Here is a 71,227-nt window from a genome sequence, read left to right on the forward strand (position 1 = left end):
TAGTTGTTTCCCACGCTGAAGCCCAGGGGGAAGGTGGTGAGAAGAGTGAGTTCAGTTAGAAGCCCCCAGTGCTTAGCTCACTGTGGATCTTAGGGGAATGAGCAGCCTTTGTCACAGCGGATGGAGCGAATTCAGTGCGCCAGTGCTTGCCAAACACAGTATGTGCCAGGCCCAGGGCTAGGCTTAGGAATCCAATTATAAGATGGACGGATGTAAAGACTCAATGTGGAGAAGACCACAATCCTCACAACTGGACTGATAGATAGCATCGTAATAAATGGAGAAGTGGTTGAAGCTGTCAAGGATTTTGTCTGCCTTGGATCCACAACCGATGCTCATGGCGGCAGCAGCTAAGAGCTCAAAAGATGCACTGCATTAGGTGCATTTGCTGCACACGACCTCGTTAGTGTAGTGAAGGGCACGGGGTTACTTTGAGGACTAAGGTGCACCTGACCCAAGCCATGTTGGTTTAAATTGCCTACTATGCCTGTGACACGTGGACAACTGAATGAGCAAGACTGAAGAATTGCTGCACTTGAATTATGATGTTGGCAAAGAATATTAAATATACCATGATTGCCAGAAGAACGAACAAATCTGTGTCAGAACGTTTAGCAGCCAGAATGCTCCTTAGACGTGAGGATGGAAAAAAAAAAAGCGAAGATGGTGAAACTTGGTGTACATACTCGGGACATGCCATCGGTGAGACCAGTCAGGGAGAAGCAGCACGTGATTGGCAGAGGGTCCGTGAACAAGAGGAAGACCCTCAGCCAGGTGAGTTGATAAGCGTAGTTGAAACAACGGCTCACACACAGACAGGAACGGTGGAGATGGCGTGGGGTCAGGCGGACTTTCATCTGTTGCGGGGAGGTTGCTAAAAGCTAGTAGTACTCACTGGCACCCAACAAGGTGCTGCAGAGTCGCCTGGTGTTTAAGAAGCAACTGGAATGGTCCTTTTAATTGATGGCTCCCTTAGATATATGTGGTTTGGCTTTGAAAGGTGTATCCTGCCTAAACTGCTCCCAAGGAGGGCATAGAGAGTAAAAATGTGCAGTCATAGGAGGAAGGAATCGAAGTCTTTGGGTTTCTAGGCAACCCTAGGGGACCCACTGGTCAAACACCATTTTCAAGTAGAAAAACACAGAGAAACCTCTTAAGAGGTCACGACATTATGGGCAGAAGGGGTTTGGGGAAAGGTGTTTTTTCCTTTAATGTTTTATGGAGACTTATTTGTATTAGTCATGTTTAAATCTTATTCCATGATCATCCACCCGATCGTCTTTCAGTAGGGAGTTGGATGGCTTCATGGTTGTGATCATCACAAATTCTCCAGTTCTCCAAAAGGATCTTATCCTTTTTTGGGCAAGGATGCTTTTAAGGTAATCATATTATATTGTATTAACTTGCGGAGCTTCAGAAGAAACCTTCTAGATAGAAGAGAGATTTTTCAGATGTTGGCATAGGTATAAAGTACACCAGTCCACACACGAGGTCCAATAATGAAAAAATATATTCAGAAACAAAAGCAACGGCACAAGCATGCATCTACTAGAGTCTCTCTCAAACACTAAACCCTCTACCCCAAAGCCACATTCCCCAAAGCGAAACCGGAGTAGCTGTTCTTTACAATGGTCCAACACATTGTTTATTATACTGGTCTAGAGGCATTAGAAGATATTATAAGCTTATCCTGAATCAATTAAATTGTTGGAAGTGACTCGGTTCTTTAAACAGTTGAATTCACGTATCCCTGTTCCAAGGGTTACAATTATCAGTCAAAATGCTTCTCCTTTCATTCTATTTGGCACAGTGGCGTCACTAGCAGGGAGAGGTGGTGCATGCTGCAGCCAGCACCATCAGTGTGATATCCTCTGACTCCAGGGGCAGATGGACCAGCACCACAGGGGCAGGGGACGCCAAGGCAGAGGCATCTCTAGGGTTGGCATCACCTACCACCCAGCTTGGTTAAATCCTCGCCACCAACCTTCCCATCTCACCCTTCAGGGTATGGCTGGCTGGCCCTGCTCACTGTGTGCGCCCGGGTGTGAACCATAAGTGGCTGCACCAGATGACACTAACTGGTGACACCACCGCTTTGGCATGCAACAGTTCGGCTGTACAAAAGGCATGGCCAGTGTGGTTTCCTGGCACCTGAGGTATGGCGACTTTTCAAAATGCAAGCGAGGCGCCCATTGAGGCCCTGATTGCTCAGGGACTCCTTGATGCTGAGAGGAGGCAAAAGCCACCAATACAGTTTATACTGTAATGACTAGGTTTCTTCTTTGCGTCTATATTCTCAAAGTAAAATGTAAAAAGGTGTAGACGAGACAGTTACAGTATTTCCCCCTCTCCGGTGTGGACTCTCTGGTGTTTGGAAAGATTAGACTTACTACAGAAGGTTTTCCCACAATTACTACACCAATAGGGCTTTTCCCCAGTATGGATTCTATGGTGTTTATTAAAATTTGAGCTGTGGTTGAAGGCCCTGCCACATTCCCTGCACTTATATGGCTTCTCGCCAGTGTGGAGTCTCTGGTGTGAACTGAGCCCTGCGTGCTGACTAAAGCGCTTCCCACATTCCTTACACTGGTAAGGCTTTTCCCCAGTGTGCGTTCGATAATGGCGAACGAGGCTGGCTTTACCACTGAAAGATTTCCCACAATCTTTACACTGGTACGGTGCCTCTCCGGTGTGGCTTCTCTGATGTTTCAGGAGGTCGGCGCTCTGACTGAAGGCTTTCCCACACTTGCTGCAGTCGTAGGGGCGGTCCACCATGTGGGTTCTGTAATGAAGGGTGAGGTTCGAGCTGTGGCTGAAAGCCCTCCCACATTTGGTGCACACGTAAGGCTTCTCCCCAGTGTGTGTTCTCCGGTGTTTAGTAAGATTTGAGCTGTTGCTAAAGCTCTTCCCACACTCGGCGCATATATAGCGTTTCTCTCTCGTGTTAAGATTCACAGGAGCTAATTCAGTGACTCCTTTGGGACCTAGGTCTTGGTGAGGTTTTGTCCCTCTCTCCCTTTCAAGGATTGCCCATTGCCTTTCTAAGCTGGCCTCATGCGTGTCATCCACAATCGTGGGGATGACGTCCCTTGGGAGCGCTTCAGGCTGAGAGTCTTCTTCAGGCTTCTGCTGCCTACTTGTTGACTCCTCATTCTGGGTGTTCGATTTATAATCTGAAACAACAAACAGGATAGAGATGTTTTCGGATTTTTCTGCTATGAGGAAAACCTGTTAAGGAGAAATAGGATCAACAGATGCAAACAATCAATTCCGAAGTGATTAAATACAGCTCTGTGAGAGGTCACACGATCCCACAGCATATATCACATACTATATATAAATTATACACATGATATGTCATGTATGTATAATATATATACAAAAACTCACATAAACTCTCACTGACCATACTGTACTTTCTTTTTTTATTTTATTTTAAAATCATTTTATTAGGGGCTCATACAACTCTTCTCACAATCCACACATACATCATTTGCACATTCATTGCCCTCATCATTCTCAAAACATTTGATTTCCACTTAAGCCCCTGGCATCAGCTCCTCATTTTTAACTCCCTTTCCCTACTCTCCCCTCCCTCATGAGCCCCTGATAATTTATAAATTATTATATTGTCATATCTTACACTCTCCGACGTCTCCCTTCACACACTTTTCTGTTGTCAGTCCCCCAGGGAGGAGGTTATATATAGATCCTTGTAATCGGTTCCCCCTTTCCACCCCACCTTCCCTCTACCCTCCCAGTATCACTACTCTCACCACTGGTCCTGAAGGGTTCATCCACCCTGGATTCCCAGTGTTTCCAGTTCCTATCTGTACCAATGTACATTCTTTGGTTTAGCCAGATTTGTGAGGTAGAATTGGGATCATGTAGTGGTGGTGGTGGTGATGGAAGCATTTAGGAACTAGAGGAAAGTTGTATGTTTCATTGTTGCTACACTGCACCCTGACTGGCTCTCTACTCCCCGAGATCCTTCCAAAGAGGATGTCCAATTGCCTACAGATGGGCTTTGGGTCTCCACTCCACACTCCCCCTCATTCACTATGGTAAGATTTTTTTGTTCTGATGATGCCTGTACTTGATCCCATAAACACCTCATGATCGCACAGACTTGTGTGCTTCTTCCACGTGGGTTTTGTTGCTTCTGAGCTAGATGGCCACTTGTTTACCTTCAAGTCTTTAAGACCCCAGATGCTATCTCTTTTGATAGCCGGGCACCATCAGCTTTCTTTGCCACATTTGCTTATGCACCTGTTTGTCCTCAGTGATCGTATCGGGAGGTGACCATACTGTATTTTCACAGAAGCTCTTCTGCCATACTCAAATTGTATTCCTTTGAAATGTTCTTTGCACTTTGGGAACAAAAGAGAAGCCTGCAGGGGCAAGATTGGGTCTATAGGAGGGATGGAGTAAAGCTTCCCAAGGAAATTCTGACAGGAAGCCCTCGCTATCCTTGAAGAATGACCAGGTGCATGGTCACGATGGGGAAAAATAAATCCCTTGGCATAACTCTCTTGACATTTTCCTCACCATTACAGTTTCCATTTTCTTAAAACCTCCTAAGCCCCCATGATCATTCCATGTCCTTCCAGAAAAGTATCCAGATTATTCCTTTGGCCCCCAAACAGTCACTGGAACCTTCTGAGAGGATCTCTGCCTTCGACTGAACGGGTCCGGCAGCAGATCCCCTCAGAAGCCAGTTTTTGTTGGACTTTTTTTTTGAAGGCGCCCTCGTGCGGCTGGGCTGAGTGCATTACTGAGAGTTATTTGATGGCAGCGACATGTTGAAGTACATTTGGTCTGGAATAAACCCATGCATCTATGAACTGGAACCTCTATAGCAATACTTATACATGGAATACTTGTACAATCATTCTAGTGCCAGGCCCTTATTAATTTAAGTGGAAGTGCTTCCCACGAGGGTTTCACTCTCATATTTAACTTACATTGGCTCTGTCTCCATTAATTCTTTTAGTTATAAAGGGGGTTGTAAGGACAGAACTCAGATTTACTGTATATACTTGAGTATAAGTCGACCTGAATATCAGTCGAGGCACCTCATTTTACCTCAAAAACTACAATAAAAATGTGCTGCAAAACTCGGCTAATCCACTTGTGGTCACCAATCTCTCTTTTTGGAGTATTTCAGCAGGCAGTCGCACTTCTGCATAGTCCATCCAGGAGTGAGAGAAATCCAATCATACAGCTCCCTCAGCCCCACTGTCCTTTCTTTGTGAGTCCCAGCCTTCCTTTCCCACAGAGCTTCCTTGATGGTGACGTTAGTCACCTGCCTCGTGGCGGTCAGCGTGCTTGAGCGCCCTTTCTGGCTGTGGTCACTTCATCTCCTTGCGGGTTTCCTCATTCTCACAGGCCTGCTGCTTCTCCTCCGGGAAAGACTGACAGCCTCGCACGCCCACGGGCAGCTCTGACTCCAGTCTACAGGGCCACTGTGTCTCACTGGCAGTGAGGATTTTAGTATGATAAACGGAGAAAAGATTTACCCTTCGATGGACTTCTCCCTTCACTCGGATCCAGAATCAATGCTCATCAGAGCAGCAGTCAAGGTCAAGTGACGGATTCTATTGGGAAAATCTGCTGCACGAGACCTCTTCAAAGTGCTGAGACGCACGGGCGTCACTTCGAGGCGCAGGTCCACCTGACTCCAGCCAGGGCATTCTTCATAGCCGCCTCTGCAAGACGAAAGGGGGGCAGTGGCCCAGGAAGGCTGGAGGGGACGCAACTCATTTGGAGTGTGGTGAAGAACACAGAAGGCACCAGGGACTGCCCAAGCACAAGAACACCTGCCCGGAAGGGGGACGGCCACAGTGCTCCTTTGAAGCGAGGGCGGTGCGTGTCCATCTCACATATTTCGCACACACTGTCAGGGGAGACCAGTCCCTGGAGAAGGACATCATGCTTGGTCAAGCAGCGGCGGCTCTTTTGAAGGAGGATGCCTCTCAACGAGGACTGACACAGTGGCTCCAACACCCCAACAATGGGAGGGTCTGGGCAGTGTGTCTGTGGGTCACGGGTCACAAGCAGGTGGAACGGGAGCAGCGGACGCAGACGATTCTGTAAACTGTGCTTGGTGGGGATCCGAGCCTCGTTTTGTTTCTCTTGCCCTCTGGCTTCTACGTGGCTCTGCCGACGGAAGCTCCAGCAGATGGTCTGCGAGCGAGGTCTGGGCACGCGCTCACGCTTTTCTTCCCGCCTGCAACTGCGGGGCCTGTCGCCACGGCTCCTGCCCTGTGAACTCGCTCAAGGCAGCAGCTCTGGCGTGCTGGGTGCAAGGCCCTGCAGCCCCTCGGGCTTACTGCGGGTTCCGTGCAGCACCCTCTGCCCGCACCTCCTGCAATCGTCCCCTCATTAAACACACTCCGACGGGCACCCTTGGCACACACTTGGCAGCGTGAGGCATCTGTTTTCATGCCAGGACTCTGACGGAGACAGAAGCATCCTGGGGAGATCAAGAACCGAATCCTGCCTAGCCAAGTCAACGTCGGCGATCACCCCAGAAGTGGTCACCAATTAATTTGTTTCTCCAACCGCACAGGCCCCAGGCACGAGCGGCCGCCGGGTCGGTGGTTCCTACCTTGGCTCTTTCTCAGGGCTGGGGTGAAAAACTGCACCTCATCCGCCTCTTGGATGTGGAGAGGCTCCTGAGGCTCATATCTGTGCCTGGCCTCCGCAGGGGGCGGCTGTTTGCTGCTCAGGGAGTCTTTGCAGGTTCCTGAGGAGGGCCTCTGTTTCCATCGCTGCTTCCATTCCTCTGGAGGAGCCGAGACCTAGAGACAATTGGGGATGGCTGAGTGTGTGCCAAAGGAGGAGGGCGCTTTCAGCAGCGCTATGACTGGAAGGGCGGCGCAGGATCGCATGCAGCTTCACTCTGCTGGGAGCAGGGTCTCCATGGGTCGTAACTGACATGATGGCACCCAACAACAATACCAAGAACAAGTAGGAAAAAGAAAACAAACACACCACTCCATTTAATTTTAAAGCCTAAAATGTTACCTTGAAATGTTACTTTCGAAGAAAATGTTACTTGAGTGGTCAGAAGGAAACAGGGCCTAACATAGTAGAAACTTCCATTCAGCGCTTCTTATTGTATGGACACCCCCTGCTCTTCCCTGGCACCCCCTGCACCCAATCTCCTTGGACGAAAGAAAAAATACAGTTTCTACCATCCCACCTCTTGTCTTGGCTCATCCAGTTCCTGCTCCAGGTCTTCCAGGAGCGCCACAGCCTCCTCGGCACTCTCGGGGCAGTGCCCCCGCACCCAGGCCTGGAGCTCCGGGGGCAGGATGCTCAGGAACTGCTCCAGCACCAGCAGCTCCAGGATCTGCTCCTTCGTGCGCAGCTCAGGCCTCAGCCACTCACAGCAGAGCACCCAGAGTTGGCTCAGGGCCTCCCGGGGCCCGGGGGTATCATGGTACCCAAACTGCCGGAAGCGTTGGCGGAAGGTCTCCAGGTCTGGAAGGCACCTTTGTTGCTCCTCCTCTTCCTCAACGTTGATAATCATAGACCCAACTTGCTTCTGCGGAGGCCTGGGGCCTGGAATTGTAGCCATGCCCCGTACCTTGGTCATCACACCAACTCAGGACACAGACTGATGAGAGATGGGACTCTGGGTATTGCGGATATTGGTTTCTTTAGTTTTCTGGCTCTTGAAGGCCACACGTTAAACCTAAAAAAACAGGGTTACCATAAAATTACCAAAGAGGAAAAACTGTCTAATAATCAGTTTTTAAACTCCTGGCGTCTGTTGACTTGGATTTTACACTCCCACCACCACTCTCTTGAGAAGCACAGCGCGGCATCAATGTAAATTACACTGAACTTTGACACGCACATCCTTTCAGAATCTCACCTGAGTTCCCAAGGCCTGACCAAGCTCCCTACTGCTCCATCGGTATCTTCAGCAGGGACTCTTCTTCTGAACCCCTGTCTCATCCAGCCACGTACCCATTTAATTTAATAACTCTCCTCGATGCGCTGTCGACAAACATCTCAAGGGTGATATGTCTAAAATTCAAAGTTCCCATCTATCCCCCTGAAGCCGGTCATCGCAGTTAATGGTAACGCCATCATTCTACTTATTAGGACCAAGACACTTGGGAGTCCTCCTTGACTCCTTATTTCACTCTTTGTCCAGTCCATTAGCAAGGCCTAGCCGCTCTACATTAAAAACATACCCAGCATTCAAGCGCTTCTCAGTACCTCCAGTACTCCCCCCTGGTCCGTCATCTCTTCCTGCATTCCATGCGGCCCCCTGTCTAGTCACGAGGAGCACGAGGGATCCCATGACAACAAGATAAGCCAGAGCGCCTCATTCCTCTGCTTCCAACCTTTCAAGGCTTCGTGTCTCACTTAAGAGTAAAAAGCAAATTCACCGCAAGGGCTGAAAAAAATCGAGGTCTCAGCCCCGTCAACTCTCGGATCTTAGCTGTGCAGCCTGCCTCGTCCACGCTATTTCTTAAGCCAGACACACTTCCACCTCCCACCTGCGGGCTCCTCCTCTGATTGTTCACAGCATCCTCTCTCACCTCCTCCGGGGTCTTTACTCTGACGTCACCCTCTGGGCCTGTTTCCGCTTTGAAGACAGCTAGGGTTGTGGCTTGTTAAAATACAAGTCCGCTCACATAATTCCTCTGCTCCCAAACCTTCGAGCCAAGGCAGCATGTCTCTCTCACACGGAAAAGCCACAGACATGGCAATGGTCACCTGATTCTAGTCCAACATCAGCTCTTGGGGGAAAGAACTGCCGCCTCCCTTGTTCACGTCACTGCTAAATTTCAAATGTCTACAGGCTGCCTAGCAGGAGCTCACACATCTGTGAAAGGAATGTGATCAAAGGACCCACACAAGTTTACACTTTGAAAAGGACATAAAGAAGTCATTGGGCATTGTAGGATCTTCCTTCCCCCCCCCCCCAACCATCACCCCCCCCCCACAGGTGGATAGTCCCATCAGAGGGCTGAGGGATACTGGTGAGAAGGGGGAGTCAGGAGAGGGAGGGGAGCACGGCTGGGGGAGCAGACGTGCAAGGCTGTTGGTAGGAGATGGGAGAGGACCAACCTCCGGGTGGGGGAAGAACCACTGAAAATGCTTCTGGGGGCCCTGGCGTGGGAGTGTCCCTTCGGGGCACATCCTGGGAACCCAGTCCAGTGACCATGGAACACGGGCACGGAGTCCTGGAAGCTCCTGGGCGCACGGCATGCGCTAGAGTCTAGAGGCTGCATCAGTGAGATCGGAGGCGGAAACTCCACTGGGAGCACTGGACTCTACCTCAGACACACTTGTAATCTGAGGACATAACACTGAAGATTCATGGTGGCCGAGGAAGCGGAAGGCAACTGCACCAAACTTGCTGACCTGCCAATAGGCAGACATCTGGGTCTTGCTACATCAATGCCCTCGATGCGGTATTAAGATAGACATTATTTCAGCCAACCTGCGACAGACATTCTCAATATTACTGACAGTTTTCCCTGACAACCAACTCCCATTGTTTGTGTAAATAGTGTCCAGCCACGAAAGGATCGATTCTGTACAAGTGAATAATTAAGGTATTGCGATATGGAGTTACCCTACAGTGGCCCAATATCCCTCCCTTAACTGGGCTTTAAAAAATTAGGACTGGGGGCTAATGAAAGACAACATTAAAGGACGATATCTATGCCCCCGGAGATGATCAATAAGACTCTCTACCATAAATTAAGAAGGAGGGTTTGAAAGGGAGCCAAAGGCAGATAAAAAACAAACAAAAACATAGATTCCGGAATGGGTCTGGGGCTCACACGAAATCCTAGCTCCAATTTATGAACACTTCTTACATCTATACTCGCCTTCGGGACGGGAACAGGGAAGCTATGGGTGATACAGCAAGGTGTGGCAAAGAAATTAGATGGTGTTCGGCTAACCCAGAGAATAGCACCTAGGGTCTTCAAAGCTTGTTTCTAAACAAGAAGCCATCTAAGTGAGATGTCCACTAAGTCCACTTGGAAGAAGCATGATAACATCAGTCAACGAAGGATTGTAAATCCTATAATCTGAAGCCAAAGGAGGGAGTAGCATCAGAGCCTAATTGTGAGATTCTGGACTGCAGAAGGCTGTGGGTGGCAGTGGGAGCCCGAGACATCTGTGACATCTACACAGGAAATACGCCTCCGGTGATTGCCCTGTATCCATAGTAGAGGGCTGGGTGGAAACCAGTTACCAAACAGAGAGCACTGGAGAGATGACGGTAGCTCAAAGTGATAAACCTGACTTGAAAGGTTAAAATCTTGTCAGTTGATTCCCCCACTCTGATGCAAATTGGGACTGATGTGGTTTTCAACATTTTCTGTATTATTTATTTGTTCACATAGGGTCATCTCAGAGGTCATTGGGGGTGCCCCTCTTGAATTTTTGTTGTATGTTTTTCTGTTTTTCAGTGTACGAAACTCAGGATTGAGGAACCTATAGGGACAGCAAATAGAGTAAGAGTTTCTGGGAGGGCGGTGGGGTGGGTATGGTGCAGGGAGTGGGGTAAAAGGGAGCTGGCTTCAAGGAGTTCAAGAAGAATGATTTGACACTGCGGTAGCAATTGTACAATACTGCTTGATGTGATTAAACCATGGAACGATATCTGCATCAGCTACCAATAAAATGGTTTTGGAAAAAAAAGTTCATGGAAAAATGCAATTTTAAGAAATGGCATTTCCTCACAACCTTTTTAAAGCCCCTTCTGCATCATTCTACCTACCACCTTTTGTGATACTAAGTGGATCCCTGGCAGCCTTCCCGTACCTGAAACCAATTGTCTGCCTCCCAGCTCTTTCTCTCCTCGGTTTATGCCCAGCTCTCTCTAGCTCTCATCTCTCTCAACCCATTCACACATACAACGTGTTCACACACAGTTTGATTGGCACAGAATCCACCCGGCATACAATAGTTCAACCATATCACCACGAAGAGATGTACGATCATCCCCACAATCAATTTTACAACATTTTCTTCTTCTTGGTACTCTTTGTTATTAGCTCTTCACACCCCCCCCCCGCCCCCCAACTCGCCTTGCCATTAATCCAGTTACTGTCTCGACAGATTCACCCAACCTGGATTTACACTCTAACCGCATCAACAATAAAATAGAAAACGAACCCCAAACCAAACCGAGCGCCATGGGCGGGAAAACGGCCAACACTGGGGCAACTTTCAGGCGCCCACCGCCGCTCGGCCGGCCCGCCCTTGGCAAACTGAGGGCGAGACGTGCACGCGTCCTCCTCGGGACAAAGCCGACGCGGGCTTTTCTCGGGGGACCTTACCCCGACTCCCCGGAGCTCCAGGGCGGCCTGGGTTGGTTCTGGGGGCGCACAAAGAAACTTCGGGACGGGAACCGACTCGGGGCTGCAGGGCCGGGCGCGCTCCTCTCGGGGTCCCCGGCCGCCGGGCTCGCTGCCGCTCGGAGGCCGCCGCTCCCGCCCCGCCGCTCACCGGGCGTCCAGCGGCTCCGCGCCGGGCCGCGGGCGCACACGGCCAACCGGAAACGCGTCACCAGCATCCTCCCCGCGACCCCTCGAGGCTGGGAGGTCTTCCCGGGGTTCGGGCGTCCGCGGGGCGCGGGCGGCAGCCCCGCCTCCCGCCTGTTCGCAGGGCGCTCAGGACGCGTGAAGCCGCCGGCCGTTGGCCAGGATGGTCGCGCTCGCTGCGGACCGCTCCGGCGGGAGAGGGGGGGCACAGGGGGGTCCCCAGCCCCGAGACACAGCGAGGCAGGGGCTTGGTCCAGCTAGTGTACCGCGTGGACTTCCGACCCCAATTCTTTGTATCCTCCGGCCCATCACCGCGTGAGACCTCGGTCTGCGTCCGGGGACGTGGTGCCTAAGGGGGGGGGAGGGCGGCTCCAGAAGCCCAATGTCGGTACCCCTTTCAGACTCCAGTCCCCGGGTGTGTGTGTGTGCTTTTGGGGGTTCTACGTTCCGTATTAGAGTGGTGTAGTCGGAGGAGACTCTGCACTATGGACTGTCGAAAGAAGTACAGCCAGAGGGCTCCTTAGAGGCAGGGATGGAGAGACTTGCCCCACTTTCTTTGGACTTATCAGATGAGGCCGGGCCTAGGGAAGGGCACCATGCTTGGGAAGGAGGAAGACCCTGGACAAGATGGATCGACACAGTGGCTGCAAACATGGGCCCAGCCTAACAGTGGTGAAGATAGCGCAGGACCAGGCTGGGTTTGCTTCTGTTGTGCATCGGGTCGCTGAGTCGGGGCAATCTTGGTAGGATGACCATGGGCGCGTAACAACGCAGCTTTGGGGCCATTGAAAAGGGCTAGTGAGAAAAAAGGCAGGGGATGGTGCTGAAGAATTGTCCCCCCCCCCCACGGTGGCCATGCACCTGCGCATTCAAGGGCAGCAAGGGCTATTCTGAGAACTTAGTGGGAAAGCTGACCCCTTCTGCTCCATCTCGCCCTCGCCAGACTTCTCCAAGTTCAATGGACATGGCACAGGAACACAACTTGAGAGCCTGGAGGATGCCAGCATTACCATTGTGTGGTGGCGAAAATCGAGGGATGCAACATCTTTGGGGGACGGGTTAGAGATGGAAACACCGCCTTCAGAAAGGGATAGACCTCAGAGGATGTTGAGAAACAGTAGCATCACATTTTGTATTTTTAGTAAAGGTGTCTAAGTTAGTAGGAATATTTTAACTACCCTCATATACACGTGTATGTGTATTACAAGGAAATGGCTCTCAGCTGTGGAAGCTGAAGTCCAAAGCCACGCGTCATGTCTCATCATTCTCGCTGCCCATTGTTTGGGTTGCCCCACCGATGTTGGCCAATAGAGGGTGAGCAAACCCACGGGTAGGTAGTCTTCCTGCCAATTTCAGCTCTGAAAATGCCCTTTTCTTCTTCCCAAAGGAACACACCCATGCAGCATGCTGGGAAGCTGTAATGTCACTTGCTACAGGAAACGAACGGGGAGAATCCTAGGTCTAGCGTCTGACCCTGTGAGTCTGGAGATGCGACTTAACCTGGAAAAGGGAATAAAAGGCCTCAAAACGTTCATGGAAAATTAGAATGAAAAGCTAATGGCATTTTTTTTTCTTGAGAGTTTTGAAGCCCCTCCAGTAATACCTGCTCTTACAACCTTTTACGGGCTGGGAGAAATTCATTAAATGATAGGTATATGTAAGCTAGCTGATAGAAGGGACGTTTAATTCTCAAAAATCTGTACTCTTCTCTACAGAGACTGCTCTGCTTTAATGTCAGTCCTCCCAAGGGATGGGTGCTGCTCCAGCTACGAGGTCCTTTGCTACCATATCTGGAGAAGGTGGCGTGTCTTTTCCTTAACCAGGGAGGGGATTTCCCCTACAGCTGTAGGTTTGTGAAATAACCTGGAAGATAGGCATGACCTCAAAGGGTATCTGGCCCAGCCTTCTCCTGTGCAAATTCCCTTACTTACCAGTGACCACCCCCAGTGGGCACCAAACTAGTCCCCCCCCAAAAACAAAACCTCAGTGGGCACCAAACTAGTCCCCCCCAAAAAACAAAACCTCACTGCCATCACATGGATGCTGACTCACTGTGACCCTTCAAGACATGGTAGAACTGCCTGTGGGTTTACAAGATGGTAACATAACTCCATTGGAGTAGAAAGTCTCACCTTTCTGCCTCGGAACCACTGGTGGCTTTGAACCGCCGATCTTGTGTTTAGCAGCCCAATGTGTAACCCCTACCCCACCACCAGCCACACGTACCTAGATGCTGAATGCATGCAGTGACCCACTCTGGTGGGCTCCACGTGATTTTCCTTCTCCTGGTGGCTTCCAACTCTTGGTCCAACCATGCACTGCATAGTCCTGAGTTGCCCTCCACTAAGGGGCAGAGTTGGATTGGAAAACCAGGGCTGCCCTAGCCATCCGGTTCTTTTAATGTTTCATTGTTCTGCATCCCTTTTGCTCTTTTTAATTGGAATTGGAAGGTTTAGGGCCGTTCAGTTCTCAGCCCAGCAATTCATAATCATTGTTTCATGCTGTCAGCTGCAATGCTTACCATGTCACATCACTTATCCCACAGCCTCCCTGTTCCCATTCTCCCCCCCATCCCCTTTCCTTACCCTTCAGGGTAAATGCTGCCCCTGCCTGTGATCTCAAATCGTTGATTGCCTCTCTAGGGCTGCTCCCCTTATGGATGGACGTACTGTTGGGCTGAACACTGAGCCTCAGGGGGAGTACATTTCCAACCTGAAGGGTGAATAAGGGCCAGTCTCAAGGGAACGTCTCTATTTGACTAGGACACCTGGCTTTCTCCCCACCCTCTTGTTCCACCTTTTTCTCCCACTCTACCCAGGGGCTTCCAATGAGAGTCCTCCCAGAGCAGTCAGTAGTGGTAGCCAGGCACCATTTAGTTCTTCTCAGGGTTGTTTAGATTGAGGCTTGTGGCCTTAAAAAAAAAAAAATTTGGTGAAGGTTTACAATTTTTGTCGTCAACCAAGTCTCTCCCTAAGTTGTTCAGCGACAACGGTGGGTGAACCCTTTCAGTTGTTTCCTTTTTACCCGGTTTCCTTGCTTCGTGTGTTGACGTTCTCGGCCGTTTAGTCATGCATAGGTGTTACTTTTCAAAGGGGCTTTTCACGAGGACTTAAGCGGTCTATGACTTTGAGCCAATTTGTGTAGCTACAGGGTGACTTCTGGGTTTCAGTTCATGGTTGGAAGTGTTTTCAGTAGTTGGATGGTCCTCTAGTTTTAACCCATCGGTAGACTGTGGTCAGAGGATGTCTGATCCACATTTCTCCCTTCCATCCTGTGGTCTTCGTTAGAGCAGGTGGTGGCGGCTGGGTACCCTCTGGTCTCAGTTAGAGGAGCCAGTGGTTCATGGATACAATTTGTTCTATGGACTAGTTTCCTCCTACTCTTCTTTGGACAAGTAGGGACCTATAGTTCTTAGATGGCTGCTTGTGAAGTTTTAAGACCTTATCTTCAATTTATAAACTTTTATTCTTCCAACATTTGGGAGTACATTTAATGGACTTTAATTGTAGGTACAGTCCCTGGGTTTTCCATCTTGTCCCAGTCCTGTTCTCTAGGACCATTTTCTGAAGTAAACAGTGTGCATGAAAGCCCTTCAGGTTCTGTTCTTTGGACAGGGGCTTGGGTGGGTACACTAAAATAGAATGGGGTGAAGTTCACTTGAAGCAGGGTTTTGTTGAGGACACCTGGGCGAGGGGGTTCAGTAGAACCCTGGCCTTCTGAGACAGACCTGGGTTTGATTCCCGACCAAGGCACCTCATTTGTAGCCACCGCCCATCTGTGAGGAAGCTTGTGTATTACAATGAAGAACAGGTTTTAATGGCGCTTCCATGACCAAAGTGGAATAGTAAGAAAGGTCTGCCTATCCAACTGACACCCATCCCCAAATCGGCTAACAAAACACTGGGCAAGTCTGATCCACACCTTACCTGGCAGCACTGTGTTCCGTTGGGCATGAGGCGGGTCAATTTGATGACAGCTAACAAAATCTTTTCTTTAGATCATTTCTTAAAAGGCTGCTACTGTCTCTTCCGACCTACTGCACTCGAGAAGACTCAGACTCACGCCCACCCATGGAGAACGGAGCTCCAGTTTTCAAGGATGTCGCCTTTTAGAAGCAGTGTCAACCTGTATCTTCTCGGTCACCTACAGGTGGATTCACACTGGCAACCTTCCAATTAGTAGTGGAGCACTGCTTAGATCACACAAACAAGAATGACACCCACTGTGGAGTCCATTCTGACTCGTAGTGATCCTGCAGGATAAAGTAGGGCTGTTTCCTATGGTTTCCAAGGCTGTGAATCTTTACAGCACCAGCCAGCCTCATTTTCCTCCTAGAGTACTCCTATCTCTCACCCCCCCCCCCCCCGCGCTGCCTTAGAGTCAGTGCCAACCCACTGGGAGCCCCAGCTTCCAGGGCTGTCCAGCTTTATGGGGGGTAGGGGTGGAGGTGGCATCTTCCTCCGGAGGCGTGGCTGGTGTTTGAGCAATGCTGACTTGAGAGCAGCGCAGCACAGCTTCACAGAAGTGCAGCAGGGGACTACAGAGCACTTAGCCCTTAGGGCTTAGCTTTTACATAAGCAGAATTATTTAAAATGTAAACAACCAAACAAAAACTAACCACTTCCCAGTATATTTCTATTCATTACGCAATAAAGAAACAAGGTTATTAGTTTGAAGGTCTCTATCATATTACAAAGACTCACCAATCCTTAGGTGCCGACCAGAAATGGTTTTCTGGTTAAAAGTCAGATTACAAAAAAGTCTAATTAAAAAGCCTGCATTACCCACACGAACCAAGGGGTTGGGTTTTTGTTTTCCTCAGAAGCCCTCTAGAGCTCCAAGTCTGCTTTACAGGGAAATTTCTCAAACGTGCTCTTTGTACAAGGAATTTATTTGTGAGCAGTCTGGTTTTTTAACTCTGAAATTTGAACTTTTTTCTTTACCCAGCATACATACAGTCATGCAACCAAGGAAGACAAAGCACATGCGTAAATATTGCCACCTAGAGATGATAATTTATTGTTTTACCATGACCCGGAAGAGAAACAACAGAGTATTACAACCCCACTTCCCCCCAATTTCCTCTCCCAGTTACACTACCCTACTATTCCTTTTGCAGACACTGTGGTCTCCTGAAGCAGACTGCAGACTTAGTTGAGTATACATTTTATTCTGTGGCTACTTCTCGTGCTTATCATCCCAATCAAGGGTTCAAATTAATGCTGAATGTTAACAAACAACAAAACTTCCCCTCTAAGATCCCATGAGCTCTTAAAAGAAATCCTTCTAGAAAATTCATGAAGATTTTAAACAAATTTAAGTTAAAAATCATGTATGTACTGAGCAGCTACCAAGCATTTGGCTTCTTCAAACTACTTAAAAAAGAAAAATCTTTTAACAGCAATAACTTAATTCTGCGGGTATATGATAAATTTCTTTTGGTCTAGTTTTTTTCTAAGAAACTGAAAAAAACAAGAAAGGCTGTTTTACCCAGTCTACAATAAACAAGACAATGCCTGAGTTAGCTTTCTCTCTCTCTCAATAGATTTAGGCTTATCATGTTGACCTGGTAATATAATAATCTATATTTAACGAAATGTTAATAAAAATACATATGTTCATCTTAAAATAATTACCGATTTTGCTTACATATCCCACCCTTTACCCCTAAACTCAGTGTTTTGAGAACAAGATTTTCCTGTTTAATCACAATCCTCTTCTGCCCACCCGACCCTCTTCTTGGATACCTGTTATCAAATTAGAACCCCTGCTAGTAGCAGAAGCATTTCTAGTCTAACTTGCTTTGTTTTTGCTAGAGCAAACAATCTAATAGCAGCTGAAAGCTGTTAGCTGGTTTGAGGTGAAGGGGGAGGCAAGTTAGCATTCAGCCTCAAGCCACCACGAATGCATCTTCTCTGTCTTTTTAACAGGATGATGGGGTCACCACCCTCCTTCCTCTTTCCCTCCCTAATACATCTAACCTTGTTGGGCAACCAAGTGGTTTGGGGTTATTTCAGCTGCAGGTCCCCCTTCCTGGATCAAAGGAACATCAATCTGGAAAGGGAATGCAATTCAAGTTCCAAGACCACTTTCCAATCACCAGAGGCCTTACTCGTAGATCTTAAAAGGTTCAGCCTCACAGCTGAAGGAGTGACTGGTGAAAGGAGACAAGGGAAGCGGCGGGGCCAGTGAGCACTGCGGCTGAGTGCCGGAGGAGAGGCCTGCGGGACCAGTGCTGAAGCTGTCCAAGCTGAGCTCAGCGGCACTCCTCACTCTTCCACAAGAACCGAGAAAAGAACACGAACCAGAACCAGGCGGTGGGAGACCCAGGTCTCGAATGAAGACACTCTGCATCAGGGGTGGCGAAAGCATTTCCCAAGTGTGTGTGTGTAACCCGAGAACTTCAAGTTTGACAGAGCTGTAAGATGTGAAACAGCATTTCGTTTTTGGATATAATCAAGAATTTAACCTGAATAGCAGTCGTAAGCAACTGCATTTGCAATGTAGTGTGTCCATTCTAAAAGTGAAACACATGTTAAGAAAGCTTTTAAAATTCAAATTTCCACGAGTGAGATTTAAAAAATAATCTATTTCTATGAAATGATCTATCTGGATTTCCCTTTCTCTGATTCGCGATGTCATGTTAACAATGTGCAGACCTTTATGCGGTTTCCTGGACTGGGAGTGCCAGGCACCCATCAATCTCCCTGAGCCATGGCTCAGAGCAGGACCCACCGAAACATGGCTCCGGTGCGAAGTCTCGCTGCCACTGTATTAAAACGCCCTCCCTCAAGTCAATTCTGATCCACAGCACCCTATCTTACCACCTACTAACATGATGCACTTCACACAGCACAGCGTCTTTATGAAGACGGGAGGTGGAGCTTAGTGTTGGATGGGCAGGTTCGAATGACTTGACAGTGAGATGAAGATAAAGAGATGATGTGTCTTTCGAGCTAGCTGCGAGTCTCACAGACCTCCTCCTCCTAAGCATCACAAAGCTGGGCGGAGTAGGAGCAGGGAGGCAACCAGCTGCACTGCTTCCTGCAAGCCAAGAATGGGGACAGAGCTGTGCTTACCTTCCCAGGAAAAAGGCCAATTTGGGGGTGTGTCTACCCCCAATGAAGATTTGTGTCAGGAGGGGAAGCAGGGCTACAGCTGACAGGCTGGCCGAGCTAAGTGGTCCCACTGGACTTCCCAGTATACTCCCTAGTCTCAGTTTTGGGGAGAAGCCCCTTGTACTCCTGGTTTTGAAGAGAGAGAAACAGAACTCTCAGGAAGCTGCACATGTTCACATGAACTGTTGCTCAGGAAATCTCTACTCTTTTCTGGATTTGGTACGCATCAAACGATGGCGCTTTTTATTCATCCCGCCTCCCCCCCCCCCCCCAAGCCCCTTCAGTTCTGTGAACTGCCTTTTTGTCGATACCCACACCGATTTCTTCACTAGGCATATCCCACTACGCTGATCTTTTAGAGTGAGGTGTTCGGTCAAAGAGATGAAAACGAAATCTGTCACCTGTCTACAGGGAATTGACAAAATGACAATGGACGCTGGAGGCAAACACAGTGACGTTCTGGCCGTCCAAATTGGATGGTCAAGTACCCAGCGTTAAGCTTTGCTGTCAGAAGGCAGAGGCCCCCCAATTTCTGGAGCAGGTCCCAGCATTTGCTGCTTTCTGTTCTGTGCATCCTCCGGAGTTGTCAAGGTTGGAGCTCCCTCTGCAGGGTTTCTGGAATTCACGACATGATTCAAACAGGGTGACGGAATTGGGTGTCAATGCACTGAGCCCTGCAGGTGGGACTCTTCATGTACAGCCCTGAAGAAAGTCTATTTACAGCGTAAGCTCTCTGCTGCGAAGGACCGAGTGACCAAAGGCTTGGCCAGTCATAACATCGAAGAGGGTCCTTTCTGGAATGAATTTGCCGATGACCACTTGATGGTTCCACCGATCAAGAACGTCCATCCCGCTGCACACGTGTAGCGGTTTTGCTTTTATCCTGTGGATGAAGTGAGAAGTGCCTTCTAGGTCAAGATGCCCCCCACTGTCTGTTACAGGTTTTAGCCTTGTCTGGCGGGCCGAAGTTAAAAAACAAGTACGTACTTGAAGCATTTTACTTCTCTCTCTGGCAAGGAAGGTATGTACATATACATATCATTTTTTTTAAGTTTCCAAAAACTTCCATGAGGTCAGCTGGCATGTCAATGAATAACCACAGAATAAACTGGGATCCCACTTCACATTGTGGACTGATCATCCCGAGCACGGATTGGGCCAAGCTATGGGCCTTTTGGACCATGACCCAATTACGCTTCGCACTGGGCGCTTGATAATAAACTCCATGCCAGTGCTTCTCAAACGGCTGCAGCCTGAGATTTCTCAGAAACACATCTTCAAATAGCTTCACCTGGGGGCGAGCTGCTGGCAAGCTGAAGCTTCACCAGTGGCTACCCCACAGAGTCAGTACTGTCTGCCAGTAAAATGTGAGTTGAACGCAGGGGATGCTGGGGTGGGGGTGGGGGAAGGGAGCATGGGTTATAGTTCACTGTCACTAATTAAAAATATATCTGTGTGCGCACGGGTGAATTCTGATGTCGGCAAGTGGCTGGAGCTAAAGATAAAAGGCCAATGTGGGGACTGGCCAAAGTGCGAAAGGTCTTTTTTCTGAAGAACAGAGGGGAACCAGTGCTTTGATCGATCAGTGTCTGGGGTTACCATTCAAGTCCCTGCTTTCGGATACCTCTTCGTGAGCCAGAGCCTCATCCAAAAACACTGGCAGTTTTCTGTGCAACGTCACTATGGCTTTCTCCTTCTGCCTCCACTTTAGGATACAAAGTTATGTAGGGGTACTTTTTTGTTTGCATTAAATTGGATAGACAGAAATATTCTGGTAACCAGTTAATTTACTATTGGACATTTCCCAGGCGACACTGATGAGCCTGCTTGGAAGTTACGGTCAATTTGCGTTAAAAAGTCAAAGAGCAGCCCCAAAATCACTACTGTGTAGAACTTGCATGAGTCTGGCTCCCCATGAAGTCATGTTGCTGCATGGATTTTTAGTTGTTGGTCCGTGAACAAATGAAGAGTACATTGTAGCTGTTATTTGAGGGGAAACCTCAGATTTTATGTGGGTCCTCCAGTTGTGGGGTCATGCTGGCCTTCAGGTTTGCTGTTAAGTCTATGTTCCTGAGTTTCTCCAGGCCTTCCCATCAGCACTTGCTTGTCTGCAGGAGCAGTCATCTGCCTGTATACACGGCTTGACGAGTGCCTCCGTAGTCAATACACCTGTGTGCACATGAAGAAGTCCCCATCATGAGCTTCCAGGCAGTCAAGTGCATCCTCCTGCTAAGAATTAAAGATGCGTTTTCTAGTCTCACCTCAGCCTTCAGTTACGGAAAACAAAAAGTCACTGGGCGGTTATGACCATGATACAACCCCGACACCTAGTTACACCAGTGAACGTTGGAGTGCAAGAGAACACATTTAGGACTAGCCGGGTGACGATTAGTCAGGTAACGATGTCAAATCCATTGCAACGTTGCTAGAAACGTGTAGGGAAAGTGCTACCTGAAGCTTTCCCAGTCCTGAAAAGCAGCAAAAAGCTGATCTTCCCAACTGTACTAAGCACAGTTGTAGAAAGTGCCCAAAACCACCCTGCTGCTCGCAGGTACTGGCACAGATTCTGGCTTGAATGGTTGCCCGAGGAAGATGGCAGAGATCTGACCTTCACCTTCATGGTCTTCTTTAAGATGATGACGTGGAGTCATTTTTGCCATGTCATGGTAATCTGCTCCCCAATGCATGTTTATAAGTAGTTTATGAAAAAAAAAAAGTAGATGTTTGTGCAGGCAGCTAACAAGCACCTTTCCTTACGATTTTGGGCAAATTTGGCATTAGACCCTATAGCGTGCCCCATCACACTAATGGTCCTCTTCAAAAGCTGGGCCAGGTCCTGTGTGTGAGGCACCCAGGATCACAGGACTGTCACACGTGCAAAAGCTCTGTTCGAAGGCAGTCACAGGATTGCCTTGGGTGCGCGGCACCACGTGCAGTGCGGCAAAGGACAGAGACCTATCCCGTGACCACTGAAGCATCTCATTTGGGGTTGCTGAACACTCACACACAGAACAAGGATTAGAAGACAGCGCACAGGCAAGTGCTAAAATACGGAGAAATAGCATTTCAGAGTGCGATACTGCTTTAGGGACTTCAAGAAGGGAAAATGTTTTTGTTTTGTTTTGTTTTAAATCTTTGCTCCCATTTCAGTAGACTCTACCTCCGCCATCCGGAGAGAACCATCTACTTCTGTGGCAGTCCTTTGGAACTGCAGACTGGTGCACCTACCTCCTTTGGTTTGAGACCGATCAGTACAGTCCTAGATTTCTACAGCTTTGGCAGGCTACCAGCGATCACACCTAGAACTCATTGTATATATAACTAGTTGAGCAGCATACCCCAACGACATTTTTAAAAACGGTCCCTCTTTTTTATGAGAAAGCTATTGGCCAAGCTGGGTTCATTTGTAGCGAGTAGCTTCTTAACCTCAGTGTCATCACAGAGCCTCAGAAAAAGATGACAAGCCTTGCGGAAAAGCTTGTCATCTTCCCGTGTGCGCGCTTTCACCTGGGTGGAGCTAGCGTGTGGATTACCCATCTGACAAGGGGCTACCCAAAGGGCTAGGTTTTCCCTGCAGGAGCTATAGGCTCCTTAAGGGTAATTTTCTTGTTGATATTAGTTTTTAATTTTGAGGCTCTTCGCCTCCCTTCATGGGCATACTTACGTCTCTGAAATAATTTTAGAACCAAAGGGGAAAATGGCTTGTGGACAAATTCTCCCTTTACACACAACTTTTCAGGAATGCCCCGAAGGCATCTAGGGAGGCGGGGGTGTAATCAGAGGCTCTCTCCCGTGTGTGAATTCTATGGTGCAGGGTGAGGGTTGAGCTCCGGGTGAAGGCCTTGCCACACTTGGTGCACTTGTAAGGTTTTTCTCTGGTGTGAATTCTCCGGTGCAAAATCAGGTAGGAGTTGCGGTTGAAGGCTTTCCCACACTCCGTGCACTCATAGGGCTTCTCCCCCGTGTGGATCCTCTGATGCTTCGTCAGGTCCGAGCTCTGGCTGAAGGCCTTCCCGCACTCCGTGCACTCATAGGGCTTCTCTCCGGAGTGGATCCTCTGGTGGAGGATGAGGTTGGAACTGTGACTGAAGGCCTTGCCGCACTCGTTGCATTCGTGAGGCTTCTCTCCCGTGTGGATTCTCTGGTGGAGGACGAGGTTGGAGTTGAGGCTGAAGGCTTTCCCACACTCACCGCACTCATAGGGCTTTTCTCCGGTGTGGATGATTTTGTGGCGGATGAGGCTGGAGCTCCTGGTGAAGCATTTGCCGCATTCATCGCACCGATGAGACTTGGCTCCTGCTGGGGTTTCTTCGGGGCTATTAAAGTTGGAGCTCAAACTGAAGCTTCGTCCCAATCCTTTACCCTTCTCCCTGGGGCCTCTCTCTCCCGTGGTGGGTTTTTTCCCTTTGACTGCAGCCGGCCCAGAATCTTTCTTTTCTCCTCCAGTTTTCTCCTCAGAGTTTCTCTGTTGCCTTTCTACTACTCTGCCTGGCTGTTCACGTTTTTCTCCAAATGCTTTCTGAGATCTTCCGGTTGTTTCCCCACGTGATGCTGAGTCTTCGGCAGTTTTAGCCTTTGAGGATGACTCCTCGGTCTGAGACTTGTTTCCGCAACCTGATACAATAAACAGAGAACACAAATAGCATCTTTCTCTTTGGAATAGGTTATCAAGAGACCGCCTTCTCCAGGAAGTGTCTACATGCCTGAGAAGCGACTTCAAATTCTTAATTGACGATAAAACAGAAGGGAGAAGAGTTGGGAAAAGGAGAGGGCAGGCAGAGTGGGAAGGAAAGGGCAGGTACAATGGAGAGAGGCTGACAGAGGGTGGAAATAAGCAGATACACTGTGGAACGAGAAAGACCAGCAAAGTAAGGAAAGGATGAAGAAACTAAGGAACCAAGGTGGGTGGAGGTGGGGAGTGTTACAATTCTATGATATGGTTACCCTGTAATTAATGTGAAGTAATGCATATGGTTTCAAAATCATGTTATATTTCTAATATAGGTGTATAGAAGTTAAAAAACCATAGAACAGACAGGGCCTTCCAAGAACGTGGGAAGTAGCATGAGCAGAAAGGAAGGAGAAGAGTTAATAAAGATAAAGAGAGTGCTCTTTCGGTTCTGTAAGGTTGTTGACCGGCAAAACAAGAGCTCTGAGCCTGGGAAGCTGTGAGGCCCTTCGACAAGGGGAAACGGCTCCTTTCTGCAGAAGAGCTGGGCAGAGCTGACAGCAACCGAGCGACAGAGATGGGTGAGAGAGTTGGTTGGAGCATTAAGCAGAAAAGCCCATCGAGTGGATTGACTCAGAGCGACCCCACAGGACAGAGTAGAACTTTCCCATTAGGTTCCCATGGTGGTAAATCTTCACAGAAGCAGACTGTTGCATCTTCCAATGTGCCAAAGGACTCCTACTGTGTGTGTGTGTGTTTGTCTACTTTGTAACCCACTGGGCAAAATCTTCCCAGGGAACCAAGTGGTTGAAGAGGTGAGAACTCAGAACATGATCATCTATTTCTCCTTTCAAGAAGCAAAAACTACCAATAGCTTAAAAAAAAAATGAAGTCAAACCACGGAGCCACAGTATCATGCTTTGGGGATGAAATGATCACAAATGTTCTTACTCTACTCGGTCCAAATGAAGGGGATCAGAATTCTCTAGATTCTTGTCTACACTCAAATGAGAACATCAATAATTCCACAACTAACAACGTAGCAAAGAAATCTTATCAGACAATCATCCTGCATCAGTCTTACCCTGGGAAAGCATGTTCCCACAAGTCTCCTGCCTGGTGTCCCTATTGAGATTCCTCCGAGCCAGGTTCTGACATCCCCATTCCTCCAGGATGAGGGACACGGCCATGTCCTCGATCTTCACCATTGCCTGAAATAATACAAGATTCCACAGTCAGGTAACATCATGACAAATGGAGAAAAGCTTGAAGTTGTCAAGTATTTCACCTTGCCTGGATTTAAAACCAATGTGCCTGGCAGCAGCAGTCAAGAGGAGTCAAGACGCACAGTACTGGGTAAATCTGTTGCACAAGACCTCTTCAAAGTGTTGAAGAGCTAGGGGGTTACTTTAAGGACTAAGGTGTGCCCAGCCCAGGCCATGGTATTTTCAATCGCCTCATACGCATGGGAAAGTTCGACAGTGAAACAGAAGTCTGAGAGAAAATCGATGCATTTGAACTACAGTGTGGGCGAGGAAGACTGAAAGCACCACGGACTGCCAAAAGAAACAAGTGGCTCTATCTTGGAAGGATGCTCCTTTGAGGTAAGGGTGCCAAGTCTCATATACTTGGACATGTTATCAGAAGAGACCAGTCCCTGGAGAAGGACATCATGTTTAGTAAAGGGGAGGGACAAAAAAAGGAGGGAAGGCCGACAATGAGAGGGCTGCAACAATGGACTCAAACCTAAGAATAGTTGTGAGGACGGTGCAGGATCAGACAGTAAATTTCAACTGACTCGATGGCATCTACCACCGTCACCACCACCAATCAGTTTCCTCAAAGCTCAGGGACAACTCCATCGCCCGGACCTGGAGTCAGGGAGAGTTATCTGTTCTGTTGGGAAAGAAAGTAAGACCTTAGCAGACTCTGGAGGATGGGGCCTTTCTCTGTGAATGGAACTTCTCTGTGGGAGGGGCAACAAGAGTGAATGTCTTGGGTGGAGGTGAAAAAAGAACCCAGGAAGAGAGACTGATACAAAGGGCTTACGAAGGTGAAGGGGCCCACCGCTCACCTGGGAGTCTGCTGTGAACAGTGCCGATGCCATTGCATGGTCTCTGGGACTCTTGTCCGGATGAGGGGCAGGTACGTGGGAGGCAGGCAAAGCTGGGGGAGGAGAAAGGAACTGTGAGATTGATACCAGTGCTGCTCTGAGGCCCCTCCTCAAACAAGAATCCGGGGTCACTAGCTCGCCTGCACTAGCACACTGTGTTCAGTCACAGAAAACCCCAAGGACTATAAAAAGGACAGCATGAGATCCATTTTCCATAACCTCAAGCAAGAGTCATGCGGAACCATAAAAAATAATGTCCTTAATATTGCCCAGTCTGAGCCCTTTATTTGAAAGAGGACACGGAGGCCTGGAAAGGATAAAAGACCTGCCTAAGGCCACAGAGCTAAGAGGGGCAGAGGAAGCACTAGACCTCTGCTACCGAAGTGAGATAGGTAATCAGCCCCCATCCCAATCTGGCTCTTAATTTTCCTCTAGTTGAAAAAAGACGACCAGGCTATTAGAATCCCACTTATACCCAGAGTTATGTCAAATGCAACACAGCTTTAAAACCCTTGAAAGGAAGGAAGGAAAGGGCTCTTCTTACCTCGGGGATGTTTTTATCCCTCTACTTTCCCCCTCATTTGGCCACATAGACAGTTTTTGAATTAAACGCCACATAGAAGGAAATGCTGATGAGACAGATGTTTACCAGTGTGTAAAGGTAGGGAGTCACACTGATATTAAAGTGACACTTCTGTAGTCAATACAATAAAGATATCTCTAATATATGATCACATTAACTGAACATTCAAAGAGACAAGAAAATCTTGAAACTTAAATGAAAATCCACCACCCATGCAACCAATATTCGATTTGGAAATGATATGGGTCGAGAGATGAGGTTATGGACCGTGAGGATGTTAGAGAAATAAATCTAAAGTGGAATCGCTAGCCCCTGTAACTATTTTAAACTATACAATCATAAAGGGAGGCAAGAGCAAAGTGTGCACGAAGATCAAGCGTCTAGCACTCTGACCTGTGAGTTAGGAAACACTTTGGAGGCGGAGTAGGACAAAGAGCTAAAATGCATACACCTCCATTCACTCAGAACTGCTTACGGAGCGGCAAGTCAGGGTTTCTAACACATGGCTCTGCTGCCCCCCAACGCTTGAATCCAGCGCTTGACTATGGCCTCTCTAGCTTCCTAATTTGACTTTTGCTGATGAAACGTGGAAAAGCCGTGGGCACCCGGGGAGGGTAGTAACAGTGATGGAGTCAAACACAGCCGCGTACATCGCTTTACAGGGTTTCTCCCCCACCCGCCTGCTGCTAGTCTCAGAAATGCGGAGAAGCCAGAGCTTCCTCAAGCTCGGCCAGCTAGCGGTTCTTTCCATCCCAACTCCACATGGCGAGTCCACACTGTGCCTACGGAATATGCTTTCTCCCAGTGCTCCTTGCGCCACTCTACTTTTGTCACTCAGCTGTTTTACTGTCATTCTGTGACCTGCCTTGGGGACACGATTTTCTCAACGGAAAAAACACAAACATTCTTAGTTATAGGACCCTGAACAGACTTTATTTTTTGCCCATTTCCCTCGGCCAAGAGCAAATTAAAAAAAGAAAAAAATTTTGGCATCTTTTCTCACTGTTTGATCTTCTGGACTCTTTTTATATTTCAAATAAAATGGATTTTCAAGATTTATGATCCTTTCCCAGAAAATATATATCATACTAGAACGTTTCAAAACCCAGGCTGGGAAGAATACGTCTTCTCACCACTTTCCCGTTAAAAACCTGCTACAGATCCAGAATGCTAACAATCCAAATCAATCATTCAATCAACCAACCAACCAATAACGGGAGTTCTAACCAAGGCCATTAAACATATTTCAGTTCCCTCTTTCTCGCTGCCATCGAATTGATTCTGACTGCTAGTGACCTTAAGGACAGAGTAGAACCGACCCTCTGAGTTTCCAGGACTGTAACTTTTTACAGGAGTAGAAAGCCCCATCTTTCTCCCTCAGAGTGGCTGGTGGAATCGAGCCTCGCAACTTGCAGTTAGCAGCTCAACACAGAATCCACTATGCCACCAGGGCGTCTACAGTTCACTCTTCAGTAACCTAATTTAACTCTTGAGATTGGTCTGTAAGGATTAAGACTATTTAGGAATAATAACAGGCATGTTCCCCCTCTGAGACACTCCGTGAAGAGGACGAGGCCACCTGAGTAGTCTAATTACTCTGAACCAATTCAGTTACTACCAGTCCCCCACCCCCACTCCCACGGAATCTGGCTCCTTACCCCGTGACTGCAAGAGGCGGGGTTTCCGAGATGAAGGCTTGACATGTGATTGGGTGGCCTCGGGATGAAGCTCGAAGCTGGAGGATTCCTGTACTGGATCCATAGGGACCACCCCCCTTGCCAGCATCTCAGGTCCATGAACTTGACCTGGGACCTGAGGAGCAGCACATGAGCTTTTGAGTTCAAAACAGGAATGAAAATATTCGCAAGTACCTAAAATTGGCCAGTGGATGCTGGAGGGCAGCCAAGGCCAGAACCTGCTTTCCTTTGCCCGGGGCCTGGGCTCCTGACTGACATCCGCCCCTGTCTCCGTGCTCCAGCCTGCTCCCACGAAGTAGGTTTTCCTCTTACCTGCTGTCCCGATAGATCAAGCTCCAGGTCCTCCAGCAGGGTCACAGCCTCCTCCCCACTGTCTGGCCGGTATTCCTGCAGCCAGACTTGGAGCTCCTTGGGCAGGATGGACAGGAACTGCTCCAGCACCAGCAGCTCCAGGATCTGCTCCTTGGTGTTTACTTCTGGGCGCAGCCACTGATGACACAGCTCCTTAAGTCGCCTCAAGGCCTCTCGAGGCCCGAAAGTGTTCTGGTAACAGAAGTGCCGGAAACGCTGGCGGAATATCTCTGGGTCTGGGGGAGCTGTCTCCTGCAAGTTGGAATCCTGCCCCCACACGTGGTCTTCCTCATCTTCCTCTTCCACCTTCACGATCACAATACCATCCTTTTCCTGAGCAGCCTGAGGGGACAGACCCGTAGCCTCCCTGGATTCAGCAGTCATCATTCAGACTTGATCCAAATTAGGGCCTCTGTTGTCCTTCTGTCCTAGGGGATGCGGGGCGAGGTGGGTTTCTGGTCTATCCCTGAAGTATTAAAACGGTATTATTAGTCCGGCTCTACAAAGGAGAGGTGTCGCTAACACTTTGCAGGAGGTGAAGAAAAAGAAAACTGACAGTTAGTTGGACCATGGTCATGGTCACTTTAAATATACCATATGTACTGGTGTATAAGCCGAGTTTTTCAGCACAGTTTTTCTTCTTAATTGTTTTATTAGGGGCTCATACAACTCTTACCACAATCCATACATACATCAATTGTGTAAAGCACATCTGTACATTCATTGCCCTCATCATTCTCAAAACATCCGCTCTCCACTCAAGCCCCTGGCATCAGCTCATTTTTTCCCCTCCCTCCCCGCTTTCCCCTCCCTCATGAACCCTTGATAATTTACAAATTATTATTTTGTCATATCTTGCACTGTTCGACGTCTCCCTTCACCCACTTTTCTGTTGTCTATCTCCCAGGGAGGAAGTTATATGTAGATCCTTGTAATCGGTTCCCTCTTTCCAATCCTCAGTACATTTTAAATGCAGTTTTTGTGATAAAATTGGGTGCCTCAGCGGACATTCGGGTTGGCTTATACTCGAGTATATACGGTATTAAGGTTTGCAAATAGGAACCTCTAACAGGTGAATTCCACCCATGGAGTGTTTGCTTGGAGTGAAACACATCACATCTCCAGGGACACAGCTGGTCAAGAGCCATGCATTTACAGTACTCCACCGTGTGCCAGGCACCGGGCTTAAAAGAGTAAGCGTATAGTTGTACAGTTCAGCCTCACAACCCCAGCAGTTAGGTCACTCTGCAGATAATCGAACCGAGCCTCTGCATATTATGTACTATGCTCAGGCCCAGGGGCTAACTCTGGAGCCAGCATGCGAGGCAACCTCAAAGGTCCAGGGGTGGCCGATGCACCATCTTGTTATTTCAGTGCTTCGTATGGAGCCCACCTAAGGCTAGTGCTGTGGTCTCCCACACAAGAAGCTGGCTGGGCCGGCAGGAGGAAGATACCAGAAGGTTTCGACTGTAGAAGTGAGAGAGAACTCAAGCTATATTCAATGTACACGAAGCAGCAGCACCCTCCACACTGGGCAAGTGTTGACCTGTCACATCGCACAGGGCAGGTGATGGGGACTGAGAGACAAGCCCCCCACAGAGCCGTTGACAGGACTCACCATGGACTTTTAGATCCTGTCCTGCATCCAGTTATGGAAATAATGGATTACTTTACCCAGCTTGCTTAATGTTACCGTCATGAAAGACACAGGTGCCTTAAAAGATCCGTGCGGACAAATCCCAATAGGGGGAATGATGCAAACACAAGTGAAGGACAAAGCAGGTGAGTTGAAGCTTATAGCCCCGCACAGTCTTCAGCAGCCAGATCAGAGGGCAAGACACAACACCATCTGTTAGCAAACACGCGAGCCACTGAGCGAGAACTTAGCTGTTAAAAACAAGTGTTAGGAAAGAACCATCTGGAAGCAGATGCAGGTTGGGAAATGCTCCTGTTGTGAGGGAACTGTAATTTCAAAAGTGACCGTGGGCAAACTCTACCATCTGTTCATCTAATAATTTGAAAATAGATTCTGACCCATTTAGAAATTTTCCACGTGAAGAATCCCAACGATCTGGTGATAGAGACGCTATGTACTGGGCTGCCAACAGCAAGGTCAGCAGTTCGAAACCACCAATCTCCTGAAGGGAAAAAACGATGGGGCTTTCTAATCGTGTGAAGTTACTTTCAGAAACTCACAGGGACAGTTCTACCCTCCCTGTAAGGTTGCTATGAGTCGGCAACAACTCAACGGCAGTGAGTTTTTTTTGAGAACGATCTTGAGCTTATTTGTTACAATCGTAAAACACCACCTTCTGAATAGTGTGTAAGAAGAGTTGTTCAAAGGTTAAGGAAACACACCTACTGAATTTCAACAAGAAAAATCTAACACGGACAATACTCGAGACATTTGCATCCTAGTGATGGCAAAGAATATCGAATAAACCTCTGTTGGAATAAGTACAGCCAGAATGCCTCGAAGTGAAGACGTCGAGATGCACGTACTTTGCGCCTGTTAGCAGGAGGGACCAGTGCCTAGAAGAGGACATCGTGCTTGGTACAGCAGAGGGTCAACGAAAGAGGATGACCCTCATGCGATGAATCGCCACAGCCACCGCAACAATCAGTGAAGCCTAACGGCAATGTGAGACTGGTGCAGGCCCGGGCTGCGTCCGGCTGTTGGACACAGTCACGGTGAGTCCAAAGTGACCTGCTGACTCGACAGCACCTCAAGATGACAGCACACAAGGAGCCCTGGTGGTGCTGTGGGTACACGGTAGGCTGCTGTGGGGAAGTGAAATTATTTGGTTCGGCTCTTTGATCCATAGTCTCTGTAGCTCTCACCAAACACCTGGGTGGGAACATACAAACAGGTTGTGTGAAACTTTAACATGGAGACTGGTCAATTTTGCCATTCTACTGGGTGTCAAGTGAACCACCTCGGTATCAGGAATGAGAAGCATCACCGAGCCATCAGGAAGAAGAGCCACAAGAGGAGCACCCCCAAGACTCCTGTGCAGAGCCGTGGCAATGGCAGCAGAGGCAGGAGCAGTTGAAACCACCAGACAGCTGTTTCCTGGCCCACACACCAAGAAGAGTAGCTAGGGACTGGAGGTTGGCTTGGAGTGGGGTACTTATCTGTGCTGACGGAGTCATGTAACACGTGCCCTATTAGGGCAGAGGCCAAGTGGCTATCTGGTTGAGAGGCCAAAAACCAGAAAGCGTACCTGTGGGAATGGTGGACAAGAGGTACTATGAAAAAAAGAACTATATCCCTAACATTTCTAATGCTAGTTTGTAACCTGTTAGCTTCACTGATAAACTCTATAATCACCGACACTGCCTTGCCTGCGAGTCCTGTGTGGCCATTGCAAGGGACGATCTAACCCAGCAGAGAAGTGGAGTGCCGTGAGAGGGACAGTTGATGTCAAAATACAATAAAGGAGGTTGGGAGGCAGGGAGTATATCTGCGAATCTGACCTCTGCCTCACGGAGACTGGCCTGGCGCTGATGTGAGGTTAGTCTCTTTACCCTTTGTCAAGTCAGAGGAGGTCAGGTGTGGCCTCCGCACTATTGCCTCACTGCTACCGCAAAGCCTGTGATTCGAGCCCACCGAGCTGCTCCGTGGAAGGGAGAGGAGGCTGTCTGCGCCTGTAAAGATTTCCGTAAATCTTTGAACAGGGATCCAAATAGAGACAAGACTCCAAAGGCTTAATTTTGAGTTTAAATAAAGGGAGTGGCGACTATGTTCTTAGTGGTGCCAGCATTTGAAGTGGACCCTTAAGCATTTCATCACAACAAAGATTAGAGACTGATACAATTGTGCGTGTGTATGTAGGTTTCGTTTCAGAACCCTTACATTGGGTTGCTGTGAACGGGTTTGGGTTATTGCAGCAGGCATAACAGTAAGAGCCAAAGCGCAGAGTGCTTTCAAGCTAGAAGGCAGTATTTCACGAAACCACACAGTAACATTCTCACTCTATGAGGACAAAACAGAGGCTCACTGACCCGAGGTCACACAGCAAGGAGATGGCAGAAGTGAGATCTGTGGCTCCTCAGAGCAAATTCTTTTTTTTAAAACGTTTCAAAGGTGAGGTTGATATCAAGCGGCTTTATTTTAATAAATCATTTTATTGGGTGCTCTTACAGCTCTAATTAACAATCCATGCATTAATTGCATCAAGCACATTTGTACACGTATTGCCATCATCATTTTCAAAGTTTTTTTATTTCTTCCTCTTGGAGCCCTTGGTATCAGCTCCTGCAAATTCTTTAGCCGCTGTACCTCACTCCATCTGTAGGCAACCACGGGGTCCAAAAGGCTATGGTGAGGATACAGGTTCTTTCGAAAACTAGGGGCAAGGAAGGAGAACCAGTCTACTCAGGAACGGGCAGTCACCGGTGTGGCTGAAAGTCTTCCTTTAAAAGGGAGGAGACAGCATGAGACGCACGTGTAAAATTTCAACAGGTGAGTCCTTCAAACAGGTGCACTCCATAGAACAGCATCAGTAACCCACCTTCTGTAATCATTGTGTCCTGTCCTCTCCCCGCCCCCCAGCCTCTGGTTTTTCACCCAGAAATCAGGCCTGGAGAGAGTGTCATTGGAAATATATCCCATAGAGAAACGCATTACACAGAAAAAGACAGTCAGTGCCCCTGAGTTGATTCTGAGAAGGCAGCAAAGGAATTCTGATTTGGGATCAGACCCAGGCCATACTTTTAAAGAGCAGCATATTCTTGGTCAGAAGAAATTAATAGGAAGAGGAAGCGAGGCCCAACGGGGCAGGAATGAGTGCCTGGGCACATTCCCTCTCCCTACCCCTCCAGCATTCCTCTGCTGTTCTCTGGGTCAGAGAAGAAGAGTCACAGTGATGGTGGAGGTATGGGTATTATTTCAGGTTTCCAAGGACATCTCAGCACATAATCCTCTCAATGCACGGTCCTGATGGTGTAGTGGTTATGTGTTAGACTGCTATCTGCACGGTTGGCAGTTCTAAACCACCAGCAGCTCCAAGGGAGAGAGACTGGGCTTTCTATTTCCATCAACGCTACAGACTTGGAAACCCACAGGGCACCACTGTGAGTCAGCACTGACTCAATGGCAGTGAGTTTGGAAGGCCTGGTGGCATAGTGGTTTCATATTGGTCTGCTAACCACAAGGTAGGCAGTTTGAGACCACCAGCTGCTCCCAGTGAGATGACGCCCACGGTCTGGGAACCCCATAACGGCAGCTCTCCCTGTCTTACAGGGTTGCCGAGTTGTCAATAACCTGCCGGCAGTGAGAATGAGCTCTGGTGACTTAAGGGGTTATGCTTTGAGCTGCTAACAAGGTCAGTGGTTTGAACCCACCAGAAACTCTGAGGGAGAACGATGAGGCTGAGTGTTCCGGTGGTGATTTAAAGTCCTGAAGGCTCACAGGGTAAAGTTCCCCTCTGTCCTGTGAGGTAGCCATGAGTTGGAGTGGCTGTGGGGAGTGGTCTCTGCCAATCATTTGGCGTGCTGCTGTTTCTTTCACTGTAATTTAACTTTCATGCTTTTCTACTCAACCGTTGGGCGCCATCCAGGCAGTTCTGACTCGGGGGGCCCTTGATGTAGGGCAGAGGGGAACTGTTCCGTAGGGTTCTCCTGGGATAGTCTTCACGGCAGCAGATTCGTCTTCCTTTCCTGGAGAGCTCCCGGTAAGTTTGGACTGCCGATCTTCCCATTAACGGCCCAGTGCTTAGCCTCTGCACCACCATGGTTCCTTATAATGGTGTACTCCTTGACACGTCTTAAAACTACTGAGCATGACTTCCTACAAGAATTAAATTTTAAACACACAAACACCCACACAGACTTTTGGGTTTATGTTGTCATTATTTTGAATGGGGACACAAACAGTTAAGCATTCTTGGTTCATAAAGTTGTGAGGATTAAGTGAGCTCCTAACTACAAAGCACTTAAAACAGTGCCTGTCATCCCTGAGGTACCACACCAAACCAAAGCGCTCCGCCGGTGAAATAGGCTACATGTGGGGCTGCTAATCCCAAGGTCAGTGGTTCAAACCAAAAGGATCTCCACAGGAGATAGATGAGGCTTTTCTGGAAATCTATGCAGATTTCCAGCAGCGTTGTGAAACCTACCGGGGCAGCTGTGCTCTGTCCTGGAGGGTCGCAATGAGTCAGAATCGATTTGATGGCAGTGAGGTGTTTTTCTTTTTTAAAAAAATACCAAGTCACACTCACTGCCATCAAGTCAATCTTGATTCACAGTGACCCTGTAAGACAGAATACAACTGTCATTTTGAGTTGGTTGTTTTTTTTCAAACTATATATCTTTCCAGGCGCAGAAAGCCATGGAATCAGTGGTGAACTGGGAAAATCTGCTACACTGCAAAGACGTCACTTTGAGCAGGAAGGTGCCATAGTATTTCAATCACTTCATATGCTCGTGAGAGCGGGGTAACGAATACAGCAGACTACAGAGGAACGGGGGAATCTGAATGATGGCATCCGTGGCGGGGTATATGGAATGTACTAGATTGCCGGAAGAAGGAACATGTCTGTCTTGGAAGACGTGTAATCAAAATGCTCCTTGGCAGGGAGAATGGCAAACTTTCATGACTCGACTTTGGACACCTTATCAGGAGGGGCCAGTCCTGGGAGAAAGACGGAAGGACTGATAAAAGTAGAGGGTCAGCAAGAAAAGAGAATAGCGCTTATTAGCAAGATGGATGAACACACAGAGCTCAAACAGAACTGTGAGACAAGTGCAGGGCCAGGCAGGGTTTCCTTCTGCGGAACACGGAGTCACAACAAAAAGGAGCTGACTTGGGGGCAACTGATCACATAATAGTCACAAGGCGCCCTGGTGGCACCATGGTTCAAAGCATTAAGTTGCAAATCACAGTGTCAGTAGTTCAAACCTACCAGCCACTCTGTGGAAGAAAGATTTATAGTCTTGGAAACTCTATGGGGCGTCTCTGAGTTGGAATTGACTCAGACAGCAGGAGGTTAGGGGGTTCATTTTTAAATGGGGCTCTGGTAGCACAGTGGTTGAAGCACTCTGGTTGTATCCAGAGGCGGGTGGTTTGAACCCACCAAACTTTGAACTCACTAGCCCGGCTGCTCTTCAGAGTGCGGCAGCCGCTTCCGTGAAGATTACAGCCTTAGGAAGCGTATGAGGCAGTTCTACTATGAGTCGGCAGTGACTGGACAGTAATGGGTGTGATCTGATTTTAATAGAAGCCATGATATTTAGTTTTGGGGAAAACTTAAGAGGTGTAACTATACATTTCAATATCAGTCTGCTTAAGAGAGTAAGCAGCAGGTGACATCCAGTACACGAGAGCAGCACAGACCCGAACACCTGTGAGTATGGCACATTTCCGAGTGATTTACCCTCCATACTCTGTGCCCTATTTGTCAAGTGGAGGGTCGAGGAGGGGGGAGGGTCAGACAGGGTAGGGAAACTACCTCTGGGGTCCCTTTGAGGTGAAAAACAGGGCACCCCCCAAAAAAACCAACACTCTGACATCTGATCAGCTCAGAGCAGATTATTCCCAGAGACCAGATTTCAGCAAGGATAAATACGAACTATTTTCTGACCAACGGGGCTTGCGCATCACTTGCTCAGTTTGGTCTAAAGATAATTTTGTGAGCAGGTCAGCATCTCTTCTCAACCCTCACTGGCAGGAGTCAATGCCTGACTCATAAGTGACCCTACAGGGCAGGGTAGAACTGCCCCTGAGGGTTCTCGAGACTGTTAACTCTTCAGGGAGGGTAAGAAAGACCCATCTTTCTCCCGACGAGCAGCTGGTGGTTTCGAACTGCTGACTTAACACTTGGCAACCCAATGGGTAATCAATCCGCCACTAGGGCTCCTCTTCTAGGGAAATACTAAAAGTTTAAATAAGTTGCACCCTCATTTTATAACAGCTAAAAAAATGTCTTAAAGTATGAAAAAAACAAAACAAAATGGAGCTATCCTTGAAAGACAGCTACCCATCCAAAGCAAAGGGATGCGGCCTCAGAGTGAAAAGGGTACCATGTGACATGATTGCAGTTGGTATGTAGATGCAATACAGCCAGTGAGAACAATCTTAAACTTCTAAGATGGGTGGAAACAGCCTGAAATGGTGAACAAGAACGGCATAGTCATTCAGCATCAGTACACACCCGGAACGGCATTCTGGGAGCCTTCACAATAAATTTCTCCACAATTGGCCAGCAGAGAGTAACAGTGCTTTGTTGCTGGGCACAATGGATAGACCACACTCTACAAGTATTTATGGGAGGTCTCCCATCCGCCTAGAGAGGGCCTGTACTGCTTTCTTTGGTCCCTGTCCATGGAACACACTCTATCATGGAAGAATCACAGTGGACGGGAGGCACAGCAGGAGAGGAGGGAAAGGGGGCAACGTCAGGCAAGCGGTGGCTGAAGTTTCCAAATGAAATAATTCCAAATTGGCAGGGGGCCCCTTTGCGGAAAGGAAAGCTGGTTCGTTTTATTGATGGCAACACTGAGAGGCGTCGAAGGTCTGGCTTATCCAAGGTCACTCGGCTAGCCAGTCTCCCAATGGCCCAACGACAAGTTCCTTCACTCTTCACGCACTCCAAGTAAAACAGAGGAACTACCAAAAATGAAGAACAAAACCAAAAAACGCCATCGAATCTCCCTACAGCTTAAAAAAAAAAAAAGTCCCCCCGATAAGGCTGGCAGAAAGACTGTATCACGGGGGTATATCCAAGCTCTAATCGATCCGAATCACTCGGCCCCGGGTTCTTAATCCCCATCCGGCAGTGGGTTGGGGAAAAACAGGTGGTCTGAAAACACAGAAGCGGCACCTTCCGCATTTTATACACCTTGAGGTCCCTAAGGACCCCCGAAATGAAAAAACAAAACACCCCAACAAACTCTAACCGGAATCAAAGCAAACAGCGACGAGTTAAGAGCAGCAAAACGGGGTCGCGGGCGACCCTGTTTACAGAGACGTCAAACGATCCGGGCGACCCTGCGGGCCAGGCACCCCAGGTCTCCGAGGCACCCCGCGGCAGTCTGGCCAGTAAACCCTCGCTCGCTTCCCGCCTAGGCCCGGGGCGGGCGGGAAGGTCTCCCCGGGGCGCGGCCAGCCGGGCACGGGCGGGGGCAGGGGCATGGCCACTCATCACACTGCGCCCGGGCCGCCTGGAGGGGACCCCGGGGGGGCGGCTGCCGAGCCCGCCCGCGCACGCACGTCCCTGCGCCCCCGCCCGCCCTCCGCAGAGGCCAGCCCCACGTCTCACCGTGAGCCCCGGGAGCGGCCTGGGGAGCTGGGCGAGAAAGGGGTGCTGACTCTGGGGTTCGGGCCGGCCGCAGGCCGCTGGACACACACCTAGGCCCTCCTGACGCCTCGACACAGACACAATGAGTCACAAAGACCGGAAGTGCGTCAGCACCTCACCTTCCGGGCCTGCGCTGCGCTTCCGGGGCCTCTCTAGGAACGCGGGAGGACTTGCATCTCGGTTGCTGACACCTCCAGGGTGTCCAGCCTTTTTGACATTCTCTGGTCTCAGCTTTTTTTTTTTTTTTTTTGCGCAGAGGAAATGCGGGGGAAGGTGGGGATGAGGCTCAGGTTGTCATTGATCCAAACAGGCGCTCCAGTTCTGGCACCGGTCCATATGAGAATTCGATTTCTCCCGTCTTCCATCTCTGGCCGACCTTGTAACAATTAGAGTTATCAAGCAATAAAGAACCATACTTACTAATTGTATGTCTGGGCCAGAGAAACCGAAACAAGCCTGCAGAGAGAGAGAGAGAGAGATCAAAGCGAAGTCGCAGTACTGCCACGGTCGAGTTTGGGATCCCGGGGATTCGTGAAATGAGAGGGTGGCATTTTCAAATCCTTGGTCTGTGGGCAAAGGGCGTCTTTCTACTATAACAAGATAGACGGTTTGATGTCTTGCTGATGTGTATGCTCTCATAGCAGTTTGAAGGGATTTTCCTGAGGAATAACGAGTACTTTTGCTGTCACCCTGCGACCATTATGGTCTTTACACCGAAGCCCTGAATTAAGTCAGGAATAACTCCACCTTCTTTGAAGCGTGTGCTCTCAGCCATCTAAATGAGGCGTCAAATAAGTCCACGTGGGAGAAGCACACCAGCTTGTGTGATCCAAAGACGACACTGACAAAATGCAAATATGACGAAGGGAAAAGTATTCTGAATTGCAAACACCCAATTCGTTGAGGGATATGGAGGACAGTGGGAACCCAGGACCCATCTACAGAGTATCTAGTCAGATTAAGCCACTGGCAGATCCCTCCTCGTCACAGACAAGGGTCTCGAACAGCTTTACTGTCAGACAGAGATCATTGTAATCATGATTTTACTGGATAGAACTTGAAGCCTGAAATTCTTTTAGGTGCTAGTATTTCTTCTTCTTTTAAAAATCATTTTATTGGGGGCTCATACATCTCTTATCATAATCCATATATCCATCCATTGTGTCAAGCACATTTGTACATTTGTTACCATCATTAGTCTCAAAACATTTTCTTTCTACTTGAGCCCTTTGTATCAGCTCCTCATTTTCCCTTCCATCCTTGCTCCCCCTCCCCCATGAACTCTTGATAATTTATAAATTATTATTTTTTCATGTCTTGCACTGTCTGACATCTCCCTTCACCCACTTTTCTGTTGTCTGTCTCCCAGGGAGGAAGTTATACGTAGATCCTTGTAATCGGTTCCCCCTTTCTAGCCCTCCTTCCCTCTACCCTCCCAGTATTGCCACTCTCATCTCTGGCCCTGGAGGGATCATCTGTCCTGGATTGTCTGTGTTTCCAGTTTCTATCTATACCAGTGTATATCCCCTGGTCTAGCCAGATTTGTAAGGTAGAATTGGGATCATGATAGTGGGCGGGGGGTGGGGGGCAGAGGGAGAGGAAGCATTTAGGAACTAGAGGAAAGTTGTATGTTTCATCATTGCTACCCTGCTCTGTGACTGGCTTGTCTCCTCCCTGTGACCCTTCTGTAAGGGGATGTCCAGTTGCCTACAGATGGGCTTTGGGTCTCCACTCCACACTCCCCCTCATTCACAATGATGATTTTTTTTGTTCTTTGATGCCTGATACCTGATTCCTTCGACACATTGTGATCACACAGACTGGTGTGCTTCTTCCATGTGGGCTTTCTTGCTTCTGAGCTAGATGACCGCTTGTTTACATTCAAGCCTTTAAGAACCCAGATGGCTGGGCACCATCAGCTTTCTTCACCACATTTGCTTATGCACCCCTTTGTCTTCAGCGATTATGTTAGGAAGGTGAGCATCATGGAGTGCTAGTTTAATAGAACAAAGTGTTCTTGCATTGAGGAAGTACTTGAGTGGAGACCAATATCCATCTGTTACCTTAATATTAAACTTATAAATATATGTACATATATCTATTTCCCCATCATCATATAAGTATGTTTACATAGGTGCATGCCTGTATTTAGACCTCTGTAAGTTCCCTTTGCCTCCTAGCTCTTTCCTCTATTTTTCCTTTTCCTTTCCTCTTGTCCCACTATCATGCTCAGCCTTCATTTGGGTTTCAGTAATTCCTCTAGGTTACATTACCCTTGGTCAGACCCTACCAGGCCTCTTACACCCTTCTCACCACAGATTTTGGATCACTTGTTGTTCCCTTGTCTCTGGGTTTGTTAACACCACTCCCTTTCCCCCATCATCCCCTCTTCCATCTCCCCCAGAACTGGAACTGTCTGTCCTGTTGTTTTCTCCTCCAGATTGTTTATCCAGTTGTCTTATCTAGCTAGACCTGGGGCGCTAGTATTTCTTGCTTGTTCCATGACAAAAAAATTCTTCCCTGGCCTTTTAAGTACTGATGGTAGTCTTTTCTTTCTTACTCATTATTTGTATTTTTATATTTGTATTATTATTTTTATCCTTAGCACTTTATTTTGTTTCTGTTTTTTATTGTTTCTGTTGGGTTTCCAAGTTTGTGACTGAAGCACAGAAGGAGTAGATGCATAGAGATAAGACCTGATGAAAGGGCTGTGGGGGCAGTTAGGGGTTGGGGGTGGGAGATGGGGAGGGTGAGGGGCTTCGGGGAGTAAACAAAGCATTTGGGAGAGGGGAGGGAGCACTAGAACTGATGGTGATTAAGCAACTCATTTTAAAAGCAAATTATCCCTAATAAAATGTAAAAGAAGAAAAGAGAAAAAAATGATTAGGGCAAAGACTGTACAGATGTGCTTTATACAATTGATGTATGTATATGTATGAACTGTGAAAAGAATTGTATCAGCCCCAATAAATTGTTAAAATAAAAAAAAAATAAAAGCAAATTAACCAGGAGCAAAAGGTTCAAAAATTGATTGGAGTAATGACTGCACAATTCTTCTGGATATGACTGAACTGTTGAATTGTATGATATGTGGGTTCTGGGCCAATAAAACTATAAAATAATAAAATAAGAGTGTGCACTCAATGTAACTTACTCAACTACTAACCTTAAGTTTGGTGATTCAAATCCACCCAGCAGAAAGAATGCCCTGGTAATCAACTTTCCTTAAGATCCCCCAGTCAACTCAATTTTCAACTCCTAACAAGTTGATATGAGAGAGTAGATTGGCCTCATGAGATTCTGTAGACAGACCATCAGGTTTTTCTCCCACATACCCACTGGGTGGTTTCGAACCATCAGCCTTTCTGTTATCACCTGCAACAATGGTATGGAGTGGTGGGGGGACAGTGCCTGACCTCCTGTACCTTCATTGAGGTGAAGAAGCATCAAAACCAACAGCAGCCCAAGGCCCCTTCAAACAGGTTGGAGGGTGAACACATGTCTCCCCTCCACTTCAGAGGAGTGGGCCTTAGGCTGCTGTTGGTTTTGATGCTTCTTCTACCTCAGTGAATCAGCTCTGACACCAATCATATCTCCTGTGACAGTCTCTACTTCTCTGTTGGGCTTGATACTTCATTACCATGGCCATACAGAACCCACAGACAATCCTCACGATTGTGGACTTCACTAAGGAAGTTAACAGGTTACAATTCAGGGTCAAGAAGGCTCTGTAAATTGATGAATGGAATGTTGTAAGAGCCCCCAATAAAATGATTAAAAAAAAAAAGAATGCTCTGGATACAGTTCTTCAATAAGGAGAGTCTTCTTATAGTTGTGCTTTAAAGCATGCCTCTCTCTGGCCCTGAGACTTTCAGCAAAAGGTCCCTGGCCTCTGTCCTGCTGGGCAAGGGTTACAAAGCTCTTTCACTTCTGCCAATTATGTGTCTTAAGTCAACCCACTCCACCAGCAACCATGCTGCAGCCTGAAGGCCCTCAGCTCTCTTGTTTTATAGGACAGATGTCCATTAGTTTTTTTTTTGGGGGGGTGGTGGTGAGACCCAAACCAACCCACCAATTGTGAAGGTACTGAAAGTGTATGAAAAGGCTTTTTGACAGAAATATCAGTGAAAAGACCCATTCATAAATTCACCCCAATTCTAATTGAACGAAAGTTAAACTAATCTTTGACTTCATGGAGAAAAGAACAGAGTCCAAACTTGGAGGAATAAGTATGGCTTCTTCCACAATATTAGGGTGCAGGGATTCCACATTGGGTGCTCTTTGAGTTTGACCGACCCTCCTCTATCTGCCTAGAGTAAAAGAAGTGAGCGGTCTGCCCCTAAGAGATTTTCTCTCTCTTTCTCTCTCTCCCTCCTTCCCTCCCTCCTCCTTTCATAATCTAAGCTACAGCTTTGCTACGTGTTGGGTGGAAAGGTGGAAGCTCCCCATTGGTTGTAACTGCACACCTAAGTAACACAGTGTTCTGGTTACTAGACTTTGGCTGCAAAACAAATCACCCCAAGGTTTAGTGGCTTAAGACAATGAGAACATTGATTTTGCTTGCAAATCTTCTAGTTGGCAGGGCTCAGCATGGAAAGCTCCTCTCTATTCCATTCAATTCAGTGAAGGGAGGCTCATGAGCTTGGGACTGGACACATTGGCAAAGTTTTGCACCCTCACTGGTAAGTCTGGTGATTGATACTGGCTGCCAGTTGAGATCGTAGGTGGGGTTATTGATCAGAACACCCACGCTTGTCCTCTCTATGTGCCTTGGACTTCCTCACAAGATGGCTGGCCTCCAGGGAGAAACTTCCAGAGTGAATCAGCTGCAGGGCATATTGTCTTTTCTGACCCAACCTTTGACGTCACCCGGCATCATGTTCACTACATTTCGTTCCTCAGATCCAACGGTCCTCATGTTGATTCCAAGTCCTCCAGGAATTTGAAAACAGAAGCACTCCATGGGGTTTTCAAAGGCCGATTTTCTTTTCTTTTTTTTTTTTTAAAGAAGATCACCAGACCTTTTTTCCCAGGCACCTCAGGATCGACTGGAACCTCCACCCTCGCATTTAGCATCTTCCAGGAACTCCTTCCCTCCCGCCAAGCGGTCAGAAAGTCACCCAGTTCCAAGGGAAAGGAGGAATCAGTGTAAATATGCGATGGGGGATGGGGATGGTAGAATTCTAGAAGTGTCTGTGGGACAAGAGCTAGTGCTGTAGTTGCTTTTGGAAAATATGATCTGCCCTCGACTGAAAGTCCATGTGTCAGATCGCCAAACACGAGCTGATCGAATGTTGTTGATAGTAGGCGCCATCGAGTCTTGTCTGACCCATAGCAACTGATGTACAGCAGGACCAAACACCCCCTGGCCTTACACCATCCTCACTATTGTTCCTATGTTTGAGCCCGTGTGAGTCCGGGGAGACTAGAGAAACAAATCCAGGGAGACTCATATGTGTATAAGAAAGACCAGAGCAGTTGAATATCAAGAAAACATCCCAGTAAAGTCTAGAGCAAGTCCATAAGTCCGGTATTAGCATATATGTCCAATACCAATCTATAAAGTACTCTTCAGACTCACGAAATGCATGCAATGATACTGAATGCAGGAAGATCACAGGCCAATGGGTGGAAAGTATTGTGGATCCAGTGGTGGTAGAAGCATCTCAGCACTAGCTGGGGTCTCCACTTGGCTTCTCCAGCTCAGGGCAATAGCATAGTTCTATGTGTCTTGTCGGCTGCGATGTCTTCCAGGGAGTGAGTGTGTGTCTCATCTCAAGTGAGCTATTTATCTCCTTAGCGCCTCCAAATGAGGCCATCAAGCTGCCACCTGATTGACAGGCTAAACTCTACCCCTTTGTTTTTAATTCTCGCAAATTAACAACAGATTATGTGACTACCACAGAGCCCACTATTGCAACCACTGTGTCAATCCATCCTTCCTCTTTTTGCTGCCTCTCTACTTTACCAAGCATGAAATCCTTCTACAGAGTACCGGTCTGTCTCTTGACAATGTTCAAAGTATGCAAGAGGAAGTCCCGCCCTCCTTGCCTCTAAGGAATGTTATGGTTGTACGTCTCCCAAGACAGATGTGTTTGTGCTTTTGGCACTTCCAATATTGTTCACCAGCACCAGAATTCAAACATATCGATTCTTCTTCAGTTCAATGGAATACACTTGTGAAGTGTTCAGGGGTCTCTTGGGGCCTGCTTACTATCCTGTCCTTACGCCTCTGGCTCTGGCCACCAAGAAGGCACAGCACAACTCCTATTTGCTAGGGTGCCTCGCAAGGGTCCTCTTGATTGGTGGGAAACTCCAGACTTCCTTGGCCATTCAACGTAGAAGAACACGAACCATTAGACTTGCCCCCTCTGGCCATCCTCCTATCTTAGGCAGCAGGCTTGTTGTGTCACCCTCCTTCTGGGGGATAGTGGGTTGTCTAAGATAAGGTCCAACCAGAGGAGATGCCAGCTTTCCCCTGTTTCTGATATCCCTTTCCATCTCACTCCCAGCATTTGGAGTAGTTTTTCTCTTTAGCTTCAGAAGGAGGTCACCCACGGGGGAGGAAAAGAAGGCATCCGCTAGCAGGCAGAAACCATTTTTCACAAAACCCTTTCTCTCCTTCTTGCCAATTTCATTTAGAGCCGGAGAGCAACAAACAAACAAACAAACAAACAAACAAACAAACAACCCCAAACTGGTCCTGGGCTTCGCTGTCGTGCTAGCAGTTTCTGAGATGTCCCATGTCCTGCGCTGTGGTCTGGAATTGTCCTCAAGGATTTTGTGTCTCTTTGTTTTCCTCATTGGACTCGACTCACCAATAATATTGCCCCGGTTCATACCCAGGTGCACAAGCGCAAAACCATCGGAGTGTGAGTGGGGGTGTTTGTGGGGATGTTGGTGCCCAATAAAATAGTCATAGAAAAAAAATAAGCAAGCCGTTTGGTCTCATTCCCAAGGAAGCTCAAGTCATGGCTTTCATAGCTGTCGCCTGTAGAGCATGAGTCATGGTGTGTAGAGATTGCCTTGCTTCTGACCCTGTCCGTACCACTTACTTGAACTTTTGGAGCCTCAGTTTCTTTGTCGATAAAACAAGGATGGTAAGATCATCTTGAGCCCCTGGCTGGGTGGTGCCTATGGTTAATTGGCTCAGCCAAGAGCCCAAAGGTTGGGAGTCTCAGTCCATCCAGATGAGCCTTCTAAGAAAGGTCTGATGATTTACTTCCCCCCAAAAAACAAAGCACCAGTAGAACCTACATGGTACAGCTCCACTCTGACACACATGGGGTTGTCATGACTTGAAGGGGACTCACCGGCAACTGGTTGGGTTAGTGACAGCATCTGTCCCATTGACTTGTCCTGAGACTCACTGAGGTCATGTATGTAGAGCCTTGGCACAGTGGCTGGCATATGGTGAACGACTGCTGTTGGGCTGAAAAGACCACGGTTGCTACGATGATTTAATCCCAGAGACTTGGGAAGATGCGATCCAACTCGGGTTCTTTGACAGGTACTCAGTTGGGACAGGACGAGGCTTCCTCTGCTTTTCAGAAACAAAGTCAACAGTGATAACATGGGGCTGGTCTTGATTCGCCCACGTTCTGTATACATTTTGAATGATCCTCTTTGAGATCCTAGGGTTCAACCTTTCCCATTGAAAATGAAAGACATTATACTAAGACTTCTCTGGTCCCTGGACTTTCAGTCACAGACAGACTGGGAGTCGTTTATAGCAATGCCACCCCGATTTTGCCTCTGGAGTAGGACAGATGCAGAGGAGGGAGAACGCACAACATTGAGACTCAAACCCGGAGGGCAGCTGGACCAACTACCCAGGGCTTCCTGGAGCCTAAGGGGAGCTCATAAAGGACAAGGACATCGCCATCCCATGGAGCTGACCGTGTCAGGCAGCACACAGTGAGTGGACAAATGCTTGGTCATACAACGAAGGGTTATCTACCCACCTCCACCACCATGTGATCTTTAAGGCTTCTTGTTCCAGAAGTCACAATCGGATGCTAACAATCTTTGGCAGGCACTAGAGCCCTGGTGGCAAAGTGGGCTATGCATGGGGTTGATAAAAGCAAGGTCAGGAAGTCTAAATCACCAGTTGCTCCCAGAAGAAAGGGAAGGCTTTCTGCCCCTACAGAGATTTACAGGCTTGGAAGCCCACAGGGGCAGTTGTACAGGAACTCTGCTAAATGAGTTGGAGTTGGCTCGATTGCAGGGAGCTTGGTTTTGAGTCTGATGGCAAGGCCTGACCTTGCAAAGAGAATGCACGAGAAGGCTGCTGAGAATTTCTGGAGGAAGGGAGATGAGGCCTTTACATCAGGAAGTGTGCTCAAGAGCTTCCAAATAAGATCCACCCCACCCCCATCCCCCTGGACAGGGAATCAAAGAGCTGAATGCAGGCAGGTAAAAGGAATGATGGCAGACAAAATTCAGGTGCACTGAGGGGCCAGGCAAAAGCCAAAGCACCATATTTATGGTAGCTTAGGCAAGACATGAATAGAGATGGGGGAGAGAGAATTTCCACAGTGAGACTCTGTGTGAATGTATGTCGATGAAAGTATTTTGAAAGGTGCAAAGCACAACAATCCACTCATTGCTGTAGAAAGGTGGCCACGGAAGGATACATGGGAAAGAAGAGAGGAGAGCCAGCATTTGACAGTGGCAAGAAACCAGACCAGGCAGGAAGCCAGGCAGTTGAGTTTAGGGATAGTCCTGTGCTATGGGTGATCAGAGGCCAGCTGAAGCCTTTGGATGGCAAACAAGTTCTAATCAGCAGGGCAAAGCCATTTGGGTTGAAAAATGAACTTGGAAGAAAAATAAACAGATTGCAGTGGATGAAGAAAGGGGAGGAAATAAAGGATGATGCTTGTGGAGTGGGGTTGGTGCTCTGGGTTATAAAGGAGGATAAAGAGCAGAAGAAACAGCTAGGACCGAAATTAATATTCAGGTGATGGCTTCAGGTAGATCTGTACAGGTTTGAATGCACTGAGCCCAAGAGAAGACTGGAATAAAGGAACCTGGATCGAAGGTTCAGAGAGTCTACAGAGCACACTCCCTCGCCTCTTCCATGATTGTATTAGGTGATCTAACATTCGATATGTTGCGTAGGGTTGCCTCTAGGCTGGTCCTCAGTCTCTCTGCCTGAGACTTGGTCCGGCACAGAGGGAATGCTCCACTGGTCATACTCATTGAGAGACTCCAATAGCCTTGTCTCTGGGCCCTTGGGACTTTCTCCAAGAAGCCATCTGCAAAAACGGCTGCATATTTGGGCCTCCTTCCTGCACGGCTCACCTTACTGTAAGGCCATGAAGAGCAGGTAGGAGACAAAGTAGAAACAGCATGAAATTTGGGGTCAATCTCTTCTGGCTGCTGCCTCTTACTGGTTGTGTGTTTGGGGGCAAGCGCTTGACCTCTCTAAGTCTCAAATTTTCATGTAAAAAAGGATTCCTTCCCCATCTGTTCATAACCCAGGCTTTGTATGGTGCAGAGGGCCTTGCCAAAGCCATTCTTTAAATGCATTCTTACCGCCTTGCAAAATAAAACGTGAGGTGTCCCCCCCCCACCACATTTACTTGGTTTTGATAGTCATTAAAGGGCAAAAACCCAAAGAAGCCACGCTTTAGGGAATTTTACCCAATTGTCAGCATTCTCTCTCACAATGAGCTCCCCCCACATCTGAAGAGCACCTCAGGGACAGGGTTGTCTGGAAGCTGCCTCCCCGAGGCCCTGGAACATCAAGAGCCTTGACCTTTACATGCTCCCCAGCTCAGCCAGAGAACAGCCAGATGGCAGCTGTGAGCTCCCTCCCTGTGCAAACATGTTTCGCCCAGCCAAGTAAACAGGCCTCCCTGTGTGAAAGGCTCTTCGATGCTGCTTCTGTGTGATGTAGCCTAGAAACAAGGGAGCCGGGGCTCTGGACTTTGGTGATGCGTTTAATTTGGGCCCCAAGCAACAGGGCCATTCATCTTGGTGCCTTCTCTCTCTGTGCAAACAGGGCTGGGGGCCAGTGTGGTCAGAAGACAGCTCTCACTACTCCCAGTGCAAACCCACTACGAAGAATCTCTGTCACTGTCCAGGCAGGATGGGCCCACCCAGAGCAAGAAAACCTGAATCGGGAAGGAAGGGTGGGTGGGATGGGGGCTTCGGGGGGGGGGGGGGAGAGTAGTGGAGGAGGCAAAGGGGTACCGTGTGGTACCACCTCTACTATTCTATGGAGGAGACAGAGAGCGGGTCAGCTTTGCCCAGTCTCTGACCACAGGGGCAGGGTGGTGCTGGACAAGCAGGAGCAGATCTAACATCTCACAACCCGGGCAGCCCCTTAAGGGGGTGGGGGCTCTGGCACCTGGAACATCCTCTACCTTAGCGTTTCAGGTGTGGTAAAAATGAACTACGGCCTCTCTTCAAGCAGTGGAGACTAGGGGAAAGGGTACTCGGTGGAGAGTGGACATGACAGAGAGTGGTCTCCTTTCTGCCCAGAGGGGGCTTTGTGCTCTTTCCCTGAGTGTCCCTGTCTACATAAATGAGAATAATAACAGCTGCCGCGTGTCGAGCCCCCGCTGATGTGACGGGGCTCGGACGTCGTGTGAGTTAGGGATAATTATCCCCACTTTGGAGATAAAGTTGTTGAGAATCCGTAAATGTAACCGACTCACCCGGGAATATGCAGTAAGTGGCAGAAGCAGGGAGCGTGCACCCTGCTCTTTTCTGTTCTAAGCCCCCATCCCGCCCCAGCAACACCAAAAGGTGGGCTTTCAAGCCTCGATCATTTGAAAGATGAGACTTGACAAGGACTGGCCTACTTAGACCAATCTTTATTTGCTCAGAGACAGAGGTTCTGACTTAGGCGAAGCTCCTCCCATGTCTGGGCGGCAGGACTGTGTGTCAGAGCTAACACCCTTCCCATCAATCTCCTCCTCTTCCACTTATTTATCATCTTGGTTAAAAGCCAGAGCAAGGGAACAATCAATACCTTGTCCCACCCCAGGAGAGAACTTGGCAGCCACTCTTGGAACTGCTGCTAACACCTTTTGCATTCCAAGGCGATTCACAAACAGTAACTAAGTTTCCCCGATACATCTTTGAGGCTACATGAGACAGAGAGAATGAGTCCCCCTAATCCCCACAGACAAGTATTGGTGCTGAGAAGCATTGTTAATGGGGAGGGTAAGCAAAGCTTTGAACAATATGCGCGCAACAATCATGTTCGGGGGCAGGGGCCAGCAAACTGCCACCTCTTTTTGTACAACAACTGATGCCTTTTACATTTTTAAATAGTTGGAGGGGGACCAAAAGAAGCATAGCAAATAGAATTTATTGTGTTACATAAATTTATATTAAAATGTAAATGGAAAAAAGAAAAAAATTATATTAAAATGTAAATGGATATAAAATGCAAATTTCAGTGTCTGTAAATAAAGTTTTATTAGGATATAACCTTATTCTGCTTATGTGTTATCTGTGGCTACACTAACACTATAACTGACAGGTGAGTGGCAGCCAAAGAGACCACGTGGCCCGTGATGTAGTAAAGACTTAACTACCTGCCCTCTAACAGAAAAAGCATACGCCTGGCACAGGTGTAGAGGGAGCATCTCACCATTCAGGTGAGATATACTTCATTCCCTTGTGTTTGGTATAGGAGCCCTGGTGGCACAGTGGCTAAAGTGCTTGACTACTCACCCAAAGGTTGGCAGTTCAAACCCCCCTATTGCTCCACTGGAGAAGGAAATGGTCACCTGCTTCCATAAAGATTCACAGCTGTAGAAATCCTACGAGGTAACCCTATTCTAGCCTACACACTCTCCGTGTGTCAGAATTGGATTTGGTTTGATTGGCGTTCCCGTACAGCACCTCCACCCTCGCAGTCCAGTTGAACATGGTAGGAAGGCAGTGCAATGTGTGATCCACGCTGGGTAAGTGCCCTTGGCTTTCTCCTCTTCCACGTCATGGCCCCTTCCTCTCTCAGTGTCCACAGCCCCATTGGTCTTCTTCACAGAGACCCTGGAGGTCTGAAGTGAACGTCACAAGGGAGAATAACTTCCAAGCTAAAAGTAGAGACACAGACTGAAAGCTAGTGGTGAGATGGCACAAAAGGGGTAGAAAGGGGGAACCGATTACAAGGATCTACGTATAACCCCCTCCCTGGACAACAGAAAATTGGGAGTTGTCGGACAGTGTAAGATATGACAAAATAATAATTTATAAATTCTCAAGGGTTCATGAGGGAGGGGGGAGCAGGAGGGAGGGGAAAAATGAGGAGCTGAAACCAGGGGCTCATGTAGAAAGCAACTGTTTTGAGAATGATGATGGCAACAAATGTACAAATGTGCTTGACACCAAGGATGGATGTATGGATTGTGATAAGAATTGTAAGAGCCCCCAATAAAATGATTTAAAAAACCCCACACTTTCAGATGTGCAGGGTATGAAAGTATTAACTGCTCTAGCCCCCTTCCTCATGAAGCTTATGGGAGAATTGTTGTGTGTGGTCTAGTCAACAATTCCAGGCCAGAGAGTAGAACTTCGAGCCCCAGGGTTTCCCAGGCTGAAATGACACCTGGAGTTGATTGCCAGGTTTTTTCTCCTGCAGAGGCTCTGGCTGGCTCGAACTGCTGGCTTTCAGTTAGTGGCCAAGTGCTTAACCATATTTCACCAAATGAGGAGTTCTCAGAAGGAGCAGAGATCCAGTTCAGAGCCAGAGAGGGCTAAATGCTGTGGCAGGGAGGCGCCCCGACAGAGAGCTGCACAGAAACCCGGCGAGGAGCCAGACCACTGTGGAGCAGCAGCAAATGTCCCAGGACATTTCTGAAGAGCGAAACTAAGTTTTGTCTCAAAGCCTTGATGGACAAGAAGGTTTTAATATTTATTGAAAAATTGCTTAGTTTGATTTTGCTCAGTCCTTGTTTGATTGTGTCTCTTTGATAATATGAGTGCTGGCACTAAGATTCCCCCTACCCCCCCATGATTAAGTTTGGGTACGAACTCATAAGCTTTATTTGCAATTCATGGATTGGCGGGTGTCTGCTCTGGAAGTCAGACAAGAACGCCGAGGAGGTGCACAGCAGAGGGCTTTGAAAGTGCAGACACACAGGATGAAGATGTCACCCTGGGCATACTTCAGATCGACGGGCCTAATTTGAGGTTCAGGGGAAATATGAGTTAAGATGAGTAGGCAAAATGTGAATTGATTAGTTTAGGGTAGGTTTCTGGGAACGCTGAGCACTTATAAGAAATAGAAATTTATTTAAGTTTTGGCTTGCTTATGTAGGGCTGAGCACGATTGATTCTTTCTTGGGCCTACTCTAGTCTGGTTAACATGGCCAAGATAGAACTTTGATAAAGAATATTGGGTCTCTGGCTATTTCCAGAATGGAATCTCATCCTACGCTCATGCCGCAAGCATCAGCATTTCACTCAGTTATGTAGCAAAACTATAAAAAAATTACACAATCCAAAGGTTTTCAGACGGCCTGGTTGTGTTCTAGCATGTAAACATTGGTTATAGAAATTCTGAGTGCTCTTCTGCCAACTCTGGTGGACTAGCTGATTATTCGGGATTTTAAAAACACTACTGTTACGCCATCTGCCATTGCTTAACCACTTTAAGTACTGTTCTTACATTCCTTCTGGGTAGGTACCAAAACAAGAGTTTGTGTCAGAAAAAGGATTTGAAAGATGAGCCTGAATTTTTAACCCAACCTGACTGAATTTTCTAGCTGTTGGACTTTCACAACTCTCTGAACCTCAGTCTCCTCATTTATACACTGGACATTATCATTCCAACCTTTTGAGTGCTCTTTTTAAAAGGTGAGCAGATAGATGGTTATTGTAGATAGAAAGGATTCCTGACGATTCTTGCCCCGCTCATCTGTCCAACTGCGGTGACTTGCATGTTACTGGAAGCTATGTCCTCTATACTTCAAATACCAGGGGGGCACCCACTTGAAACAAGTCTCAGCAGCATTTCCACACTAAAAACAGACTAGAAACAAGGCCTAGGAAGTCCACTACTGAAGGATTCCCCACAGAACATTGGCTGATGGAGTGCCAGATGAGCATCCCCAGGCTGGAAGTCATTCAGAATGTGAGTGTGGAAGCACTGCTTCCTCAAAGTGGAGTCAATCTCAAGGACATGGATGAGCGAAGCTTTGGGGACCGTCACCTGCTGATGGGGCTTGACTCAAAATGAGAGCAGCTGCAAATTTCCATTCATAATCAGAATGTGGCGTTATGAAATACGAATCTAGGAATATTAGATTTCATGAAAAATGAAATGGAATGCATAAAGACCAATAACAGACATTAGTGAGCAGAAATGGACTGGTACTGGCCATCTTGAATCGGATAATAATGTTGTTTACAATGAGGGGAAGGGTAAATCCAAGAGGATTAGCGTCACATTAATTGTCAAAAAGAACACGTCAAGATCATCTTGAAGTACAACGTTGCCTGTGATAGACAATGTCTAAATGCCTACAAGGAGGACCTGTTAATATCACTCAACTTTACACATCAACCACAAAAGCTAATGATGAAGAAATTGAAGAATTCTACCAACTTTTTCATGGAGAAAGTTGAGGCTTTCTATTCCCATAAAGATTTACAGTCTCAGAAACCCACAGGGGCAGTTCTACCTTGTTCTATAGGGTCACTATGCATCAGAATGGACTTGATGGCAGTGAATGACCAATTTCTTCAGTCTGAAATTGATCAAACATGCATGCATGGCTAACTATTAGAAATTGGAATGAGAAAGTTGGAAACAGAGGAGAGAGCAGTAGCTGGATAATAGGGTGTTGGTAATAGAAATGACGCTGGAGAATTGCATATTAGAATTTTAAGATCAATGACTTATTTGCTGTACATATATATTTTTAAAAAACATAAATGGTGAGTATATATTTGGACCTTGCTGGATGGAATACACAAGAGTTAAATTGACTGCATCTGTTAGGAAGAGAAGATGGAGAAACTCAATATGATCAGTCAAAATGAGGCTAGGAGCTGTTGGTGGAAAAGATCATCAATTGTTCATATGACAGTCCAGATTGAAGCTGAAGGAAATTAAAACAAGCCCATGAGACTTGTTTTATGCAACCTTGAGTCTACCCCATCTGAATTTAGAGAACATATGAAGAAGAGATTTAACACACTGAATACCAGAAGACCAGACACCTTGTGGGGTGACATGAAGGACAAGCAAAAAAGCCATTAAAAGAAAGAAGAGACTACAGTGGATGTCAGCAGAGACCCTGAAACTTGCATTCGAACATAAAGCAGATAAAGCATATGGAAGAAATGATGAAATAGCGCTTCTCGGCCTTTTGGCTAAGATCAAGTGCAGAAATGATGAAATAAAAGAGCTCAACAATAAATTTCAAAAGGCAGATTGAGAAGACAAAATAAAGCATTAAAATAAAATATGGAAAGATCTGGAGATAGACAATAAAAAAAAGAAGACAGGCAGCATTTCTCAAGGTGCATAATTCAAGCTTTGAGTTGCAATTTGAAGGAGTCTGTGGGTAAAATGTTGAACAGTGTATGAAGTATCAAAAAAAAATCAAGGAATAAATACACAGAGTCACTGTAACTAGAAGTACACTGTGTCAAGAGGTAATATATAATCAAGAATTGATGAGATTGAAGGAAGAAATCCATGCTGCAAATTAATGTAAAAGAGGCTCCATGAAGAATCAACAGAATAGTAGAAATGTTTCAACAAGCTGGTGCAGCACTGGAAGCACTCACTCATCAGTGCCAAGAACTTTGGGAGACAGCTGTCTAGAAGAGCACATACTTGTGCCCATTCCACAGAAAGGTCACCCAACAGAATGTGGGAATTATCAAACTATATCATTCATATCATAGGCAAGTAAACTTTTGCTTAAAGGGTAGATAATCCAAAATGGTTTCAGCAGTACATTGGTAGGGAACTGCTAGACATTCAAGTTGGATTCAGGATAGGATACAAAGTGAGGGATATCATTGCTGATGTCAGATGGAGCTTAGCTGAAAGTAGACTGTGTCAAGCCACGTTGACTATAGAAACATACCCAGTGACATCCATATACATGTGTAAGAGAGCGCTTTATATTAAGAAGTAATTATATATCAAGCAGACACCCCAGTCCAGTGTAGATCGAGTCCGTAAGTCCAATGCTAGTCCACAATTCTGATACTAGTCCATAAGTCCCTCTTCAGACTCACACGCCACGTGTAATGACGCAGAATGCAGGAGCCTCACCAGTCGGTGGACACAAAGTCTTGTGGATGCATTGGTGGTGGTGACATCACAGGGCTCCGGCAGCTCCCAGCTTGGTTTTTCAACAGGAAGGTAAAGGCAGAGAGAGAGAGGGTGAGGCTCCTAGGATTCTTCTTATGAGGAGGTCCCCCCCCCTCCACACACTTCAAGTTGACACAAAATCATGTAACCAACACATAGCACATTCCAGAAAGATGCTTACTTGTGTTTTATTCACTAGGCGAAGGCAGTCAACTGCATGGATTATAACAAACTATGGATAACATCGAGAATAATGGGAATCCTGCAACACTTCATTGTGCTTACGTGGAATCTGAACATGGATCAAGAGGCAGTTGTTGGAACCGAATAACAGGATATTGCATAGCTTAAAATCGAAAGGTGTGCCAGGGTTACAAATCAGGAAAGTTTTGAAAATGATGGCAACATATGTACAAATGTGCTTGATACAATCGATGTATGGATTGTCATGAGCTGTAAGAGCCCCCAATAAAATGATTTACATTAAAAAGGTCAGAGAAGTTATCTGTTTCTAATGTAGAAAATATAATGCATCCCTGGTGGTGGAGTGGTCACCGGTTGGGCCTTGGTCTGCATGTTCACCACCATCTCCTGAGAAGACTGGGAACGGTACCTCCCGTGAACACGGACAGTTCTGGAAACCCACGGGGGTGTGGGTGGGGGCTAGGGGTCACTATAAGTCAGCATTAACTCGATGACACGCAGTTTGGTTTTTGGTTTTATTGTCCAAGTGGTGTACCTCTAAAGGAATGGGATCCCACAGTGAAAAGATGGTTAAGAACGTAGCACACACCTGGTGATTCAGCTCAGAGAGAAGTGAAGACGATTTTAAGTGAGGACACCAATCAAGAAGCAATATGGAAATATCTTAAATAATAGTTTTATTGTGTTTGGTCAGGTATTATTTTAATATTTTTTTCATGAATATTTTAAAACTTTCTTACAACACAATCTAGTACCTCTTTTTGCGTTATTATTTAAGTTTTAACTACATGAAATAAACTATCTTTTGGTATGTTGTTTTTGAATAGTTAAAACCACCACCAGGGCAGCGAAGCATTTGTTAAATTATTTGAATTACACCACTGCACGGGTCTCTCTCGACAGGTCCAACGTACAGGACATGATGTCTTGCCATCCTCGCTTATAAGGAGTATTTTGTTTGTCTTTCTTCCAAGACAGATATGTGTGTTCTTTGGACAGTCATTGGTACTTTGCCACGGACCCTCACAAAACTCGGGGATAAAGTCGGCTCTATTTCAGGTTTTCTTTCCGAAGGTTGTCCGTGGTGAGTCCCTCAGAAGTGGGTCACCTGGGTCATCTTCCGGGTCTGCTCTTAGTCTGGAAGCTCCACTGGAACCTGTTTACCTGGGTGACCGACCCTGCTGGCATTTGAAAGGAGACAGCATCCCTGTTGAAGTAGCCTTTCCTGGCATAGTAAGCCAGATGTTTGCTGGATTAAAGATGGCCAATGCGAGTCCATTGCAGCTCACTGATGCCTATGACATTGATTGTTGTATGTTCCATTTCATTTCTGATGGCTTCTGAATTTCCCAGGTTCATTCTTCTTCCATTGCATGTCCTGGTCATCAGAGGCTGTTGCCAGCTGTTTCTCCTCATTTGTGTCATGCCCCATCAGCACACAAAGGCCCTAAAAGTTTTCCTCCATGCATGTCCCTGACTTTGAAAAGACAGCACTTCCACAGTTGTATTTTGAGTCCATGCCCACATAAGAAGCTCATCCTGCCGCCACTATCTCTGCTTTGGATGGAGAGGGATCAGCGGCTCTACCTTATTCTTGTTCCTCCCTGTGTTGATGCAGGACAGAGACCTTGTGCCCCACTTGATGCCCAAGACCCAGTCCCATTCATTTTCAGGTCCTCCCCCTTGTCAGGCTGGTGTGACTCTCCTCTCATGGCAATCTTCCCACCTCTTATTGGCAAGTGTCCCAGCCTTTCCACTTGATCTGAAATGTGAATCTCTCCAGGAAGTTTTCTCTGGGCGTGAGGGGCTCTGCGTTGCTCCCTTCCATTTCAACACCCGAGTACTCTGATATTTCCTCCTCCACCCTGTTCCCTCTCTCCAGACTCTGGTGGTTCTCAATCTCAAATTCCAATCTGCTTCCCCCGGCCCTGTTCATGTTGACTTTTTGGTTTCTCCTTGATTTGAAAATGCCATCCATTTATTTATTCAAAGTGTCATAGTATTTTGTTTTCAAATAACCACTGCTGTATGTTTCCATGTTGACTCTTGGCTTTTCTTCACTCAAACCTACCCGCTCTTCAGATAGGACTTTGTCTCAGAGGAGGGGGATGTGGAGTTCCTGTTGACCAGACAAGCTGTTTCTCAGCTTTGGCTTGAGTCAAAATATCTGTATAAGAATGCTTCAAAGAGTTCATGGAACAATTCCATTATCTTTTAATTCCATTTTAAAGCAAACTTCTCGAAACCCATAGATATATATGAAGTTTTCAAATTTAGCCAAATCTCAGAATTTTAAAGAACCAAACTGTGAGGGTTGACTTTGGAGTGATCCAGAGTTGGGGCGATAAGGCTAGGATGTAAAGAAAATTATTTTTGTATAAGATGGAAATGCACAGTCATAGGTAGGTGATATTTTTGGATAGTGGAATGAGAGTAGAATGCAAAGATGTGAGAGTTCTGCTCGGTCCTTTGGGAGTTAAACCTGTAGCGGATGATGAGTAACTCAGTTAAAAATAAACAAGATAATCACACACACACACACACACACACGATTTACAGCCCACCCAAGAACAATAGGGTCAGTTCCTTCTTGCCTTATGTCCTGTGGAGATCGAAATCTCTCAATAAAGCTTCCAAGACCAACATGGTTTGGGAAAGGTAGAACAGTTGAGGTGGAGGGCGATGTCTCCCTGGGAGAGAGGACGTAGTGAGAGGAATGGAGGCACAAAACTAAGCGGCTTGTATTGAAAAGGTAGGTTCCAGAGTTCTAAGACATTACAACCAGAGGGGCCGTGGTAATATCGGTGGACACCAGCAGTGGACACCTGAACAGTCCCAAGGGACTAAGTGGCAGGTACCTTACACCGCTTTGGACACACCTTTGGGAAGGACAAGACTGAAGGATAAAACCTTGTCCAGGGAAGAAAATTGAACTGTGAGAAATTGGATGTCAGAGAGCATTTAAAATGGAAGAGAGTGTGGAGTTATTTTTACTGGGTAAGAGTTCATGTTTTCAGTTTTCATGAGGGTCTGAGACACATGTTGGCTCACGTACAATGAAGAGAGGCCTCTTTTCTTCCGCACATATGTCTCAGAGGGTGAAAAATGTAGCCCTTGCTCGTGACTATAATTCCTAAAGAGCCTTTGCTGACACTTTGTCATTCCTTTGGTCCAAAGGACACTTCTGGTCGCCTGAGCATTTCAAAGATGTCAAATGTGCTAGGGACAGAATGAAAAATACGTTCCACACATCTATTTACAATATTATACTCTTTAAAATTGCCTTTCAGTGTTGTGTCAATTAGGTGAAGCAATCATTGGTTTGATTTTATAGAAGAAACAACAGGTCAGGTGATTTGGCAGCCAGAGGCAACTCAGTTCTCATCCAGCCTTTTGTCTCCAAATTCCCTCTGTCCCTTTAAACATCTTTCCCGGATCTCACCGATGGGGTTGGCACTGATGTCTCAAGTCTGTCGTTCTCATGCCAGGCAGAAAGGGTGATTATTGGGCCTTAGCCCCCAAGCCACCTTCACCCCTGGCTTCTTGTGTCCCATCCCACAGCACTCTGTGAGACTGGCTCATTCTACTGTGTTCCACGTGGCAGGTGTAGGTTTCTCTGTCTTCAGGAGGGACTGCCAGCACCACCGCGCGCTGGTATGCACCATTTCCGCTGGGAAGAACATCCTTCTCTGTCCCAGACCTGTTCATCTCACTGGCCCGCGTCCAGTACATATCAATTTCTCGTGGGTAGAAGTCATAGGCCAGGCATCTGAGGGTCCTCGTCTTCCCTGGGCCCGTGTGGCTGGTGAGTGACACAGAAGGAGGGTCTGTGGAGGAGAGAACATGGATCGTGAGGCTTTGGCATAGATGTCTCTCTGCCCTTGCCTCTTCCCACTCTTCCTCCTTGTTTGTCAGCGACTAGTGAGGGTCAGTACAGAGCTTTGTTGTTATCTCCTTTAAGAATTCTTTGTGAATAACCTTCCTATGAGCTTTGGATCCCTGTTGGATCATGGAATCCCCATGGTCATTTGCTGTTGTTGTTGCCAGTTCTCCCTACCCACCGTGGAGTAGGGATGAATTCCTCCGGAAACATTCCTATTTTACCCCAAATCTTTGAGGAGACTTTGCAGCCCCTCCCTTCCTTCGATCTCAGTTTAGACTCCTGGCTCGATCTGCGCTCCTATGCAGCAAAACCTTCCCGCTCCATCTGTAGACTGCTTTCTCATTACTTCTCAATCGCCAATGTCTGGCGATCAATCTTGCTCCCTTTTGCACCTTTTCATCCTCCCGGGCATTGTGCATACTCCCCTTCCTCTCTTCAAAACCAAACCAAGAAGGCAATGATCATGGGATGCTATCCTGGATCGAAGGGTACAGACCCCTCACGTCCCTCCCCCAAATTAATGCCCACCCAGAACCTGGTCTTTGCAGATGTAGGTCATCAGGTGAAGGTCAGGTCATACTGCGTGAGGGTGGGCCCTAATCCAATATGACGGATGGCTTCTGAAGAAAGGAGAGGACGCGCAGAGATACACGTATAGAAGGAAGATAGCATCTAAAGATGGAGGCAGCGATCGGCCTGATGCGTCTACACGCCAAGGAATGACTAGGATTACTGCCCGAAGTTAGGAAGAGGCAAGAAAGAATATCCTTCCGCATCATGGCCGTGCTGATACTTTGCTTTTGGCCTCCCGAACTGTGAGAGTAGCCATTGATTTAAGACACGTGGTTGGTGGCACATTGCTACGGTCACCCTAGGAAACAAATACCAATTTGCAATCTGAAATACTGAATTTGAGTCCCGGCCCTGAGGCTTATAGACGGCGCTCACCTAGCTTTCCGGACCGCTAGCATCCTCATTCATACCCTGGGCACCATTGTTTGGTTAGGTGCCGCTGAGTCGGTTCCAACTCTTAGCGACCCTCCAGACAACAGAACAAGATACCGCCCACCTCGCGCCATCCTCACACTTGTTCCGATGTTTGAACTCCATGCCCATCCATCTTGTTGAGGGCCCTCATCTCTTTACGTTGCCCCCCCCCCCCACTTTACCGAGCATGATGTCTCTATGCAAGGACTGTGTCTCCTGATAGCATGTCCGAAGTACGTGATAAGAGATGGTGCTATCCTTGCCTCTAAGAAGCATTCTGGCTGTATTAAAGCCCCCAACTTACTGCCACAGAGTCATTCTGACTCAGAGCAACCCTGCATGGGATTTCTGGGATGGTCAATCTTTAGAACAAACAGTTTCATCTTTATCTCGTAGAGCTGTCGGTGGGCTTGAACTGCTGTACTTGGGGTTGGCAGCCTAATGCCTAACCCATGGGCCACCAATCCCCTCAAACCTAGACCCACGGCCCTCAAGTTGATTCTGACTCATACTGACCCCATATAGGGGTTCTGAGCTTGGTTAGTCTTTGTAGTAGCAGATAACCTAATTTTTCTCCTACAGAGTAGCTGGTGGGTCTGAACAATTGACCTTGTAATTAGCAGTCCAACGCTTCCCCGACAGTGCCATCTGAGCCCCCCAAATTGGGTATTAGGGAATCCATTCTATTAAATCAATGCTTATCTTGTCTTAACCTGCCTGAAATTTTATCACTGTTCATTTTGGGCCCCAACTCTTGTCCTTCTAGGGAAGCAAAGAGTCTTAGGATGTGAAAGCCAAAAGGCTCAAGGGAATTTCAGGGCTGATAGGAAGCAGTGTGAGGTCACCTGGGTCTTTCTCAGATCAATCCTGGGGAGCAGGGCATAGGCAGGAAACAGTGAGTACCTTGTTGGTCCAGGTGAGTCTTGCTGTATTCCAGGTATGTCTGCAGCATCTCAGGACACTCCTCCTCCAGGTAGGCCTTGGCCCGTTGCACATAGACTTTTTCTGCCTCCCACTTCTGCTTGGTGTTTTGGGCTGCTGGGTCCGATGGAACCCAGGCTGGAATTTCTTTGTTGAACTCAATGAAGTCTTGTCCATCATAGGCATACCTCCAGAATGCTCCACTGCTTTTGTTGTTCCAAAGTTTACAACCAAACATTCCCTGAAAGGTGTGAGACCCTGAAGAGATGTCAGTTGGCTTAGTATCAACTCCATCTTACTTTTATTCCTGTGTAGTTTGCTACCCAATAGAAAAGTTTAAAAATATATATATATATTGAAATATACACTCCCTTTTGCTTGACATATAACATATTAGCCAGATACATTGTTGAGAAGGAGAGGAAAACTATTCACTTTAATATTTGAGGCTAATCCGAGATAAGACACGTTCTTCCAGAAATTTAAGAGGACTGTGTACTTTAGATAGACTTCTAGGCCTTCTGCTTTGTGATTGATTTGACGATGCTGAGTTCTTAGAAACCCACCACAACCATAAGGAACTGCATTTCTGAGTGAATTGGAAGGCATTTGGGCTTCACTTAGGTCATGAGACTCTCTCATTATCTCTCTTTCAGTGCAGTTGGCTAGACAATGCGATTACTCCCTCTTTTGCCCAACTTTTGTTATTTTTATTCCAAATCACTACCTCCCCTTAAGGAAATGGAACACAGTCTTTTCATTTAAGTCATAAAAGTAGGCACTATCCAATACTGATTAGTGATATTGGCGTAGATTCTGAATTCAAGATTTCTTAGATACCCCCCTCCACCCATGTTTCATGAACTTGAACCTTAACTCCTTTGTGCTTCAATGTCCTCATCACTAAAATAAGAATGCCAAAGAAAGAGAGAGAGAGAGAGAGAGAGAGAGAGAGAGAGAGAGAGAGAGAGAGAGAGAGAGAATGTCAACAGTACCTATTTTAGAGGATTGTGATGAGTATTAAATGTGTTAGTACAACTGCCAGGCATATAGTAAGTGGTCAATAAATAGTTACTGTTATTCTTGTCCAAGTGCTCTGTTGCCATTTCTTTACCTTCTTGGGTCATAATTGCTCACGCCAGCATTTCCATTCCAGCCCATCTCCCACCATCTTTACCTTCTTCTTCCAACACACTCGAAGCACAAGCCCCTTTCCTTACCAAGAGCCTTCCCATTCCACATCTTTCTGATTTCTGTACGACTCTTGGCCTCTTTTGGAAATCTTACCTCATTTGGATTCAGATTACATGTAACTTCTTGGACATGTTTGCACCCAGAAGCCAACCTTTCAGCACCCACTCTATAGTTGGTGAGCAATTGCCATTCACCAGACTTGAGTTGGCTGACTTGGGGCTGGACGCGGAAGATAGGATTCAGAGAAAAAAAACACCAGGTTGGGAGACACGAGAGCCTGTCTCTCTGCTTGGCTCTGTCAACATCTCCTTACACACGAAGACAGATGATCTGCTCTATGTCTGCAGTTTATAATTAGGAGGAATTTTAATGATTCCGTGGAACTCTGCCAGTCTGTGGTTTTGATTGGACACTTACCGAATATTTGCTGTGGACCATGATCTGTGTTGGCTGCTTTATTTCTCTCTATTCATTCAACAAATTTCTATGGAACAAGTATTATTGGCTGCCTGTCCCGATAGGTATAGGTGCAGATGAATCTAATAGACTCTTCTAGCCCTCGTGGAATTGATGTGAATAAATTATGTTAACTTTAATGATCGTGAAATTATGGAAGGCAGACCTCAGTGCTCAAATTTTTACAAGTGCAGCTCAGATCACTAAGGCCTTTGCTCCCTGTCAACCAGCTAGTGACTAGTGGAGCCACAGTGGGAAGCTAGGGCTGTCAAACTTTCAGGGTGCCACTTTCCCCCCAACATCCTGGACTTGGATGAGTCTTCTACCTTCAGAAGGGGTGGGTGGGTTTTGGGGGTGGGGCGCCAAGGGGTGGGAATGTACCTGAGTGAGAACAGACTCTAACATCATGTCCCATGTGGGTTGAAGCAGTATAAGGTGGTGTGTTGCGGAGTAAGGGGGATGCAGAAGTGCCTGTGCATTTCCACTTGAATCTTCCGTTCTTCCTCTGGGATCAAGACGATTCCTACCCTGCTGATTCCCTCTGACTCGTCATTGTTAGGTGGTCTCCTGAGCCAAGACCCGCCCCTCCAGCCGTCCTTATCCACTGACCTTCTCTGTCTTTGTAATAGTCCATGATGTCGTTCAGGGTCACCATGAATATGTCCTCCCTGGCCTTCTGAAGTTGGCTTTCCTTCTCCCAGTTCTCCATTCCTTCCACCTGACTCCAGGGTCCTAGGGGCTCAGCCTTTCTGCTGTCACTATTGTAGCGGAAGAAGGGCTGGTCGTTGAGGTAGGCCATGGCCTGAAAGCTGGGGAAGCCTTCCCTGGGCTTGGATAGGCCAGTGTAAAGGAAGGTCAGAGAGTAAGACTCTGCAAAAAAAAGAGAGAAAAAAGTGTGAGGGATGGGATTCTTCCACTTAGAGTAGTGTGCTGCGAGACAGCAGAGGGCAAGGAAGGAAGACTTCCCTCCCCAGCTCTCTTGTCCAGGTGGTCAACTTCATACATTGTAGGCCTTGTTGAATGAAAGGGCTCTACTTTTTCTTCTAGAAATGGTTTGGAGATCACTCTATTCCTGTACTCTATCGTTCCATCTTCTTGGAACAGAAGAAGGTACCATGTCTCAGTCTCCTTGTAGGCACACTGGGAGCAGGGGACTGAGTTCTGGCCAAGGGGAACGTGAGCATAAGAGAGGCCTTTTGTTTGGTTCAAGGTCTTTATGAGTTGGCTGACTTCCTCTTTCTCCCTCCCCTGGAGGCAGTAACTGGAGGCCACAGGTAAAATGGAAGACTCCCGAGAGACTGACAACTCGGATCTCTGCGTCACCCAATGGAGCTGGGAGAGTTTCCTGATGGGGAACGTGTTTTACTTGAGCAAGAAATAAATCTTTGTTGGGTTAAGTCACTAATAGCTTTATATATTATTGGAATATAACCTCGTCTGACTTGACAAATATAGCTAGAATTCGAGAAGAATAGAAAATTCAGAAAATGATCCAGATGGAACCAACACAAGGTAAGATTAGGATGGGTCTCAGAATCCTAGGACATATTTTGCATTTTGGTATGAGCTAGGAGATGGGTGAGTAGAGGGGAGATATTGCCTCTGCTTCACAATGAACTCACTATATGACTCCCGTGGGAATTGGTTAATGATGTTGGAGGTCATGTGGAAGAGTCTTAAACCAAAAAAACCCACCCCCAAACTCTCTGCTATTGAGTCAATGCTGACTCATAGTGCCCTACCTGTGTGCTTCTGCAACTAACTGTTTATGAAAGTAGAAAGTTCAATCTTTTGCCGACGGAGCTGCTGGTGGTTTCAAACTGCTGACCCTGAAGATGGCAGCCCAATGTGTAACCACACCACCCAGGCTCCTGGAAGATTCTTAGTGTTGGCATTATTCCTGTTAATCAATTTTAGATGTTATTATAAGACCGATGTAAAATTAATATTCTGATAATTTATAAATCAAACCTATTTTAAACAGGAACATCTTAAACTGTGAAAACCAGCGTACATTTCTTTGCTCTGAAAAGTTTATGTTTTGAATGCCCTGTTCCCCTTGTCCGAGAATGGCCGCTGGGTGTTCCCAAGCTCCGGGTGTCTTTTCTTTGAGGTCCCTTGGAGTACCTGATTGTGGGGGTTAAGGAATGGGTTTCCTTCTAAAACAGTGGTTCTCAACCTTCCTAATGCTATGACCCTTCCATACAGCTCCTCCCGTTGTGGTGACACCCCCCCCCCCAACCATAAAATTATTGTCATTGCTACTTCATCAGTGTCATTTCACTACTGTTATGAATCGGGCGACCCCTGTGAAAGGGTCGTGACCCACAGGTTGAGAACCGCTGACCTAGAAGCATGTCTCCAGTAATTCGCTTCTACATGTCTCCTTTTCAGAGACAGGCAGCTCCATCCAGCCATGGGAGGGAAAGCGGACATTAGAAAGAACCAATAGCAGAGGGATTCCTGCCGTGTCCTGGCTTGTGACCTTGGGAAGGTCCTTTAGCCTCTCTGGGGTCTGAGATGCTATTTTAATGATGATTATTTGCACTTTAAGGGTTTTAGATGAGAGGTTATGTAAGGATTTGAGCCCAGAGGCTCTCTGGATTCGAGCGTGGGAGCTGAGTTATGACCCTCAGACCCTCACACCTGTCGCCCTTATGGGGAGCTGAGCTGTTTCAGGAGAGCTTCTCCCAAACCCATGCATCCTGTCTTCCCCTCCCCTCCCCTTGCAATCTTCCCCCACTCACGGGTCTCGGTCTCCTGGGGGTCTGCAGGTCTCAGAAGCAGCAACAGCCACAGCAGCACAGCCACAGGTGTCCCCATGATGACTGGTTGGAAAGTGCCAGCCTTCCCCGGGTCCTGGAGCTTAGAGAAGGCTACTTGGAGAGAGAGCCAGGTGAAGTTATGGAAATGGCTGGGCTCAAAGCCAAGAGTAGGAGGAGGTGAGAACCTGTGAGCCAATGAGCATGCCAGGAGGGGCCCCTCCCCTGACAGGCAGAAGACAGGACAAAGAGGTTGTGATTCGTGAGTCAATAGACAAAGTCTGCAAATGGAGGGCTGAACAGGTTCATTACAGGACGGTGGGGGGTGGGGCTCTGTGTGGGAGATACACTGGGTCCTCCAGCTGAAAGTCGGCCAGTGGGATTGTTTGAGCTTTGTGCTCTGGCGAGTGGCAGATGCCAAGAGATGTGTGTCACCCATCCAGCGTTGGAAGGCAATCCCTTCCGGTCTGAAGTTCCCAGCTCCCAAAGTCAGCACAGACTGTACTTTGCAGGGGAATTTGGACCTTGCCGGAACACGGTGCAGTTCTCCCTTCTGGAAAGGCTCTTATCATGTTTGGAACCAGGGATTGGGACATCCCAAGTAGGACGCCTCCTGCACTGGTCCATATCCACCCCCCAAAAGCTCTGTCTGTAGGACAGTCATCCCTTCCCCTTCCTCCATTTATTTGTATGGCTGACATGGAAACAGCAAAGTTGTCCCTGCGACCAAATAGCTGTGTGTGGCTTGGCATTGAAGTCATTGACCAGCGGCATCGAATCAGGTGTTAAGGAAACAAAACAGCAGGAACACCAGGCAAAGCTTTCTGGTGATGCTGGGAGTAGACACAACTCCCAGCTCTTAGGGAGAGAGGGATAGCAGCACCCATTGGAGCATCCAGGGTGCACTGGGGTGATGTCATTGGTCCATGCAGTGGCGACTGGCACCACAGCCGCTGTGTGCTTACGGCAGGGCCTTGGGCTAGTTCGTTCCAATTCAAGTCAATTCCTGTTGAGCATTTGTTAAAACGTAGATTCTGATCCAGAGAAAGGCAAATTCTCAGCAGGGGGTCAAATTGGAATGAGCCAGTCTGAAGTCTTGGTTTACGGGACTGGTTCTGTGGTATGATTTTTTTAAATGGTGCTTTTGTCTGTCCAGTTCTAGCCTCTCCAAGAACTCTGGGAGCTAGCTGAGAACGTTTTTGGATTGTGATTTTTGCTTAAGAGATACCGTCGCAGCAACCCAGAGGGGGCAGTTCTGCCCAGTCCTATAGGGCTGCTGCCACTTGGCATCCAGTGGATGGCAGAGTTTGGCTTTTAGGAACACTTATGGATAATCAATATTTAGAAACATAGGTGAATGCTTAAACGGGCAAAGGTGAAAAGAAACGGTACCAGACACATTTGAGAGTAATTATGGACACTTTGGTGGAAATAGAGTTTGTCTCAGTTATCTAGTTAGTGTAACATAAATGTCACAAGTGGATAGCTTTTAACAAATGGAAATTTATTTTCTCTCAGGAGGCTAGAGAGGAAGGCTGTAGTTTTCCTAGACTCTGGCAGAAACAACCACAAAATCTCACTGCCAACAAGTTGATGCTGACTCACAGCAACTCTGAAGGACAGACCCCTATGGGCTTCTGAAACTATGACTCTTTATGGGAGCAGAAAGCCCCTTCTTTCTCTTGAGGAGTGGCTGGTGGTTTCAAACTGCTGACCTTTTGGTCAACAGCTCAATGAGCAATCACTGCACCACCTGGGCTCCTGGCAGAAGGCTGTTGCATCTTTTCAGCTTCAGCTGTTTAAGTGATCTTGAAGTGGCTTGCACCTATCTTACCCCACTTAAGCTTTTGTGCTTAATTTACTCTTTTATATCACAAAAGAGATTATTTTAAACATGCTCTCTGTTAGGCAGCCGGAGACAGGGGCAGAGGGATTGTCCCTCTCCGTGCCTGAACGACCGCTACAGGAGGTTGGAAGAGAATCAGGCGAGCCTAAGACAGCCATAAAGACTATCTGGGCATGCTCCAATTCAAGCCCGAGCTACGGGGGCGGTACACCTGGGTGGCTCAAAGGAGACCCAGATGGGCTTAATTCAGCCAATGGGGTCAACCAATACCTTCAACCACTCCCCCCAGCCAGAGGCCTCAAATACCTCGACTGCGGGGGTATGCGGGCTCTTTATCTTCACCCTTCGCTCCTGTGTCCGCTTGGCATGCTGCGGTCTCTCTGGCCTCCGTTCACCGAGTGTGGGTGCTCAGTCCCATGAGGTTGCCCATGTTCAGTGGTGAGCCCTAGCACGGCCTATGCATGGGCTGGCATGCTTCCCTGAAATAACGTGTACTATTTTGAGACTGTAACATCCGAAACTTCTGTCCTTTATGAAAACCCACTTGGATCACAAATCAGAATTTGGCGTGAATTCTTTCTCATGTGAAGCCAAGAACCGAGGTATTTCCCACCCAAGAAACCTAACATGTGCATTCAAATGATCACTGTGTTAGTCTGGGTAGATTAGAGAAACAAATTCATAAACATGCATATGTATATAAGGGAGAGGTTTCAATACAAGAGGAATTGAACATTGAGAAAACATCTTAGTCCAGTCCAAGGCCATAAGTCTGGTATTAGGCCATATGTCCGATACCAGTCTATAAAGTCCTCTTCAGACTCATGAAACACATGTAATGAAGCCAAATGCAGGACGATCACAAGCCAGTGGGTAGAAAGTCTTTGGGTCCAGTGGCGTTGTAAGCATCTCAGCGCTGGCAGGGGTCTCTCTGTGGCTTCTCCTGCTTCTGAGGTCTGGTGGTTTCCATGTGGCTTGTCTTCTGCAATGTCTCCCAGGGAGCGGCAGAGAGAGAGAGGTGTCTCCTGCCTCCAAGGAGGAAGTACCAGATTTCCCAGAATCCTCAGGAGAAGGCCATGCCCACACAGAAGTCTCATTGGCCATCTCCAGATTGACAGCCTAGACTCCACCCCTCCACTCTTAATCCTTAAATTGACACCAGATTAGGTGGCTACCCCAATCACATCAAAATGGTAAAGGAAACTCATTCCCAGATGGGGTTGCGGGTGTAGGTGTGCTGCTGTTTTTGTTAGGGGCTGTTCAGTCCATTCCGACTCATAAGGACCCTACTGACAACAGAACAAAACACCGCCTGCCTTTGCACCCGCACCACAAACGTTCTGAGGTCTGAGTCCAGAGGTTTAGCTGCTGTATAAATCCATCTTGTCGAGGGCCTTCCAGGGAATGATCTACATTTGGTTCTTTAGACCCTTTTACCCTCCCTGTGTTGAGGCGGGGTAGAAGCCCTGGCCCCCAGGTCATGACCAAGGCCCAGCCCCATGAGCCAGTCATCTTCCTGGTCAGGCCCATGTAACTCTCCTCTCACAGGAATCTCATCCCAACCTATCAGGGACAATCTTTGTACTTCTTGGCAAGCTTTCTTGGCCTTCACACTTGATTTGAAATATGAATCTCTCCAGGCTCAGTGCTGCTCTCTCCTCGAATACCTGGCCAACACCTGGGTTCTCTGAGCAGCCTACACCCTCTACCCACAGAGGTGGGTCTGGATCTCAAATTGTAGTTTCCCTCTGCCTTGCCCTGCTCATGTTAACGTTTAGACTTCTCACTGGCCTGAAATTTTTATCCCAACATGTGGGACTATTTGTTCAAAGTGTCATAAGTTGCTAATATACTCCGTGTATATTTCCTTTTGAATGACTTAGTTCTCAATTTTTCCCCTTTTGATTAAGTTGAATAAATATATCAAAGATGGAATATCCACATAAGAAAAACCAAAACAAAAAAAAAAAACTGAAGTGGGAGAAAAACCTGGGACGTATCCAATGTTTCCTGTCTGTTTTTGTTGCTATTGGCTGTCATACTATCGGCTCCACCTCCTGGTCACCTCATGTACAACAGCATGGAACATGTCTTGATCCTGCATGGTGGTTCACACACACGTTATAGCAACGGTATCAGTTCATCTTGTTGAGCCTCTTCCTCATCTTTTGGTGACCCTCTCCATTACCAGGCGTGATGTCCTTCTCCAAGTTCAAGGCATGTGAGACAAAGTCTTGCCACCGTCCCTTCTAAGGAACATTCTGCCTGTGCTTTCTCCAACACAGACTTGTTTGTTCTGGCAGTCCATGTTGTGGTAAGGTGCCATCGAGTCGGCTCTGACCCACAGCGACCGTATGCACAGTAGAGTGAAACAGTGCCCCATGCAGGGCCACCCTCCCCATCGTTCCTTTGCCCGAGTCCACTGTTGCAATCACTGTAGCCATCCATCTTGTTGAGCCTTCCTCTGTCCTTCCACCTTATCAAACACGATGTCCTTCTCCAGGGACTTGTCTTTCCTGACAATATGTCCAACGTATGGGAGATAGTTAAAGTTTATTGTGCCAACCTGGCCCATAAACACATGTGAGGTTAATTGAAGGGCAGAGAGATAAATGGCTCCGTGAGCCTCGCCTTTTGAGTTCTTGGGTGTCTGGCTTTGTGGTGGTCGGACCAGGGTGCAGCTGCCTTAGCCAGTTCCCTGCTTCAGCTTACAAGGCTCACTTCCTGTAAGACATGTCCAAGGAGAAGCCACATGGTCCTACCCTGATGCAGCCCTGGGTGCTGGAGCAGCCGTGTGGAGACCCCTGCCAGCATTGAGATGGTTACACGTTCACTGACTCGGAGTTCCTCTTGCAGTCAGTGTCATAGTGCGTGTTTTGTGAGATGGAGGAGGACTTTGTGGATTGGTGTTTGGGCTGCACTGGGTTAGGTTGTTTTCTTGATGCGTACTCGACCTTTATATAAAACTCTCTCTTATACACGAGTTTCTGTGGATTTGTTTCTCTAAAGTACCCAGACTAACACGGTATGTAAGACGACATCTTGTCATCCTTGCCTCTAAGGAGCACTCCAGCAGTCCATAATAGACTTAACATTCTTCACCGCACCATAATTCAAAGTCGCTCAGTCTCCCTTTGTCCTCCTCCTAATTGGCCAGCTTTCACAAGCACATGAGGAGACTGAAGAGACCAGGGGTTGGGTCAGACACACCTTGGTCTTTAGAGTGACAGGTTTGCTTTTAAAGTGACATGTCTGTCCAATCTTATATGTCACTTGATTTCCTCATGGCTTCTTCCATGGCCGCTAACTGTGGATACAAGTAAAATGAAGCCCTTGGGCACGTCATCCATATCTTGCTGCTGATGGTGAGCCCCGTTGTGAGGATTGCGGTTGTCTTTATATTGAGATGTAACCCATCCCGAAGGCTGTAGTCATTGCTCTTCAACAGCAAGGGCTTCAAGTCTTCTTTGCTTTGGGCCTGCAAGTCTGTTTCGTCTGCATATCACAGGTTGTTAGTCTTCCTCCTATCCTGATGCCACCTTCTTCTCCATGGAGTTCAATGTCTCAGATGTTTTGCTTTGCATATGATTATCTCACTATGGTGAAACAATACAACCCCGACATACATTTCCTGATTTGAAGCCAGGTCTATCCCTGTCATTGTCTCGTAGTGATGCTATAGGACAGGGTAGAACTGCCCCTGTGAGTTTCTGAGACTGTAACTCTTTATGGGAGTGGGAAGCCCCATCTATATGACTCAACATCAAGTTGATGGCAGTGGATTTGGTTTGGGTTTGAGTTTCCTGGTTTGGGTTTGAGTTTCCCCTTGTTGTGCTTGAATGCCTGTCTCTTGCTCTCTGTATATGTTCTGCATGAGCAAAATTAAGTGTCCTGACTGTCCCACTTTTGTGCAGTGTTATCCAGAATTTGTTACAATCCCTACAGTCAAATGCCTTTACATAATCAATAAATACAGATGAACCTCCTTCTAGTATTCTTTGCTTTCAGCCGAGACTCATTCTATATAAGCAACGAATCCCCCTGTGTGTTGTTGTTAGGTGCCAACAAGTTGGTCCTGACACACAGTGACCCTATGTCCAACAGAACAAAACACTGCCTGATCCTCATGATTCTTCTTGGGTTGGAGTCCATTTTTGCAGCCACGGTGTCAGTCCACCTTGTTGGGGACCTTCCTCCCTTTTGGTGCCCCTCTACGTTACCAAGCAGGATGTCTTCTCCAGGGACTTGTCTCTCCTGACAACATGTTAAAAGTATGTTAGACCAAATCTCGCCATAAGGAGCCTTCTGGTTGTTTAAGGAGCCTTTTCTTTAAGGAGCCTTCTGGTTGTTTCTTGGGCAGTCAATCTTCAATTTTCTTCACCAGCACCATAATTCAAATGCATCGATTCTTCTTCGCCTTTCTTCTTCAATGTCCAACTTGAACGTGCACGTGAGGAGATTGAAAATACCATGGCTTGGGTCAGGCACACTTTAGCCTGCAAGTAAATTCTCTATGCCTCATTTATATTTTCCTCTCTTGTTTGACTTTTTCAGGTGCATGGACCACATTATCAAGAAGCTTCTGTAGGTAATTAAATTAATCCTTGTTGGTCTTAGAATGGTTTTATTTGTTAAAATGGTTATTTGGTAAATAACCATTTGTAAAAATGGTTATAAGCTAGGAACGGAAGTGGAAAGCAGTGCTCCGTTATCTTAGAGCTTTCTCTGGTGCAGGGGAATTGTCTGAAGTCATTTGGACCTTTGATTCCCTTGTGTGCTGTATATATTTTTGTCCCCTCTAGACACTCGTCAAAATGTATCTTTTTTCTAGCCTTGACATTTTCCATAACTATATGTCTTAGTGTGAGTCTATGCCTACTTCTCTATTCATTTTCAATAGAACAGATATTCTAGAAGATATAGGGGCTTCCCACACTAATTAAGTTTCTTCTTTGCTCTCTCCTTTTTTTTCCCTATTTCTTTTTATGCTTATTTCTGGGAGATTGCCACAACTCTACTTCCCATCCTTTCTACGGAGTTTTCAACACTCTGCACCCACATCATTAATTTTTAAGAGCATCCTCTGGTTATTCATTTTTATTTTACAATTTAATGGCATTGATTATGCTTTTTCGTGTGTCACCATGTTCACTATTTTTTTTCCCTAAAATATCCCATCACCAACCCATCCTCCAACCAACCAACAACAACAACAACAAGCCTGGTCTTTCGTGGTCTCAAAACCCATTTTTGTCTCTCTTTACACTCAGCAGAGTACAACCACACTGTTCTGCCATGACTCCTGGTGGCTCTCCATTCTGA

The 71,227-nt window shown here is 47.3% G+C and overlaps 2 protein-coding genes across 2 annotated transcripts; both read right to left on the reverse strand.

The window, feature by feature from the left end:
* Window positions 1-1,492: 1,492 nt before the first annotated feature.
* LOC142422972 (uncharacterized) lies at window positions 1,493-37,450 on the reverse strand. Its single transcript, XM_075528172.1, has 11 exons — window positions 37,320-37,450; window positions 28,021-28,525; window positions 27,670-27,823; window positions 25,390-25,481; window positions 24,400-24,526; window positions 22,379-23,260; window positions 11,841-11,877; window positions 11,401-11,642; window positions 7,208-7,611; window positions 6,611-6,803; window positions 1,493-3,173 (listed from the first exon to the last, which is right to left on the reverse strand). The coding sequence occupies exons 2-11, from the start codon at window positions 28,444-28,446 to the stop codon at window positions 2,332-2,334; spliced, it is 3,399 nt and encodes a 1,132-aa protein (XP_075384287.1). The 5' UTR covers window positions 28,447-28,525; window positions 37,320-37,450; the 3' UTR covers window positions 1,493-2,331.
* Window positions 37,451-57,357: 19,907 nt separating this feature from the next.
* Window positions 57,358-64,120, reverse strand: AZGP1 (alpha-2-glycoprotein 1, zinc-binding). The gene is made up of 4 exons (XM_075528173.1): window positions 64,045-64,120; window positions 61,907-62,167; window positions 59,630-59,905; window positions 57,358-57,683 (listed from the first exon to the last, which is right to left on the reverse strand). The coding sequence occupies exons 1-4, from the start codon at window positions 64,118-64,120 to the stop codon at window positions 57,358-57,360; spliced, it is 939 nt and encodes a 312-aa protein (XP_075384288.1).
* Between the last annotated feature and the right edge of the window lie 7,107 nt (window positions 64,121-71,227).

Source organism: Tenrec ecaudatus, chromosome 12 (genome assembly GCF_050624435.1).
Source record: "Tenrec ecaudatus isolate mTenEca1 chromosome 12, mTenEca1.hap1, whole genome shotgun sequence".
Classification (NCBI taxonomy): domain Eukaryota; kingdom Metazoa; phylum Chordata; class Mammalia; order Afrosoricida; family Tenrecidae; genus Tenrec; species Tenrec ecaudatus.

What these genes read in the sequence shown, in the direction of transcription:
- LOC142422972 (XM_075528172.1), bottom strand. Translation starts at nt 28,446, where the DNA reads ATGATGACTGCTGAATCCAGGGAGGCTACGGGTCTGTCCCCTCAGGCT. An exon ending in TTGATCTATCGGGACAGCAG is followed by an intron (nt 27,824 to 28,020) that starts GTAAGAGGAAAA and finishes GCTGCTCCTCAG; the next exon opens with GTCCCAGGTCAAGTTCATGG. An exon ending in GCCCGGCCCTGCAGCCCCGA is followed by an intron (nt 7,612 to 11,400) that starts GTCGGTTCCCGT and finishes CTGTGTCCTGAG; the next exon opens with TTGGTGTGATGACCAAGGTA.
- AZGP1 (XM_075528173.1), bottom strand. Translation starts at nt 64,120, where the DNA reads ATGGGGACACCTGTGGCTGTGCTGCTGTGGCTGTTGCTGCTTCTGAGA. An exon ending in CTATTACAAAGACAGAGAAG is followed by an intron (nt 59,906 to 61,906) that starts GTCAGTGGATAA and finishes ACATCTCTTCAG; the next exon opens with GGTCTCACACCTTTCAGGGA. An exon ending in GACTCACCTGGACCAACAAG is followed by an intron (nt 57,684 to 59,629) that starts GTACTCACTGTT and finishes TCTCCTCCACAG; the next exon opens with ACCCTCCTTCTGTGTCACTC.